Below are 64732 nucleotides of genomic sequence, written 5' to 3' on the forward strand. Positions count from 1 at the left end.
CGTTGCAGGAAAAAGAAGAACGACACAGGTGCGGGACTTTTGCGTAGGAGCGTTCCCCAGAGTGGCTGAGGCTTTGGGGAAAACGACGTCTTCGGTGGAGCTGAAGTAATAAGAAAAAGACTCCCTCCCCCACCGTCAATAACTCCGAGCCTCTGAGCCTTTAAATATCTCCCGAACAGGTCTGAGCCGGGATTGCTCAACTCAGGCTTGTTTCCCAGGTGTGTGTGTGTGTGTGTGTGTGTGTGTGTCCCAGAGTCTGTGACTGCCTGCAACGGGAAATCGATGGTTCCAGTGACTCAGACTGGGGGCTGGCTGAGGCTCAGCATCCTTCTCAGCTGAAGGAAGGGTCAGGGCTACAGTTCTGAGACGGGGAACAGCGGTCCTGATGCTGAGCCTGCTACTGCTGCTTGGGCTGGGGTTCCAGACACTTCTCTCGGTGTCTGGGAATCAGTGCTCCTTGCGCCGGGACTACTCACGGGGATACTACAAAGACGGGGATTTGCTCATTGGGGGGCTCTTAGCTCTGAATGTGTTTGAAGGGAATCCCAAGGAGTTCAGCGAATATCCGTTTTGGTTTGACATCAGATTTGCGTAAGTGTTGTGTTTCCTGGATATGGCTCTAATGTCTATGAGATGTGCTAGAAGGTTGGAAATCAACAAGGAATTGTTTGCGTTCTCCGAGCAGTAGGGCGGCTGGGCTTGCTGTGACTGTTAGATGTTGCTGAGCAGCTTTGCCGAGGAATCTCCACGCTCTATAGTTTCTCTACCTGTTACTTTGCTCTCCGTTCTCCGTGTGCCTGATTGCTTTCTAATGCCAGAGGGCAGGCGGCAGCTGTCAGCTCAATTCTCATTTCCCCCGGGCCCGTTACTTAGTAATATCCTTCCTCTCCCTTCCTGCCAAAGACAAGCTACTTCTGCTTCATCTGCAAGAACCGTAGCCCACAACAGCCCCAGCCTCTGCCTTCCCAAGCCCCTGACTCCCCCCACCCAGTTCCCAGTGCTCGACCTCTGCTGCACCAAGCTATCTTACAAAGCCCCCATTTCTAGAAGTAGTAGTAAAATTTATTAGGCATGTACTGCGTGTGGAATACTGCACAAAATTATGAGAAACCTCACCCCCTGTTCCTGCAGGCGTGTCCCCAGACACATCCAGCACGTCCTAGCCCTGGTGTTTGCCGTGGAGCAGATCAACAAGGACCCCAGCCTCCTGCCCAACGTCTCCCTGGGATTCCACATCTCTGATACCTTATTCCGGGAGAGGCTGGCCGTGGAGCAGTCCCTGATGTTGCTCTCGGGAGCGGGGCGGACAGTTCCCAATTACAGCTGCCAGGGACGGAGCAAGCTGGTGGGAGTCATCGGCGGAGTCAAATCCTCCTTGTCTCTGGCCATGGCCAATATCCTAGGATTCCACAAATTCCCGCAGGTAGGGCAATATCACCCCCTTTCCTAGTCTAATCCCAAAACGCATGAAGCTCAGCTTGTCCCCTACTCATTACCCTCACCAACCTCTCTACACACACCGAGGTCTGCAACTAGCCATCTCTGGGGAAATTTCTGCAGGTTTCTCGAGTTGTGTTGTCAGATTCATCCTCTGTCCCGTGTGCAAAGGGAGACTTGGAAAACTGCTTAGATATCACTCGGTTTCTCACATTAGTTGCCTTTCCTCTGCTCCTTAGGTTCAGAAGTGATCTGGGTGACTATTCCCCTTGTCAGCTGTGTGACTGTGGGCAAGTCACTTAACTTCTCGGTGCCTCAGTTCCCTCATCTGTAAAATGGAGATGAAGACCGTGAGCCTCACGTGGGACAACCTCATTCTCCTGTATCTACCCCAAAGCTTAGAACAGTGCTCTGCACGTAGTAAGCGCTTAACAAATACCAACATTATTATTCCGATGTGAAACGCTTGCCTAGTTCTGGATGAGGGACAGCCTGAGGAGGGAGAAACTAGAAATTCCCTTACTGTGCTGGAGTCCTGGTTCCTGAATCTTCCCGCAGGGATATGGGGAAGAGAGGACAGGACTCTGCTGAGCCTTGTGCTGCTTTGTTGAGCAGAAAGACCTGGAAAGTGGGTTCTGATCCCCGGGCTGCGGGTTAGTTTGGGGGAAGACAGAACGGCCCCTCGCTCCAGATTGCCACAGGGGAGCGTTTCAGCGGTCCACGTAGAATACGAAGATTTCAAGGTGAAATGGCCCTCGGAGGTGACTGAGCCCCCGGTGAGCTGGGAATAATAATAAAAGTAATAACGATAATAATAATGTTGGTATTTGTTAAGCGCTTACTATGTGCAGAGCACTGTTCTAAGCGCTGGGGTAGGTACAGGGTAATCAGGTTGTCCCACATGAGACTCACAGTTAATCCCCATTTTATAGATGAGGTAACTGAGGCACCGAGAAGTTAAGTGACTTGCCCACAGTCACACAGCTGACAAGTGGCAGAGCCGGGATTCGAACCCATGACCTCTGACTCCAAAGCCCGGGCTCTTTTCACTAAGGCAAGCTGCTTCTCTATATAATGATATTTTGGTATTTGTTAAGAGCGTACTATGTATCAAGCACTGTTCTAAGCACTGGGGTAGATACAAGGTAATCAGGATGTCCCACGTGAGGCTCACGGTTTAATCCCCGTTTTACAGATGAGGTAACTGAGGCACAGAGAAGTTAAGTGGTTTGCCCAACGTCCCACAGCGGACAAGTGGCAGAGCCGGCATTAGAAGCCACATCCTCTGACTCCCAAGCTAGTGCTCTTACCGCTGAGCCACGCTGCTTCTCTAAAAAGTATGTAGGTCCTAGAGTGACAACGGGGCGGACAGGCAGCTGCCGAAACCCTGGGGTTTCCGCCCTGGCCTTACTCCTGGGAGTTAAATTCATTGTGTTGAACCATCTGGACTCAAGTGAAAGTCAAGTTGACATTAAAAAAGCTCTAGTTTTGGTAAAGTCAAAAAGGAGCACAATTTCAATTTTCATATGCGAGCATGTTGTTAACGTTTTATGATTTAAACATTGTACATTTAAACAATCGTGTAAGTTAATGCGCAGTATTTGTGGGTGAATTGATTATTAACTACATCAACTCCAAATAACTTCAGAATAATATATCTAAACTGTTTTGAGCTTTTTAAAAAAAATCAGGAACGCATTAATATGTTCTGCATTATTTTCCAGAGGACTCGATTCTGAACTCAGTGCCCTTTTGTTTGACTCTCAATTTTCTTGGAACCAATTTAGACTCCAAAGGAAGTGTAGTAATCTATATACATTAGCTTAGTGATAAAATAATTTTATCCTCAAATCCAGTTCATACAGTTTTAGTACTTTTGCTTCTTCAAATCTTAATGTTTAAACTATTATTGATCTGGGTTATCTTCATCCAGATCACCTACGGCCCCTTTGACCCCACCCTGATGGATCCAGTGAAGTTTCCCTCCCTCTACCAGGTGGCCCCAAGGAGCACCGCCCAGCAGCGTGGAATAGTCCGACTGTTGGTGCATTTTGGCTGGATCTGGGTCAGTCTAGTGGTCTCCGATAATGTTCAAGGTGAAACGTTCGCCTGGGACCTGATGGGAGAGATGGACAGACACGGAGTCTGTGTGGCCTTCACAGATCGGATTCCTGAAACTGGATACTACGGCACAATAGAGGCCCATCGACTCTATTCCAAAATGAATAATATGTTGGTCAATGTGGCCATTGTCTACGGTGATATCGACTCCCTCATCATGTTTAAGTGGGTTGCCACTTGGATTAATATTCTCGGGAAGGTCTGGATCGCCACGGCTCATTGGGACATCAGTGCCAGTAATAATTATGACATATATGACAGATCCTTCCAAGGTTCCCTGTCTTTTTCCATCCACACGGATGAAATTCCCAATTTCAAAGCTTTCCTTCGAGCAGCTAATCCTCTGAAGTACCCAGATGATGTTTTTCTCAAGGAGTTCTGGGAAGCTGAACTTGGCTGTTACTTTCCATCTGCAAACTTTGTCAGCAACGGGCCCTTGTACGAATGCAAGGGAAACGAGAGCTTGGAGAGCCACTTCTTGCATAACACTGATGTGGAGATGTCTGGGGTGCAGTACACCGTGTACAGTGCTGTGTACACATTGGCCCGTGGGCTCCATGAAATGTTCTTGTCCTGGTCGGAGAAGCAAATGAGTGTGACAGAAGACACCATGGTTCCCTCTCTGTGGCGGGTAAGGTTCCCCCCTCAGTCTTCTAGGGCAGAGCCTCCTTTGTTTAGGACTGGAAACTTCCCTTCCCTATGTGATATTCTATGCCGTTTAGTCCCGCACTAAGAAGCAGCGAGGCCTCAAGGAAAGATCAAGGGCCTGGGTGTCAGAGGACCTGGGTTCTACATCCAGCTCCGCCACTTACCTCCTGTGTGACCTTGGGAAAGTCACTTAACTTCTCAGTTCCCTCAGCTGCAAAATGGGAACTGAAAATCTGCTCTCCCGCCTACTTAGTCTGTGAGCACCATGTGGGAACTGATTATCTTGTAACTACGTGCTTAGTACAGTGCTTGACACAGAGTAAGTAATTAATAAATATCACATTATTATTGTTGTTACTCTATCTTCCTGGCAGCTCCACTCCTTCCTGAGGCAGCTTTGGCTCAATACCAGCCTTGGGAACCAGCAGTACAAAAATGGAAACAGTCAGTCTGTCTTGAGCTACGATATACTGAATTTGCAGATACCCAGGTGGACTACATCTGTACTACTGAAGGTCGGAGAGTTTAATCCCCAGGCTTCTAAGGGTAATGACTTAACCATTAACGAGAAGGCCATTGTGTGGAACGGATTCACCCAGGTGAGACAAGTGAGAAAAATGATCGTCGTTTGTATATGTGAAGATATTAGCAGTCCAACCAAACCCTTAGTCAATACCCAAATGTCCAGTAAGCAGTTGTGTTCCTTCTGCCCTGGTAAACAGCTTTCCTCCCCAACTCGACACCCAATGGCTCTGATTAGTTTGAGGTTTTTTTGGATAATCTCTCCAACTCTCTCTATAGTAGTGCCTCACCCGAATCAATCAATCAATGATACCGATGGAGCATTTATTATGTCCTAAGTGGTTGGGACAGCATAATACAACAGAATTAGGAGATGCCTAGAAGGGCATAAATAAATGTAATCTGTCACTCCAGGAAGCACAACTCAATGGAGGAAGAAAATATCAGCTCACTCAAGTGGCCTGGATAAATTCAGGACCTTCAAACCATTATGGATTACTGGAGGGAAAGGATGGATTTAGAAGGGAAATGATAAGGCTATTTGATAGTTCATCTTCCACCAAGAAGAGTGGGTACCCAAGAGGTCAACTAGAACCTATTTCTTTATTTTTTTCCCGTTGTTACTGGTGTAGACAGATTCCCAGGGACTCAGTCAGCACATTGTCCAAAGAATGTAGCAGTGATCCAGACCTGCCATAATTTTATGGCTCACAGTCTTCACCCCCATTTTACAGACGAGGTAACTGAGGCACAGAGAAGTTGAGTGACTTGCCCACAGTCACACAGCTGACAAGTGGCAGAGCCGAGATTCGAACCCATGACTTCTGACTCTCAAGCCCGGGCTCTTTCCGCTGAGCCACGCTGCTATATAAACACAAGGTCTGTGATAGTAGAATGCCCTATGGATTTTGTACTTCTTCTGCCTTTGTATCAACCTTTTATGAGAAAGACTATTCCAGAATTAACCTTTTCTGTGCCATTCCCCAATGGCATCTCTGGGTTCACTTTTCTCCCATAGATAATGTGCAGTTGTAGTTTCCTTGAGGCAATACTATGCAGGGAAAAGGGACAGGATATTTGGACTGGATATGAAGACACTGAATTGTCTCTCATCTATGCCAATAAAAGGGTCCAGAATAGGAATCAAGATGATTTCTATAGAGTCAGGCACATCCCTTATCCCTCCTTAGTGCTCACATTCCCATGGCATCTTCTTCACCCTCCCCAACTGACAACCACTTTTTCTCACTGTCGTTTCTCTCTATCACAATGCTCAGACCCCGCACTCTGTGTGCAGTGAGAGCTGTAGCCACGGATACAGGAGAACAGCTTTGGATGGGAAGGCTGTCTGCTGCTATGATTGTTCCCCCTGCCCTGAGGGCGAGATCTCCAACGAGACAGGTAGGGGTCTGGCAGGGAACCAGATACTTAGGGAGGATTCCAAACTCCCAGGGTACTCCACCCTGAGGCAATTGGCTAACCATCTCAGCAACTCTACAATCTTTCTCCGTACAATAGGGCCACTGCTTTCACACCACTTCCTACTCCGTGACCTTCCAAACAGCAATCCAGAAAGTCATTGAGTTTGGGAGTGGGATCCGCAAACCAGAAGAGAGATCAACATCGCGCAGAGCATCCAGCTGCAAGGCTGCCTCTTAGTTGGTTTGGTCATCATCACAGCTGGGCCATTGCTGATTATTTTATCGAATCAATCGATGTAAAAAAATGAGATTTGTTGAACACTGAGATTCCAATAATCCCCTACTTCATTTTAGGAAGGCCTTGGCCAGCTGTAAACACATGAGCGGTTCTCCTGGTCTTTCTGATCCCAGTCCTCGGGACCAGCCGGACGGGAATGCCGCTGTCCTCCTCTGGAAGGCCGGTGTTCCCCAGGTCACCTGCTCCACCAGGGGAAAGGAGAAAAATATCTACAGCACATCTTCTAAACTTTTAGAGTGATGAGAAGGCCGTGAGCGTTATCGTAACTGTGACTTCTGTGACTGTTGGTCTGAGCCTAACACCTTGCTGTTGTGTCACGTTTATCATCGTCTATGCCTTTTACATTTTTGTTAGCTTTTCATTTTGTGTCTATTGCCAAAATCCCAGCACCTACTTCCTAATTCTTAGATCGTGAGCTCCTAGGGGCCAAGGTTCATGGCCATGGGCCATGGGAAGGATAGTGTGTCAAATGTGACGGGAAATGTAGATGGAAAAGAGGATTTGGGCAAAAAATGAGTTCAGTTTAGGACATATTGAGAGATGACGGAGGCCTGTCCATATAAAGATATCCCGAAGGGAGGAGAAATGGAATGCAGAGATGGTGAGAAATTAAGGCTTGCAAGAGCGAATGGGGAGTCATCTGTGGGGAAGCGGTTCTTGAACTCATAGGAAGAAACGGACTGCTCAAGAGAGTGAATGTAGAATCGAGAAGAGAAAGGAGAAAAGAGTCATAAGAGATCGCCAGCATAGGTTGGAGTTTGAAAGCAGGCGAATTGCTGGTGAAATAAATGTAGAAAAATTGGTTAGAGAGATTAAAGGAGACCCAAGAGAGGACTGTGTCAAACAAAGCACAGATTAGATAGTGACTTCAGACGGGAGAATCCCGGGGGAGTCGGGAGAAGCAGCGTGGCTTAGTGGAAAGAGCATGGGTTTGGGAGTCAGGGGTCGTGGGCTTTAATCCCGGCCCCGCCACTTGTCAGCTCTGTGATTTTAGGGAAGGCACCTAACTTCTCTGTGCCTCAGTTACCTCATCTGTAAAATGGGGATTAAGACTGTGAGCCCCACGTGAGACCACCTGATTTCCTTGTATCTACCCCAGCGCTTAAAACAGTTCTTGGCACATAGTAAGTGCTTAACAAATACCATTATTATTATTATTACAACGTTGAAGAAATCAGAACTCGATTCTCTAACTCCTTCCCAACCCCCGCCCCCGCAATTTAGAACGTACACATCGCTGAGCAGTATGACCCAGTAGAAAGAGCATGAGCTGGGAGACAGAGGTCCTGGCCTCTAACCCTTGCTCTGCTAAGTCAGTGCTGTGTGACCTTGGTCAAATCACGTAACTTCTATGTCCCTCAGTTTCCTCAACTGAAAAATGGGGATTAGGTTTCCTGTTCTTTATCCTACTTAAACTGTGAGCTCCAAGTGGGACAGTATCTGTGTCCAACCACATTAACTTGTGTCTACCCTAGTACTTAGAACAATGTTTGAAATATGATAAGCACTTAAAAATAATGATGATAATTAGGATAACTTACAGTAATTATTACTGCCAACATATTATCTTAATGAGAAATTTTCGGATATTTCTAAGGGACTGGAGTGAGCAAAAGTGAAGTATAGAAACAAATAGCCCACCGGACTTTCCTTTGCAGATGCCACCCAGTGTGTGAAGTGCCCCGAAGATGAGTATTCAAATCTACAGAGAGACCGCTGCCTGCCCAAACTCATCACTTTCCTTTCCTCTGATGACCCACTGGGAATTACCTTGATTTGTTCAGCTCTTTTCTTCTCCCTGATCACAGCCCTGACCTTGGGGATCTTCATCAAGCACCGAGACACCCCCATCGTCAGAGCCAACAACCGCGGCCTCAGCTACATCCTCCTCGTCTCCCTCTTGCTCTCCTTCCTCTGTTCCCTCATCTTCATCGGCCGCCCCAGCACAGTGTCCTGCCTCCTCCGACAGACTGCCTTTGGCATCATATTCTCCGTGGCCGTGGCTTCGGTGCTGGCCAAGACCATCACAGTGGTCCTGGCCTTCAGGGCCACCAAGCCAGGGAGCAGGTTCCGGGGATGGATGGGTCCCCGCGTGTCTAACTGTGTCGTCCTCATCTGCTCCCTGATCCAAGTAACCATCTGTGGGTTCTGGCTGGGGACCTCTCCCCCTTTCCCTGACTTCAACACGCAGGCTGAGTTTGGACACATCATCCTTGAGTGCAACGAGGGCTCCGTCACTGCCTTCTACTGCGTCTTGGGTTACATGGGCTTCCTGGCTCTGGTCAGCTTCATGGTGGCCTTTCTGGCCCGGAATCTGCCCGACGCGTTTAACGAGGCCAAGTTCATCACGTTCAGCATGCTGGTGTTCTGCAGCGTCTGGATCTCCTTCCTGCCCACCTACCTGAGCACCAAGGGCAAGGCCATGGTGGCCGTGGAGGTCTTCTCCATCTTGGCCTCCAGCGCTGGGCTCCTAGGCTGTATCTTTGGGCCCAAGATCTATGTGATCCTGCTGAGGCCTGACAGGAACACCCGGGACCAGTTACTGAGGAAACCCAACATCGGCATTCAATCCCCTTGATATTTGTCCCATAGACTAGTGCAAAGTCAACTCATGCTCCTCTCCTTCCCTTATTGAAATTTAGATTTTGGAAGGCCCCCATTTTGTCTTATCTCTAATCAACAACAACAACAACAAAAAAATTCAATGGATTTCGGATTTTAATACATATATTAATTTCTGTGACATCATTTAAAAAAAAATCACTCCTGATGGTGACTCTGCTGTATTCAGTGTTGGAAAGCTCTTTCATTGTTCTTTGACAAAACGTACAATCACTCTTCATACTGGTACTGTAAGTTAGGTTTCTATTTCCAACATGGCCCTAACGTCTTTGCCACTGAGAGCTGCTTTTCAATTCTTTGGCTATAGCGATACCACAGATTTGGAGCAGTTAGGTTGATGATCATTCTAGACCCATACATCTTTCAAATCCCATTGAGGACCCAGGTCATTCCATGATTTCTTTCTTTCCGATTTGGAGAAATTGACAGCCTTTTCGACCTGTACATGGATATTACAGGCATAGATCAGAACTCATCTTTCCTTCATAGAACAGCCCAAATCAGCCCCTGACACTGAACCATTTCCTTTCCTAGGATTGTCACTGTCTGTTGCTGGATGTACTGTGATTTATTTCTCATTTCCAAAGCCTGTCCTCCTCAGCCTAAACAGTGAGACGTTTGTGGAGAAGCAGCGTGGCTCAGTGGAAAGAGCATGGGCTTTGGAGTCAGGGCTCATGAGTTCGAATCCCAGCTCTGCCACTTGTCGGCTGTGTGACTGTGGGCGAGTCACTTAACTTCTCTGTGCCTCAGTTCCCTCATCTGTAAAATGGGGATTAAGACTGTGAGCCCCACGTGGGACAACCTGATTCCCCTATGTCTACCCCAGCGCTTAGAACAGTGCTCGGCACATAGTAAGCGCTTAACAAATACTAACATTATTATTATTGTGGGCTCAGGTGTGTTTATAAATCTGTTCATTTGTATTTAAGTTTGCTTTGTTCTCATCCCAACGCAGCACAAAGAGTAGTTCCCACTCTAAGGCATAAGCTTAATCAATACCGTTTACTACACTGCTGGATCTTCATTCTTCTTCAGGTTTATGTGGCCTTCTTTCACATTATTTATACTGCAGTTTCACGATTAATATATTCATATCCATTCCCTATGCATGTTCCGGTCCCCCCGGCCCCCTCTGCAGTATGGCAAAGGGCTAGGGAGTCATAAATTCATTGGTTCTAATCCAGGCTTCACCACATGCCTGCTGTGTGACATTGGACAAGCCATTTCACTTCTCTGGGCCTCAGTTACCGCATCTGTAAAATGGGGATTGAGACTGTGAGCCCCACGTGGGACAGGGACTGTGTCCAACTCGATTTGCTTGTATCTACCCTAGCGGTTAATCCAGTGCCTGGCACATAGTGAGCATTTAACAAATACCACCATTATTATTATCATTGTTATTTCCATTGTTAGTGATAGTGAGATCTTATTCATACGCATGGGAATGTGGTTGAGATAGGCATCAGTGAATTCTAATATGATCTAATGCTTCGTTACATTATATGAAACTTGTGGTTCACGATTTATTCTAATCTTGTTTTCAACTCTCCTGGCTGACAACCCATTAGAATTTCAATTAGCGTCTTCTCAAATGATGCAAACATTTCTAGAAATTTCATCTCAAATTTCAAGGAGGAAGTATTTATCCAGACACCAGGCGTTCGGAGACTTGGGCTTGAGGTACAAAAACCATTCTTTTCTGAGATCTTTCCAAGGGTTTGTATCAAAGGCCTGAACTGTTTCTTCTCTGTGAGATGGTATGCCCGGGGGAAGAAAGGAGGAAAAAGCAGGGGTCTTGCTTTCGGCAGTTTTTGAATCAACTCATTCCTAGATTTCACTTGCAGAAGTTTTCCCTGGAGCAGAGATTTCCCTTGGAAAATCCCTGGACCTTTGAGTGTTCTTTGCGGTGACTAATTGCCTCAACTCCGTTCCCATACACTAGGAAAGAAGGGAAACCTGTGATATTTCAGGACGACGGATAGTGACCAGCCCCCTTCTGATCTCAGCCTAGTGCTAATCAATCAGTGGTATTAACTGAGCGTTTATTGTTCAGGTTTGGCATTTCAATCTGCCTGGCACTTTGCAGTGATGTTATATTCTAAGGGCACCTGCTGGAGTAGTCAGTGTTTCTCCTGTTTCTATAACAGCGTTGAAGGGATCAGGATCCAAAGAGGGTGGGTCTCAGTAGTGCTAAACTATTGACCATGACTCAGTAGGTTCTGGAGATCATGCTTACAACAACCTGGATTCCATGTCTCCTTAGGGAATAAAAGAAGTCCTTATACTATAAAGAAGTTCTAAAAGGGTGTCAGGCACTTTCTATGCATAACTGATTTGAAAAACTCAGGGATCTAAAAACAGCTGCTACTCTAGCCTCACTTTGTTTGCATGTGATAATTTCCACAGTAACCACGCCTAGATTCATTTTTGGGCTAGATTTAGTAGTCAAAAAACCCAACAGAAGTTTTGAGACTGGTAGGTAAAGACAGAAATTAGCTGAAAGAAGGCTGACAAAAGTCTGATCCCAGGTGTTGAAGTAGGAAATTAAAAAAGCTGATTAAGACCTGAATGGACTCAGAACAGACTGATCAGAACTATATAGAGAAGGCAGGATAGAGGTCCCGAATAGACTGGGCAGCCAAAATGAAGGAATCCAGGAGAACTCTGGAAATCGTCTCCTACAAACAAGGTGAGGCTGATGAAGTAACTTTTAAAAATCCCCACAAAAGACTCCAATCAAAGATGGAGGGCCTCCCAGAGAGAGTAGCTAGAGTGCAAATCAAATCCTCTGGAAAGTAAGTTAAAATTCCATGAGAGTTCATTTTTGAGGCCTGTAGTCTGGAATTTAAATCCCCTCGGTAGTTTTCCAGTTTTCTTCAATGACTCCTTTAATATACTCTGTTACTTTGTTTTGGCATGAAGCTTTGACTGTAAATTCCCGAAGTTCTTCAGTTCCAGTGAGAGACCCTCCTTTCACTTCAGGCTGTCATGTAAGCATCCCACCTCCACTCAGACTGTTGGTGGTGACTGCACTTTCATTCCACAGCAAAGTGAAAGGCATCTTGCTTCTCTTCCTCGGCTTGTTGGGTGCTGGTTGAACCAGAGCATTTGGGGACGAGAGTGAGAGTGGGGCAAAATGCTAATTACTGGAATCAGGGACATGACTCTGGGTGAGATTAGTCCGGCCTCACTCCTGATCCTCTGAGGGTCACCAGAGTGAAAAAGGAGGGGTGAGGGAAAGGAGGAATGTTTATTGTTTCATTAGGCAGCTGGGGAAAAAAAAATCATGGACCCAGGTGCAGGTCTTCTCGAAAGAGACAATCCCGAGAGTCAATCAGAGCAGGAGGACTATGCTGGTGTCTGCTTGAGCAGAAGGGAAGGGAGGGAGGAGGAAGGGGGTACCATTCTGTCCCGTTCCTATCAGGGGAAATTGCAACCTATGGAAAAGACTCTTCACACAATATCTGCCCAGAGCCTATAAAAGCTCTCAGCAGCCCGAGCTGGGGTTGGCTAGGACTCAGACTGTTTGCCAAGACGAATCTGCTTCTGAATCTGCGCCGCCTCCCTTAAGGGGACGTTTCATCTGACAGGGAGCATCCCTTCTGAATGGGACGGGGCAGCCTGGGCTCAGCATCGCCCTCAGCTCAGGGCAGGCTCAGGGCTACAGCTCTGGGACCGGGAGCCGCAGTCCTGATGCTGCTGCGGCTGGTCTTGCTTCTTGGCTCGCGGCTCCTGTCGCCTCCGGTCTCTGGGTCCGCGAGCCAATGTTCCTTGCACAGAGGCTACTCACAGGATTACTACAAAAACGGGGACCTGATGATTGGAGCACTCTTAGCTCTGAATGTGTTTGAGGGAAGAAGACCAGAATTTAACAGATATCCTTATTGGTTTGATGATCAATTCGCATAAGTGTCATATGCACGGGTAAAATATCAGTGTGATGTTTTGATTGAATAGAGATGAACAGGGCTGTGTTTCTGTTCTCCGAGAGACAGAGGAACTGGGGCACGCCTTGTCACTGTCACGGGTGCTGTTTTCCCCGCCACCTTTGTGGAGCGATCTCCCCGCTCCCTTGGCTTTCTACCGGCTGCTTTTCTCTCTGCCTTCCACAGGTCTGAGAGATTTTTAGGGGCAGAGAGCAGGCAGCAGTTCATTATGGCTCTTTGTGAATTCCCCCGGGCCCCTGGGGTAGTTAGGCAGAGATTGCTTTATTCTTCCTCCCAGCAACGACAGGCTACTTCTGCTCCATGGGCACAAACTGCAGCACACCCCCCCTCGGCCTCTTACTTCCCAGGTCCTAATAACCCTCATCCCCGAAATTCCCAGTCCTTAATGTCTCAATTCCAACCCTCCAAGCCCTCGAACCCCACTGCAACAACACCTGGGAAAAAAGCTGTGAGAATTTTCTCCCCCATTCCTTACAGCCTGATTCAACAACACCAGCTGCACGTCTTGGCCCTGGTGTTTGCCGTGGAGCAAATCAACAAGGACCTCAGACTCCTGCCCAACATCTCCCTGGGATTCCACCTCTATGATAATTTATTCCGGGAGAGGCTGGCCGTGGAGCAGTCTCTGTTGCTGCTCTCGGGCGCGGGGCGGACAGTTCCCAATTACAGTTGCGAGGGGCGGCGCAAGCTGGTGGCCGTCATCGGGGGAATCAGGTCGACCTTGTCCGTTGCCATGGCCAACGTCATCGGATTCCACAAATTCCCGCAGGTAATCACTATCACTGTGTTATACGCGTTGCTCCCTTAACCACTCCCCTGCTACCGAGGTCTGGGAAGAGCTATTTCTTTAGGAAAACCTCTGCTGGTTTCGGCTGGACTGTGACGAACGTCCCCAAAACTACTATTTCCTTGGCAGGGAAAAATTACCCTGCAAACGTAATTCTGGCGATTAAATGATGTGTCCTGAGCTGACTGAACTGATTTAATTTAAGAAGAGCTTTTAGATTGGCAGGGTTAACAAGGAGGATGATGTGTATGTGTGTGTGTGTGTGCCTGTGTGCTTGTTTGCATGTGGGTTGTTGTGTTAACATGTAAGTGATCCAAATGATCAATTTAAGCAATCGTATGTGTTAAATAAAGTGTTAATTAGCAAATACATTAATTATCTGTATAGAAATTTGTATTTCTTTGAAAAACTATATGTATATTATTTTGATGCATTTGGGGGAATTTGGGATGGCTTCAGCTTGCTTTAAACAATTTCCTATCAGAAATTATATTTGGTTTATTATCTCTTGTGTAATACAGAACTTTCTTTAAATAAATAAAAAATGCTAACTCGGTGTAGCAGTGCATATCGATTAGCTGACTAAGAAAGTGGTTTGCCTGAAATCCAGTTAAGGTTGGTATTTGTTAAGCGCTTACTATGTGCAAGAGCACTGTTCTAAGCGCTGGGGTAGACACAGGGAAATCAGGTTGTCCCACGTGGGGCTCACAATCTTAATCCCCATTTAACAGATGAGGTAACTGAGGCACAGAGAAGTTAAGTGACTTGCCCACAGTCACACAGTTAACAAGTGGCAGAGCTGGGATTCGAACCCATGACCTCTAGACTCCAAAGCCCACGCTCTTTCCACTGAGCCACTCTGCTTCTTCCTATCATGTCGGTGTTCTTGTTTGTTCTCCAAATCCAAATGCTTAAGCGATAACTGAGCTTTGCTGTCTCCCATCCAGATCACCTATGGCCCCTTTGATGCCCACCTGAGAGATGTGGTGCACTTGCCTTCTCTCTACCAGATGGCCCCCAGGGACACCGCTCCGTAGCGGGGAATAGCCCAGTTGTTGCTGTATTTTGGATGGACTTGGGTCAGTCTCATTGTTTCCAATAACGTTCAAGGTGAAACCTTCTCCAGGGACCTGACACAGGAGATGAGAAGACACGGAATCTGCGTGGCCTTGAAAGAACAGATTCCTGAAACTGACTACTATGGCTCAGATCAAGCAAAAGAATTGTTTAAAAAGATGAATGATTTGTCGGTCAATGTGGCGGTTGTCTATGGAGACATAGACTCCATCATCATGTTTAAGTGCGTTGTCACTTGGGTTGGTATTACCGGGAAAGTTTGGGTCCACCTGGCTCACTTTGATGACAGTTGACTTTCTTTACAACCTGCACTAGGATATTGCAGCCAAACGCAAGTGATTCCCATGGTTCAGTGGAAAGAGTACGGGCTTGGGAATCAGAGGTCATGAGTTCGAATCCAGGCTCTGTCGCTTGACAGCTGTGTGACTGAGGGCAAGTCACTTAACTTCTCTGTGCCTCAGTTACCTCCTCTGTAAAATGGGGATCAAGACTGTGAGCCTCATGTGGGACAACCTGAGTTATTATCAGAACTCATCCTTCCTTCATAGAACAGCCCTACTCAGCCCCTGACATGGAACCATTTTCTCTCCTGGTTTTGCCACTGTCTGTCCCTCAATGTTTCTGATTTATTTCTCATTTCGAAAGCCTGTCCTCCCCAACCTAAACAGTGAGACTTTGGGGGACTCCGGTGTGCGCCTTCATCTGTTCATTCCTATTTGCGCTTGTTTCCTTTTCATCCCAACTCGGTACGAAGAATCGTTCTTACCCCAAGGCAAATGTTTAATAAATACCGTTGTTACAGTAGCTGATCTTCATTCGTTTTTTCACGTTCATGTCGTCTTCTTTCAAACTCTCTGCAGGGCAGTGTTCTGACTAATCTGTTCGTAACCATTCCCTTCCCCTGCCCTCACCTGCCACACCTTATTCATATTGGCATTACTGGTAACTGTGAGATCGTATTCATATACATGGGAATGTGGCTGAGATAGGCACGAGTGAATTCTAAAAAATGATCTAACACTATGTCACATTATATGAGGTTGTGGTTAATGATGTATTCAAATCACAGTTTCAACTCTCCTGGCTCGTAACCGATTGGGATTTCAATTAAAATTTTCTCAAATGATGCAAACATTGCTGGAAATCTCATATCAAATTTCAAGGAGGAAGCAATTATCCAGGCGCCAGGGGTTCGGTGGCTTGGGCTTGAGGCATAATAGTCACTCTTGTCTGAGAAATTTCCAAAGGTTTCTATCAGAGGCCTGAGCTGTTTTTTCTCTGTGAGATGGTGTGCACGGGTCAAGGGAAGGAGGAAACAGCAGGCATCTTGGCTTCCACAGTTTTTGAATCAGTTGACTCTTCGATTTCACTTGCAGATGTTTTCCCTGGAGCAGAGCTTTTCTAAAAATGTCCCCAAAGCTTTGAGTGATGTCTGCGGTGCTTAATGGTCTCCACTCCGTTCTCACACGCCAGGAAAGAAGGGAAAACTATGGTAATTCAGGACGACGGACAGTAATCAGCCCCCTTTAGCTGTCGGCCTGGAGCTGATCAATCAGTGGTGTTAACTGAGCGCTTTCTGTTCAAGTTCGGTGTCTCAATCAGTGGTATTAACTGTGAGTTTACTGTTCATATTTGGTGTCTCAATCAGTGGTGTTAATTGAGAGTTTACTGTTCAGGTTTGGTGATTACATTTGCCCAGTACCTTCCTGTGACGTTATATTCTAAGGGCAACTGCTGCAGCAGTCACTGTCCTTTTTCTATATCATTGGTGAAGGGAGCTACATCCAAAGAGGGTGGGTCTCCGTAGTGCTAACATATTGATCATGACTGTAAATTCTGGAGACCTACTTACAACAACCTGGATTCCATGGTTCCATGGGGGAATAAAAGAGGACCTCCCACAGAAGTTCTAAAAGTGTGTCAGACACCCTTCATGCATAAGTGATTTGAAAAAGTCGTGGATTTAAAAAAGCTGTTTCCCCAGCCTCACTTTGCTTGCAAGTGACAATTTCCACAGTACCTGTGGCTAGATTCATTTACGGGAACCTTCTGGTTCTACCCAGCTCTACCTTGAACCCCACTTTGGGACAGATTTAGCAGTTAAAAAAACCCCAACAAAAACCCAAATACAAATTTTGAGGAGGGTAGATTAAGGAAGAAATTATCACTCGAACACAAGGTGATGCTGATGAAGTAATTTTTTAAAATCCCCACAAAAGACTCCCAGTCAAAGAGGGAGGGATTCCCAGAGAAACTAATAATAATAATAATAATGACGGTATTTGTCAATCGCTTACTATGTGCCAAGCATTGTTCTAAGAGCTGGGGGAGATATAAGGTAATCAGGATGTCCCACCTGGGGCTCCCAGTCTTACGGATGAGGTAACCGAGGCTCAGAGAAGTTGAGTAGACTTGCTCAAAGACACACAGTTTACAAGTGGAGTAGCCGGGATTAGAAACCACAACCTCTGGGTCCCAAGAGGGTAGCTAAAGGGTATATTACATTCTCAGGAAAGCAAGTTAAAATTCCAACAGATGTAGTTTTTGAGGCCTGTACCCGCAATTTAAATCCCCTCTGGAGTTTTCCTGTTTTCTTCAATGACTCCATTGTTTCCAAGCCATTGTTTTCTTTTTCTTTTGACATAAATCTTTGACTGTAAATTTCCAAAGTGCTTCACTTCCAGAGAGAAGCCTCCCTTTCACTTTAGGCTGTTATGTAAGCACCCCACCTCTATCCAGACCGTTGGTGGTGCCTTCACATTCATTCCACAGCAAGATAGAAGGGATCAGGAGAAGCAGCTTGGCTCAGTGGAAAGAGCCCGGGCTTGGGAGTCAGAGGGCATGAGTTCGAATCCCGGCTCTGCCACTTGCCAGCTGTGTGACTTTGGGCAAGTCACTTCACTTCTCTGTGCCTCAGTTACCTCATCTGTAAATGAGGATTAAAACTGTGAGCCCCACGTGGGACAACCTGATCACCTTGTATCCCCCCAGCGCTTAGAGCAGTGCTTTGCATATACTAAGCGCTTAACAAATACCACCATTATTATTATTATCTTGCTTCTCTTCCTCGGCTTGTTGGGTACTGGTTGGACCATGCCATTTGGGGACAACGGTGAGAGTGGGAGAAAATTCCATTTCCTGGAACCGGGGACACGACTCTGTGTGAGATCAGACCGGCTCCACTTCTGATCCTCTGATCCTCTGGTGGTCCCCAGAGTGAAAATGGAGGGGTGAGGGGAAGGAGGATGATTTATTTTTTCATTTATCCCCTGGGGAAAAATAAGCATGGATCCAGGTGCAGGTCTTCCCGACCGAGACAGTCCCGAGAGTCAATCAGAGCACGGGGATTGTGCTGGTCTCTGCTTGAGCAGAAGGAAAGAGAGGGAGGAGAAAGGGGGGACCGTTCTGCCCCGTCCCTATCTGGGGAAACTGGAGCCTGTGGCAAAGGCTACTCACACAGTATCAGCCCGAACCCTATAAAAGCTCACTGAACAGCTCCGAGCTGGGGCTGGCTAGCACTCAGACTGTTTGCCAGGGCGAGTTTGTCTCTGAGTCTGTGCCGCCTCCTTTAAGGGGACGTTTCAGCTGGCAGCGAGCATCCCTTTTGGACAGAGGCAGCTAGGTGATCTGGGGCTCAGCATCGTCCTCAGCTCAGGGAAGGCTCAGAGCTACAGCTCTGGGACCGGGAGTCGCCGTCCTGATGCTGCTGCGGCTGGTCTTGCTTCTTGGCTCGCGGCTCCTGTCGCCTCCGGTCTCTGGGTCCTCGAGTCAATGTTCCTTGCACAGGGACTACTCACGGGGCTACTACAAAGACGGGGACCTGGTGATTGGAGCGCTCTTAGCTCTGAATGTGTTTGAGGGAAATAGACCAGAATTTAACAAATATCCTTTTTGGTTTGATGATCGATTCGCGTAAGTGTTGACGGGTAAAATGTCAGTGTGATGTTTTGATTGGATTGGGATGAACCGGGCTGTGTTTCCGTTCTCCGAGAGACTGAGGAACCGGGGCACGCTTTGCAACTGTCGCGGTTGTTGTTTTCCCCGTCACCTTTGCCGAGCGATCTCCCTGCTCCCTTGGCTCTCTACCTGCTGCTCTTCTCTCTGCCTTCCACAGGTCTGAGTGATTTTTAGTGGCAGAGAAAAGGCAGCAGTTCATTATGGCTCACTGTGAATCCCCCCGGACCCTTGGCGTAGTTAGGCAGAGATTGCTGTGCTCTCCCTCGCAGCAAGGGCAAGCTGCTTCTGCTCCACGGGCACAAATTGCAGGCACACACCCCCTCGGCCTCTTACTTCCCAGGTCCTAGTAACCCTCATTCCCGAAATTCCCAGTCCTCATGTCTCAATCCCAACCCCTCAAGCCCTCGAACCCCATTCCAACAACACCTGGAACAGAGCGGTGAGAATTTTCTCTCCCATTCCTTACAGCCGCATTTACCAACACCAACTACACGTCCTGGCCCTGGTGTTTGCCGTGGAGCAGATCAACAAGGACCCCAGCCTCCTGCCTAACATCTCCCTGGGATTCCACCTCTATGATAACTTATTCCGGGAGAGGCTGGCCGTGGAGCAGTCTCTGATGCTGCTCTCGGGCGCGGGGCGGACAGTTCCCAATTACAGCTGCGAGAGGCGGCGCAAGCTGGTGGCCGTCATCGGGGGAATCAGGTCGACTTTGTCCGTTGCCATGGCCAACGTCATCGGATTCCACAAATTTCCCCAGGTAGGGCATCTCAGCGTAGTCCTAATTACTATCACTGCATTATGCTAGGTGCCCCTTAACCCGTCCCCCCACACTGAAGTCTGTAAAGACCTATTTCTTTGGGAAAAATTGTTGCAGGTTCCTAGACGTTTGTTTCTGCCCCATTTGCCGAGAGCAGCTCTGGAATCTGTGGAGATAGTTTGTTTCTCAGATTAGTATAATGCAATATTATATACAGTATATATATAGTATATATAGTATAGAGAAGTGGCCTTGCCCCGTGGATATAGCACGGGCCTGGATGTCAGAAGGACCTGAGCTTTAATCTCGGATCTGCCACTTCCCTGCTGTGTGACCTTAGGAAAGCTTCTTCACTTCTCTGTGTCTCATTTACCTCATCTGTAAAATGTGCATTAAGACTGTGAGCCCCTATGGGACATGGATTGTGTCCAATCTGCTTACTTTTTATATACCCCAGTATTTAGAACAGTGCCTGGCACATAGTAAGCATTTAATACCATTACAGATAGAGATATAATATATAGATAATATTTTGTCAGCATATTTCTTGATTTCATTGACCAAATGCATTAAATAAATCTGATTAAGGGAATAAAACCCCAAGGAGTTAGGGAGAAGAGAAAACAAAAAATCACATAGCATAGGAGAAGTACATTTAGAATACTTGGTAGGAACCAAAAGTACAAGTTTAGATGAGAGTAAAAAATATCTAGTTTAAACCACAGGTTTATTCTGATTTTGGAGCCCATTCCAGCAGATTTTCTCAGGCTTAAGGTCTCTTTCTAGAGCTCTGTTCCAGACTTGGTTCCTGCAGTTCATCTCTCTGAATGTTGTCAGGTCCTGCCTGGTTTCATGAGGCAGATCGCCCACCCTGGTTCTTCTTTTCAGGGGTCCAGCAGAAGCTCAGAGCCCTAAGCCACCTGAAATGCTTCCCACGAGGCAGGCCTGGATCTTTAGAGACTCAGCTAAAGATTTCTGCCACGTTGTATCAAAGTCCAAAGCCATTTCCACTGGGGCCACTCTGCCATTTTTCTTTCTTGATCCATCTCAACCCAATTCTGTTTCATCTTATGCCATGTAATTATGGTTACAGATTCTCAATGGGCAAATACCGAGATCCCCTGTTACAATTCTTTGCTTTTAGAGAGTTTTCTCACGATGGTACTATGACATTATAATACCAGTAATTTGCACAGTGCTCTCACTTTGAAATAGTTCCCTGCGTTTGCCACATGTATTTTGAACAAAGTATATGTGTTGGGTATTCAAAACTACTATATAACTACTGGGATTTGCCCTGAGGTTATCCATCATATAATCAATCAATGATATTTATTTAGTTCTTATGGTAAGAAAAATTGGAAATTTAACACTTGGGAGAGTACAATACAAAAGAGCTGGTAGTCACATTTCCTGTCTACAACGAGTTTAAGGTTTCAAAACCAGATTACAGTATAAAGGATAGTCTATTCAATCTTGAGGATTGTCACCAAAATTACTATTTCCAGTGCAGAGAAAAATAATGATCGAAGCATAAGTCTGGCAGTTAAATGGTGTGTACTGAGCCACCTGAACTGATTTCATTTATACCATGCTTTTAGTTTGGCAGAGTTAGGAAAAACTATGTGTGTGTGTGTGTGTGTGTGTGTGTGTGTGTGTGTGTGTGTTTATACGTGGGTGCATGTGTTGACATGTATGTGATCAATTTAAGCAATCTTATGTGTTAACAAACGCTGGACAAGTAGCTTGGCTTAGTGGAAAGAGCATGGGCTTGGGAGTCAGAGGACTTGGGTTCTAATCCCATCTCCACCACTTGTCTGCTGTGTGACCTTGGGCAAGTCACTTCACTTCTCTATGCCTCAGTTTCCTCATCTGTAAAATGGGCATTAAGACCGTGAGCCCCACTTGGAGCAACCTAATTATCTTGTATCTACCCCAGTGCTTAGAACAGTGCTTGGTAAATAGTAAGTGCTTAACAAATACCACCATCATCATCATCAACAAACAGTGTTAATTAGCAAATGCATTAATGGTATTAATTGAAATTTTCATTTTCAAAGATTACATGAATATTATTTTAATGAATTTGTGGGAATCTTGGGAATGAAGAGACTTTTTTACATTATTTAATGTGGAAATTATACTTGGTCTATGCCATTTTGCTTAATACATAATTTTTTAAAACAAATTAAAAATACTAACTGGATGTAGCAGAGAATATCTATTTGCTGCTTAATAAAGTTGTTTGCCTGAACTCCAGTTCCTTCCATGTCGATGTTCTACTTTGTGCCTCCAAATCCAAGTGTTTAAGAGATAACTGAGCTTTGTTTTCTCCCATCCAGATCACCTACGGCCCCTTTGATGCCTCCCTAAGGGATTCATTACAGTTCCCTTCTCTGTATCAGATGGCCCCCAAGGACACTGCTCAGCAGCAGGGAATAGTCCAATTGTTGCTGTATTTTGACTGGACCTGGGTCAGTCTCATTGTTTCCAATAACGTTCAAGGTGAAACCTTCGTCAGGGACCTGACACAGGAGATGAGAAGACACGGAGTCTGCGTGGCCTTAACAGAACAGATTCCTGAAACTGACTACTATGGCACAAGACAAGTACAAATATTGGATCAAAAGATGAATGATTTGTCAGTCAATGTGGCCATTGTCTATGGTGACATAGACTCCCTCATCACGTTTAAATGGGTTGTCACTTGGGTTGGTGTTAAAGGGAAGGTTTGGATCAACCCAGCTCACTTTGATGACACTGTCAGTAATAATTACCTCCTATCTGACAATTACTTCCGAGGTTCTTTGTCATTCTCTATCCACACGGATGATATGCCTAGTTTCAAAGATTTCCTCCTAGCAGTTAACCCTTCTAAATACCCCAGTAATGTTTTTCTTAAGGATTTCTGGAAAGTAGCAGTAGGTTGTTCCTTTGAATTTTCAGAGCAATGGGGACATAGAGTGGAGCCTGACTGCACAGGAAATGAGAGCTTTGTCAGCCTAAATTTGCAGAATACTGACATGGAGCTGACTGGGCTGCGGTACACTTTGTACTGCGCTGTGTATAGGGTGGCACTTGCGCTTCATGAAATGCTTTTGTCCAGGTCAGAAATGGAAATGTCTGGGACAGAGGACATAATGGTGTCTCCTCCATGGCAGGTAAGATTCCCGCACAATCCTCTGCGGCAGAACTCCCTCCGTGCTGTTTGCAACTTCTCTCTCTCATGTAAGTTTCTGTGTCCTTTCATCTCTCACCATTCTCTCTCCATGACAGCTCCATTCATTCCTGAGGCGGAGTCAGTTCAACGTCAGCACCGGGGACCAACAATACATTGATGGAAGCGCCCAATCAGTCCCAAGTTACGATATCCTCAATTTACAGGAACTCCTTTGGAATCAGTGGAGACGAGTGAAGATCGGAGAATTTAAGCCTCAGGCATCTAAAGGGAATGACTTGATCATTGACAAGGAGGCTATTGTGTGGGGTATAGGATTCCACCAGGTGAGGAAACAGTTTTGGATGTGAAGGCATGTGAAGGCATGTGAAGGCCAGGTAAATTCTTGGTCATTTCCCACCTGTCCACAAAGGGTCAGTACTCCCGTTTACCTCTGGGTAAACACCTCTTCTCCCCATCCCATATCTATTTCCTCTGGTGGGTATGTGATAATTTTACTGTTAATCTCCAAAAACCTCTCCCTATCACTTCTCAATCTCCTGGGGTTTTGCATATGAAATTTCTCACAACAGAGACACCAATGGCCCTTGATGGAGAGGAAAGTAAGGATATAGAATAGGAATATTAGACGTTGATGATCATTCATCATTTGTCTTAGGGATCTGTGTCCGGGGGAAATCAGAATATGGTCATTAATTCATTCATGCGCTCATTTAATCGTATTTATTGAGCACTTACTGTGTGCAGAGCACTGTACTAAGCACTTGGAAAGTACAATTTGGCAACAAATAGAGATAATCGCTATCCAACAGTGTGCTAACAGTCTAGAAGGGGGGGAGACCTACAACAAAACAAAACAAGTTGACAGGCATCAATAGCATCAATAAAATAAATAGAATTATAGATATATGCACATCATGAATAAAATAAATAGAATAATAAATATGTGCATATATGCACAAGTACTGTGGGGCGGGGAGGGGGTAAGAGCAGAGGGAGCAAGTTGGGGTGATGGGGAGGAGAGGAGGAGCCGAGGAAAAGGGGGGCTCAGTCTAGGAAGGTCTCCTGGAGGAGGTGAGCTTTAACCGAGTTTTGAAGGGGGTAGGTCTGCTAGTTTGGCGGATGTGAGGAGGGAGGGCGTTCCAGGCCAGAGGTAGGACGTGGGCCAGGGGTCGATGGCGGGACAGGTGAGAAAGAGTCCCAGTGAGGAGGTGAGTGGCCTCAGGGGAGCAGAGTCTATGGGCTGGGCTGGGCTGGTCTCTCCAAGAGTCCCTTTGCTGCTGCCTTAGGCAGAGACCTTGACGAAGTGTGATTCACTAATGATATTTCCCCTGGCCGCATAGTTAAGCAGGGAGCACCTAAAGAATTTGGTCAAGGTGTTATGTTCTTTCTGTCTTTAGTAAAATATTTTCCACCATCTCCTATGGATTTTCCTAGCAATATCTGTACTCCCTCCTTTTCTAACCATAATATTCTTGACAAACAAAACAAAACAAAAACCCCCAAAGCACTCATGGAACTTTTACTCCTCAGGTGCTCAGGGTAAACTTTTCTAGATCAAAGGATGATTGAAAACTAACTATTTAAATACCAATCTGTAATGAAACACAGGTCCCCATAGATGATTTGCATTTCATGATTCACACTTCTCAAAAGGTGTTCTGACAGGGGAGTCTTCTTGAGGCAATTCTCGGGGGCAAAAGGCTAAGCCATTTTTACTGAACATTTACTTGAGAAGCATCTTGGCATAGAGGAAAGTTCATGGGCCTGTGAGTCAGAGGATCTAAGTTCTTACTCTGACTCTACCACTTGCTTGCTGTGTGGCCTTGGGTAAGTCACTTCACTTCTCTGTGCCTCAATTTCCTCATCTCTAAAATAGTGAATGAATCCTACTCCTTCCTACTTAGACTGTGCTCTCCAAGTTGGACAGGGACTGTATCCACCCTGAGTACCTTATATCTACCCCAGAGCTTGGCACATTGCTTGGAAGACAGTGAGCACTTACTAAACAAAATAAAAATTATGTTGGGGTAATTATTAGTAGTACTGTCATTATAGTTATCAGTACTGTACAATGATAGGGGCTATTTGAAGAGAATGGGCTGGGACTGAGATTTGTTTTTGAGGAAAAATGAACAGGTTCTAGCAGTAAATTGGACATGAGGGAAGAAAGCCTGTGGGGATTTGAGGCTGATTCCAAGATTCCAGGTTTGAAAATGTCAGTATTATCAATGGAACTGGAAAAGTTGGGAAGAAGGAGGAGACTCTTATATTGTCCTTTCCCTTCCCGATGCTCAGACTCCTCCTCGTTCCATGTGCAGCAATAACTGCCTCCCTGGATTCAGAAAAACAGCTCGGGAGAGGAAGGCCGTCTGCTGCTATGATTGTACCCTGTGCCCCGAGGGTGAGATTTCCAACCAAACAGGTAGGAATTTGCAGGGAACCAGGTATCCAGTGGCCTGGGCACCACTGACTGACCATATCGGTGACTCTGGAACTTCCATCGAATCATCATGGTGGCTGTTGAGCACCCCATATTCACTCCCTGACTCTCTACACTGAATTCTATAGAGCAACTAATAGTAATTCCACTTTCCATGGTGTTTGTTAAGTGCTTACTATGTGCTGTTCACTTGACTAAGTGGTGTGAGAGATACAAACTAATCAGGTTGACACATTCCATGTTCCATATGGGGATCATGGTCTTACTCACCATTTAACATAGGAGATAACTGAGGCACAGGGAAGCTAAGTGACTTGCCCAATATCACACAGCAGAAAAGTAAAAGAGCCAGGATTAGAACCCACATCCTCCCGACTCCGAAGCCTGCGCTTTATTTACTAAACAACACTGCTTCTCATTTAAGTGTGTGGCAATCCAAAGCAGCACAGACGATTGAGGATGCTCCTTATTATGAGGACATGAGGGATCATCATATCTCAATTCAAAGAAAAAAGTTTTGTGGTTTAATGGATAAAGCATGGACCTGAAAGTCAGAATGATCTGGTTTCTACTTCCGGCTCCGCCATGTGTCTGAAGTGTGACCTTGGGCAAGTCGCTTAACTTCTCTGTGCCTCAGTTACTTCATCTGCAAAATGGGGATAAACTGTCAGCCTCATGTGGGACAGGGTTTGTGTCCGACCTGATTAAGCTTGTGTCTATCTGGGCACTCAGTGCAGTGTCTAACAGAAAATAAGAGTTTAACAAATATCATCACAAAAACCTTCAAACACCCAATTTCCCTTCAGAATTTCATTATTCCTAAATTTCACATCATTATCAACAACTTCACAGACTTTCTGTCCAATTATCAAACAGTTGATCAATTGATCAATTGATGTTATTCATTGAGTGCTAACTTTGTGCAGAGCACTCTACAAAGTACGGGGAGAGTGCAACACAGCAGAGTTGGCATCAGGTCTTTCCCTCCTACTTAAAATATTCTCATCTCCCACGACACCACAGCTTCAACTCTCTGTTTCACTCAAACCAACTGTTTTCTTTTTTTATGGTATGTATTCCATGCTTGTTTATGTGTCAAGTACTGTTCTAAGGGCTGAGGTAGATACCGATTAATGAGGTCAACCTCATTTTCCTCTCCCCTGTAGTATATAAATTCTTTCTAGTCGGTGGAGTTGGAGGGAGGAGGGACTATCATCTTTAGTGCATCACAGTTCCCCAAGCATTTAGTTCAGTGCTCTCCACACAGTAAGTGCTCGGGAATACTATTGACTGATTGATTGATCTTGCTTCTAACCCCTGGCTCACGCTGTTCCTTTCATCTCAAATTCCCTCCCCATTCAAATCTGCCCAATATCAACTCTTCACATACGGAAAGCCCTTCTGAAATTTCTCCCCACATCCCACCAGAGTCCTTAAATATTACTGCTCCTTCTCCTGTGGTCATATTGCCCAAACTCCATTTCAAAACTCTTTGGGGTTTCTGCACTCACCCCCCACCCCCCATATATTCGCTTTCATAATCAACCTTAGCAATTATGCTCTTTCTGTCTCTACTATTCAAGCACCCAACTCATGGATATAGTCATCTCTCCATTCTTCTCTTCCTCCTTTCTCTACTTTATTTGATATTTATCTCTGCAGCTAGAATACAGTTTCTTTGAAGGTAGAATCATGTTTCCCAACTCTATCATGGTGGGCAAATTGATCCATAAGGTGTTCCCTTACAGACGCGGCTCACTGTTTGAAGTGCCCTGATGATGAGTATCCCAATGACTACAAAGATCGCTGCCTCTCCAGAGTCATGTCTTTTCTCACCTACGATGAGCCGCTGGGGATTGTTCTTGTTTCTACGGCTCTTTCACTCTTCTTGGCCACAGCTTTTACGTTGGGGCTTTTTATCAAGCATCGAGACACCCCCATTGTCAAAGCCAACAACCGCGGTCTCAGCTACATCCTCCTCATCTCCCTCATGCTCTCCTTTCTTTGCTCCCTCATCTTCATTGGCCGTCCCAGCCCAGCATCCTGCATCCTCCGACAGACTGCCTTTGGCATTATATTCTCCGTGGCCGTGGCTTCGGTGCTGGCCAAGACCATCACAGTGGTCCTGGCCTTCAGGGTCACCAAGCCGAGGAGCAGGTTCCGGGGATGGATGGGTCCCCAAATATCTAACTCTGTCATCCTTATCTGCTGTCTGATCCAAGTGACCATCTGCGGGGTCTGGTTGGGGACCTCTCCCCCTTTCCCTGACTTCAACAGGCAGGCTGAGTTTGGTCACATCGTCCTTGAGTGCAACGAGGGCTCCATCACCGCCTTCTACTGCGTCCTGGGCTACATGGGCTTCCTGGCCCTGGTTAGCTTCATGGTGGCCTTTCTGGCTCGGAATCTGCCCGACACTTTCAACGAGGCCAGGTTCATCACGTTCAGCATGCTGGTGTTCTGCAGTGTCTGGATCACCTTCCTGCCCACCTACCTGAGCACCAAGGGCAAGGCCATGGTGGCCGTGGAGATCTTCTCCATCTTGGCCTCCAGCGCTGGACTCCTGGGCTGTATCTTTGGGCCCAAGGTCTATGTGATCCTGCTGAGGCCAGACAGAAACTCCCGGGAAAAGTTAATGAGGAAACCCAATATCAGCATTAAGTTCCCTTGATATTTGTCCCACAGACTAGGCCAAAATAAATTCATGTCCCCCTTGTTCCCCTATCTAAATTTAGGTTTTGGAAGACCTCCATTTTGTTCTAACTCTGATGAGCTGCAAAACATTTTTAATAGATTTTGGTTCTTAATGTGTATATATAATTATATTTATTTATTTTATATAATGTGTATTATGTGCTATATAAAATTATACATAATATGTGGTTATACACATTAAGAATTACAATACATACAAACATGTATAAATTAATATACATTAATTTCTGTGACAAAATTTTTAATAAAAATCACCCCAGAAGATGTATTTGCTGTATTCAATCTTTGATAGCTCTTTAATTGTACTTCGACAAAGTGTACAATCACTGTTCATATTGGTACTGGAAGTTAGGTTTCTATTCAACATGGTCCTAACGACTTTGTTACTCAGAGCTGCTCTTTGATTATTTGGTCATAGCTATACCACAGATTTGGAGCAGGTGACCTGATGGTCACTCTTGATCCTGAAACCTACATCCATACATCTTCAGAAGCCCACTGAGGGTCCTTGGCACTCCATGATTTCTTTCGGATTTGGAGAAATTGACTGTCCTTACAACCTGCACAGGGATATTGCAGCCACATGCACGTGATTCCATCAGAACTCATCTTTCCTTCACAGAACAGCCCTACTCAGTCCCTGACTCTGAACTGTTTCCTCTCTTGAGATTGCTCCTGTTTTCTGCTCAATGTATTGTATTTTATTTCTCATTTTTAAAGCCCATCTTCCTCAACCTAAGCAGTGAGGCTTTTGTGGGCTTGGATGTGTGCATTCATTTGTTCATTTGTACTTATGCTTGTTTTGTTCTCATATGAACTTGGCATGAGGAATTGTTCTCACCCCAAGGCTTATGCTTAATAAACACCATTACTACACTACCAGATCTTCATTTCTTTTCTCCAGGCTTGTATGGCCTTCTTTTAAAGTATCTATACTGTAGTTTCAAGACTAATCTGTTATTATCCATTCCCTTCATGTACCCTGCCCTCTCCCCCGCTTACTGATATCGCCATTGCTAATAATAATGAGATCTTTTTTCATATGCATGAGAATATGGCCGAGATGGGCATGAGTGAATTCTAAATATGATCTAATGCTTGGGTACATTATATGAGACTGTTTCTACAGCAATGTTAAAAGGAGCAGGGTTCAAAGTGAGTGGGTCTCAGTAGTATTAACATATTGAGCGTGGCTCACAATAGGTTCTGGAGACCATATTGAAAAAGCCTGGATTCCATGCCTCCACAGGGGATAAAAGAAGGCCTCATACAGAAATTCTAAAAATGTGTCAGGCACTCTCTATGCTTTAGTAATTTGAAAAATTCAGGGGATTAAAACCGCTGCTTCACTAGTCTCAGCTCAATTGCAAGTGATACTTTCTGCAGTATGCACTACTAGCTTCATTTTAGGGAACTTTCTGATTCTACCCACATCTCCTTGTATCCCTGCCTTGGGCTAGATTTAGTAGTCCAAAAATGCGACAAAAACCTAAATAGAAGTTTGAGCATGGTAGATAAGTGCAGAACTTAGCTATAAAAAGGCTGACAAAAGTATGACCCCAGGCACTGAGGTAGGCAATAAAGAAGCTGATTAAAGAACTAACTGGACTTAAAATGAGTAGGTCAGGACTAGATAGAGAAGGCAGGACAGAGGTCCCAAAAGGATTGGGCAATCAAAATGAAGGATTACACAGAAACTGTGGAAATCATCACCTGACAAAAAGGTGAGGCTGATGAAGCAGCTTTTTAAAATCCCCACAAAAGATTTTCAGTGAAAGAGAGCCTCCCAGAAAGACTAGCTAGAGTGTAAATCAAATCTCAGGAAAACAGGTTAAAATTCCATCAGAGGTCATTTTTGAGGCCTGTAGCCTACAATTTAAATCCTCTAGAGTTTTCCAGTTTTTTTCAGTGACTCTTTTAATATACTCCATTGCTTTGTTTTGTCATAAACCTTTGACTGTAAATTCCCAAAGTTCTTCACTTCCACTTTACTTCACTTCCACTTCCAGCTTCCCTTTCACCTTAGGCTGACATCTAAGCATCCCACCACCAGCTAGACTGTTGATGATGCCCACACATTCATTTCACCAAAAGATGGAAGGGATCTTGCCTCTCTTCCTTGGCTTCTTTCATGCTGGTTGGACCTGGCTATTTGGGGATGAGAATGAGAGTGGGACAAAATTCCATTTACCGCAACCAGGGACACAACTCAGTGTGAGATCAGACAGGCTCGACTTCTGATTCTCTGGGGTTTTCAGAGTGGCATGGGAGAGGTGAGGGAAAGGAGGGAGATTGATTTTGTCACAAGGCAGCTGGAAATAGAAGCATGGACCCAGGTGCTGCTCTTCTCGACAGAGACAAGCCCCAGAGTTGGTAAGAGCACGGGTACTCTTGAGCAGAAGGGAGGGGGAGGGAGGGGGAGCTTTTTGCATTTCCCTATCAGGGGAATTTGGATCCCGTGGGAAAGTCTCCTCAAACAATATTATCACAGAGCCTATAAAAGCTCCCCGAACCGGGTCCTAGCTGGGGCTGGCTACGACTCAGACTTTTTGTCAGGGACAGACTGTGCCGCCTCCTTTCAGGGGACATTTCTGCTAGCAGCAATCATCCCTTCTTAATCGACTGAAGCAGCCGGGTGGTGTGGGGCTCAGCATTGTTCTCAGCTCAGGACAGGCTCAGGGCTACAGCTCTGGGCCCGGGAGACTCCGTCCTGATACTGCTGCAGCTTCTTTGGCTGCGGCTGCTCAGGTTGTGGCTACTGACATCTCCGGTCTCTCTGTCCGAGAGCCAATGTTCATTGTGCAGGGGCTACTCACAGGGCTACTACAAAGATGGGGACCTGGTGATCAGAGCTCTCTTCGCTCTGAATGTGTTTGAGGGACACCAGTCAGATTTTGATAGATATCCTCATGGATATGATAGGAAATTTGTGTAAGTGTCATTTGCACGGATTTAATGTCCGTGTGAAGTTTTGATTGGTTAGGGAAGAATAGGGAGGTCTTTCTGTTGTCCGAGAGACAGAGGGGCTGGGGCAAGGTTTGACTCTCTCACTGTTGCTGTTTTCACTGAGCAATTAGCTGAGGTATTTCCCCACTCCATAGCCTCTCTACCTTCGGTTTTTTTTCTCTGTCCTCCCCGGCCCCAATTGACTTTTAGTGTCAGAGAGCAAAATGCAGCTCTGACACCTCATTATGGCTTTTTCTCCATTCCCTCTGGGCTGGTTCGTTAGTGAGGCAGAGATGTCTCACTTTCCCCCACAGGAAGAACAGACTGCTTCTGCTCAAGAAGCAAAGACTGCAGCATCCAACGCCCCCAGCCATTTACTTCCCAGATCCCAATAACTTTCATCCTTGATATTCCCAGTCACCAGAACTCAGACCCTCCTCTCCAAGCCCATGAACCCCATTCCAAAAGTACCTGGAACAGACCTGTAAAAAATCTCTCCCTCATTCCTTATAGCCGAGTTTCCAAACATTACCAGCACGTCCAAACCCTGGTGTTTGCCGTGGAGCAGATCAACAAGAACCCCAGTTTCCTGCCCAACATCTCCCTGGGATTCCATGATAGCAGGTTATGGCATCAGCTACTGCAGAGTGAACTGGAAGGTGACCTAAGCAAATAAGAAGGGCAGTGTAACAGAGTTAACCATTATTATTTAGCTGTAAATTGCTGGGAGATGATGCAACATCAACATGCAGCAGCAACTATCAGGAAGTGTTTCCTTGGTTATCTCCTGCACCCTGCGTGGCAGAAAAAGGTGGTAAGCAGTGATGGAGAAGTCACAAGTCTCCAAAATGGACAATCAGGCCAATAAGACCAAGCTAATCCTCTGATTTGCAATCCCGCATTCATTCATTCATTTGTATTTATTGAGCACTTTCTGTGTGCAGAGCACTGTACTAAGTGCTTGGAATGTACAATTCGGCAACAGATAGAGACAATCCCTGTCCAAAAACAGGCTCACAACTCCACTTGGTTAATCCTGCCAGCTGCTCAAGCTCAACTCAACATGTGTCTAAAACACAAGTTCTTATCTTTTTCCTCAAACAATTCTTCACTCTAATTTACCCATCTCAGTTGCTAACACCACCACCCTTCCTGCCCCAGAAGGCTTGCAACTATCACTCTCATTCAGTTTTCAAAGAGTAAGAGCTCAACATTAGCTTGGAAATATCAAAGTCCAGCTTAATTGGAATCTTTTCTCCTTCATCAGACTCTGAGATCAGGTCCAGGTTTATGCTCAGCAACACAACATTTATCTTTCCAGTTGTTCAGGCACCCCAGGGACCGACATGAACTGGCTCTCCCACAAGGAGACAATGGGTGGATTTATGACCCTCTGGGTAGAGGGGCTGGACCAATGAGAGCAACAGTAAATTCTTTTGTGCATCTGGGCCTCCGTGACTGGACATGGACTTAGAGCCAGGATGTTTGCCCAACCTTGCTCCATTCACCAGTTCACAGTGGTGTGCTCAGTCAGAAAAGGAATCCAAAAGGATGAGGAAAATGAGTATTGGATTATCTGTATCAGCAAGATGTCTGCAGCACTGAAATCTCTCAATTTCTGTTCAGTAGTATCAGAATGGGAGACTCCAATAGAATCTTCCTCACTGTTCAAGGGAAAGATATTCTTTTTGAGTGTGATCATACTGAGTACGATCAACCCCTCTAGACTGTGAACTCATTATATGCAGGGAATGTTTCTGTTATATTGTTATATCGTACTCTCCCAAATGCTTAGTACAGTGCTCTGCACACAGTAAGTGCTCAATAAATATGATTGACTGACTAAGGGGAAAGTGGGCAGTATATTCTTATTCCTTCATTTTTCTTGACTCTCCTTAAAATCTGCTGTCATCTTAATGACAACTTAGTTGGGGAAGGCCTCTTGGAGGAGATGGGATTTGGATATTGTCTGTCTTTCCCTCTATACTTCCAACTCTGTTGTAAGCACTCAATTAATGTCACTGATGATGAATGTGTGACTGTTTTTCAGTGTGTGTGATGGGGACCCGATGGGAACAGTGTGATCCTCTCCAGTCCCTGACCTGCTTTCTGGGACTCTGGGAACATCCTTCAGGGATGGAACAGCTTGTCTCTTCCACCTGTTTCCTCACTGACCTTTCCACTGAGTCCTGGGCTGACTCATTTCCTCAGTATGGGGAAATGGCTGGGCTGCTGGGAGGTCTGATATCCCCAGGTCAGTCTGCTGATGCTCAGGGCCTCCTTGACTCCTGGGCTTCAAAGGGAGAATCAAGCTGATTATGCCTTGGCAGGATAACTGATGAACACCTCCCCACTACCACTTCCTCCACCTCCTCACAGAGTATCCTTAGCTACAAACTGAGGACCAGGCATTTTGTCTACGTGTATTGTACTCTCCCATATGCTTAGCACAGTACTCTGCATTCACAAAGCATTCAGTGAATACCAGTGATTGACTGAATGACACATCCAAAACATCTGACTCCATCTGAGTGGATGTGGCCCACCTCAGCTGGAGATAAGGTCAATCTCCCAAATGTTTACTATAGTGCTCCGCACATAGTAAGGGCTCAATAAATTCCATTGATTGATCAAACTAACTCTTGAGATTTGTTCTAGTATTTCCCTTTTCATATATTTCCTAAAATGCATTCAATCCACTGAATTTCCTTCTTCCTTTAATTTTCAACAATCAATCAATCATTCATTCCTCCAGTATAACTTATTGGGTGCTTCCTAGACTTAAATACTTGGGAGAGAGTAGAGTTGTCTGTTGTTTGGAAGATAATAATAAGAGTACAGTGTTTTGCACACAGTAGTGCTCAATAAATTATGAATGAATGAATAGTGGTATTAATTAAGTGCTTACTATGTGCCAAACACTGGAATAAGCTCTGAGGTAGATGCAAAATGCTCTGACATAGTCCTTTTCTCACACGAGGCTCGTAGTCTAACTAAAAATGAGACAAGTATTATTATCACCGTTGTACAGATGAGGAAACTGAGGCACAGGGATGTTAAATAAGAAGCATGAGATCATTGTTCATGATAATTCAGTAGATACTTGAACTTATAACTAGTCATTCAACCAACTGATAGTGTTTACTAAACACCTACTATGTTCAGAACACTATACTAAACACTTGGGAGCGTGAAACAAAGTAAGAGACAAGGTCCATGCCCTCTAGGAGCTTACAATATGATGCAAGAGACTGGAGACACAAATGATTTGAAAATAGCAGGGAGAGGAGACAGAAACAGTGGTATACCTCCTGATAGGAGTATGAGAGGAAAATTAGATAAATAAATGAAGGCTAAAATACAGAAAAGGGCTAATTGTAGAAGTAGAGAAGCAGTGTTCCTAGTGGTTAGAGCATGGGCCTGGGAATCAGAGGTTCCTGAATTTATGCCCATGGCTGGTAGTGCATACACAGTTGGACGGGAGAGTTTGATTTTGTTCTGAATGGGCACCCTTTTCAAATCCACCCAGAGGTACATAAATCCAGGCATTGACGAGAGGCGGGAGGGTTGGTCCCTGCTACCGGTCGGTGGTGTCGGAGCATGTGCAGAACTGACCCCTGGGAAGATGAAGATCATCCTGCTGAGCACCCTGCTGGGACTATGCTGGGAGTCTGCAGTGAGTGGACCACGTACCTCATTTCCGGACTTTAAAGATTCCATGGTAGGCCTCGGGGACCACTCTGGTTCTGATATTGAAATTTTTAATCTGGGGAGGTTTGAACTTGATTGACTAGAGGATTGAATTCAAGAGTTGGTAAGTGTGCCAGGTGAGATGCTGGTACTGTATCTAGCAGTAAATGACTTGCCCAGGATCATACATTCAGTGGGTAAGTGGTGGAGCTTGAATTAGAACCCAGATCCTCAGACTCCCAGGCCTGTTCTCTTTCCACTAGACCATGATACTTCTCTGTCTTTGAAGAGGATGTTACTAAATGTACTGTGAAGCAGTGCCCAAATTCCATGTATTCCTTTATAGAGCTGTCACTGTTCATGTTCTTCTGGATGTTAACTTCTGGAAGAAGCAGGAGCAGCGTGACTCTGTGGAAAGAGCCCGGGCTTGGGAGTCAGAGGTCGTGGGTTCTAATCCCGGCTCAGTCGCTTGTCAGCTGGGTGACCTTGGGCAAGTCACTTAGTTTCTCTGTGCCTCAGTTACCTCATCTGTAAAATGAGGGGTGAAGACTGTGAGCCTTACGTGGGACAACCTGATTACCTTGTATCTACCCCAGTGCTTAGAACAGTGTTTGGCACATTGTAAGCATTTTACAAAAACCAACATTATTATTATTATTACCATTATTATTACTGTTGTATTGTACTCTCCCAAGCATTAGTACAGTGCTGTGCCCCAAAGTAAGCACGCAGTAAGTACTATTGATTGCGCTCAATAAATACTATTGAATGAATGAATGATCTGATTGACTTTTCTCTCATCTGCCTTCCATAAAGTGACTCTTGTTCTCATGAACTTCTGCTACAGATTCTAGGCTCTTGGTATGTGATGGGAATTGCAGCATATCTGACACAATCAGAATAGCCACTATTTTGGAACACTTTATCGAAATTAAAGATGGCATCATGCAAATTTCAATTGCACAAAGCAAGTAAGTGTGACTGCCTTCACAACTTTGAAGTGATTTCATGTTCTTGTACCTGGTTTGTCTTGACCCCACCAACCCCACCGCCGAAGCTCATCCTGGAGTCAGAGCTGTCTCTGGGGGACCCCGTGTGAGAAATGGTCAGGCCATGGGAACTCAGTGGAATGACTGTATCTGTCTTTAGATTCCCCTGGGCTCCACTAGTGACTGGGGCCCATCCTGAATCCTGGTCTGACTCTGAGCAATTAAGGGAAATAATAATTATGGTATTTGTTAAACATTTACTATGATCCAGGCACTGTACTAACTGCTAGGATGGGTGCAAGCAGATTGGGTTGAAGACAGTCCTCGTTCTATGTGGAGCTCACACAGTCTGGATCCCCATTTTACTGATGAAGTTACTGAGGCCCAGAGAAGTAAAGTGACTTACGCCAGGTCATACAGCAGAGAAGTGGCAGAGCTGGGATAAGAACCCCTGACCTTCTGACTCCCAGGCCCATAGGCTCTATCCACTAAATCATGCTGCTTCTCTCTCAATCTGTAACACTGTCTTCCGAGACCCTCAGCCTTGCTCCCAGGAGGATTTTCCGGTGGATGTCTCAGTGTGGCCATGGGTCTCGGGAGTTGGCTGGGAGTGGGTGAGTGGCTGATGAGATGAATCTCCCCTTCTTCTGGGGAACGCACTGTCCTACTGGTCCAGCTCATGTGGAGAAAGAGGCTCCCGTGCCATTTCTGGGTCTTCTCTCCCACTCTGTCACCCCCAGTTCGTGGGAAACAATTCCCTGGACCCAGCAACCTCCAGGAGGCAGGAAAGCCCTGATCTTGGTCTGGATGACCTGTCCCATTCTCCTAGACTGTAAGCTCATTGTGGGCAGGGAATGCATCTGTTATATTGTAATATTGTACTCTCCCAAGGTACTGTGCTCTCCACACAGGAAGCACTCAATAAATGCAATCAATCAATTGATTGATTGACATATCCATGGGAACCATGCCAATCACTTCCTTTCCCCCTCCTCTGCCCTCAAAGAGGGAGACGATCTGTCTCAGGTTGTGGACTCGGGCCTTTTGACTGTTCCATTTTCATCATAGGAACGGGAAATGTGTCACCTATCTGTTTGAGGCAGAGAAGACAACAGTTCCAACAAAATTCGAGTCACCTGGTACGTAAGTTTCTAGCAAACCCACAGTGGGATCCATCGTATATTGTTCCCAAGATAGCCCGGAGGGACAGTAATTCCTCAGACTGTGAATGTGCTGGAGGGAAGCTGAAAGGAAGAACCAGTTATGATGAAATTTAGTTGAGTGGATGGATAAATGTTTTACTGGTGAAAGAAGGAAATAAACTGCATATCCTGGGCCCAGCAGGTTATCTTTGTTGGTTGAGGAATGGGGTAATGGGCAGAGGGTAAGGAATTTACTGTAGCAGATCTACATGAAGATTGGCAAAAGGATACCCATATATCGTCTCAGTAGTGACCTAGAGTACTCAGTCATAGGGTCAGCAGAAGAAATAATTAAAGATGACATGATAATAATGATGTTTGTTAAGTGCTTACTATATTCCAGGCACTGTACTGCATGCTGGGGGTAGATACAAGATAATCAGGCTGGACACAGTCCCGATCCCACATAAGGCTCACAATCTTAATCCCCATTTTGCAGATGAGGGAATCGAGGCACTGTTAGGTGACCTTCCCAAAATCTCACAGCAGGCAAGTGGCGGAGCTGGGATTAGAGCCCAGGTCCTTCTGACTCCCAGGATCATGCTCTATCCACTAGGTCACACTGCTAGTGTAGAGCAACACAATAATAAGGGAATTAGGAGGAAGACACATCAGCCTAGCAAGAGGATTATGGTCTTAGAACAGAGGCTTTGGGAAGATGGTGACCCAAAGAGGGAGATTCAAACACAAGGTTTGGCCATGTGGGAAAGGGATGGATAGGGAACCATATTTTCCAACTCATGATGAGAAAGGTATTATCAGTCACTCTTTGATTTTGTCTACCTTATCAGTCTCCCCCTGTAGACTGTAAACTCCTTATAGGCAGGGAATGTGTCTACCAACTCTGTTGTGTTGTACTCTCCCAAGAACTTAGTACAGTGCTCTAAGCATAGTAACTGTTCAATAAATATGACTGATAGAAATATGATTTGTCACTTCCAGACACCATGCTCTAGGCACTAGGCAATGCTGCTTCTCTTTCTTGTACTTTCAGTCATTCTGTTTTCTCATTCATTTTGTTTTTCTTATTTTCTCATTTCTTTTTTCAACAGGTCACTGTAATTCTAAGAACGAGTCGAATGAGGTGAGTGTGTGTGTTTCCCCTTCAGCTTCTGGGAAAAGACAGTGTGCATTCAAACACCCAACCAGAGAGGTTTTTGGAACTATAGATAGTGTATATTGGAACAATGGAGTTTGACTACATATTTTAATGTCTCTTTCTCCCTCTAGTCTATAAGCTTCTTGTGGGCAGGGATTATGTCGACCTATTCTGTACTTTCCCAAGCATTTATTACAGTGCTCTGCGCACAGTAAACCCTTCATAAATATCATTGATTGATTGATGAGTTGCAGAGCGATGGGTTACAATTTGAGCTTCAGTTTCTATCCAGTGGCTCTCGCAAATTGTTGGGTGAAGGGCTGAGGTAGATTTGCCCGCCCCCTTGAACACTGTCACCTGGGATTTCAGCAGTGCTTAGCCAAAACATGCCCAGTCCCTACGAGATTCTAGTTTCTCTCATTATGACATAAAGTTGAAGTCAGAGGATTGAGTGCACTGTCCGATCACTAAGCTGCTGCCCTTCATCAGGATTTCTGTCGCCAGGGTCTGGGTTTGACACCAAAATTGTCTGCTGCTCTACTACTAGTCTGCTGTGTGACCTTGGGCAAGTCACCTAACTTCTCTGAGCCTCAGTTAACTCATCTGCAAAATGGAGGTTAAGACAGTGAGCCCCATGTGGGAACATGAACTTTGTCCAACCCGATTTCTTTGTATCTACCTCACCGCTATCTATGTCATCTCACTTGTCTCCTTTACGACCCAGTCTGAACACTTTGCTACTCTGGTGCTAACCTTCTCACTGCGCCTTTATCTTGCCTGTCTCACCCCCGACCCCTCGTCCATGTCCTACCTCTGGCCTGGAACGTCCTCCCTCCTCAAACCCGTCAGACAATTACTCTCCCCCACTTCAAAGCCCTACTGAAGGCACATCTCCTCCAAGAGGCCTTCCCAGACTAAGCTCCACTTTTCCTCATCTCCTACTCCCTTCCACTTCACCTTGCCTCGCTCCTTTTGCTCTTCTCCCCTCTCCCCACCTCACAGTACTTATGTATATATCTATAATTTTATCTATATTGATGTCTGTTTACCTGTATCATTGTCTGTCTCCCCTCCCCATCCCCAGGCTGTAAACTCGTTGTGGGCAGGGATTGTCTCTCCTTATTGCTATATTGTACTTCCCCAAGGGCTTAGTACAGTGTACCGCACACAGTAAGTGCTCAATAAATATGATTGAATGAATGAATTCTTAGTACAGCGTCTGGCAAGTAGTAAACGCTTAACAAATACCTTCAAAAAAATAGAGCTGTCCTGGCCTCAAAGGAAAGCTCTTCTTGGAGCTGGGGCTGATCAGAACTGAACAGACAGTTTCAGAGAAGGCCGATCAAATGAGTTTCCGAACTCTCATCCCTTTGATACAAGGTCACACTTTCTGGTCACTTGTAGGTGGTTTGGGTCCAGGGATATTTCTGGGTAATGCAGCATGATTTGCCCTGGTTTGACAGGACAGATTCCATCCTTCTGCCATGTTCAATAAATCAGTCATACTTACTGTGTGAAGAGCACTGTACTAAGCACTTAGGAAAGTACAAATAAAAGAGTTTCTAGACATGTTCCCTGCCCAAAATGAGCTTATAGTCTAGAAGGGGAGGATCTCATAAATCAGTGTGATATGTTTCCCCAGCGCCAAATACCCCCATCACTCCTCTATCCTTCTTGTCTTACAGGTAATACTCCAAGAAAATTTTATTTCATTGCTATGAGAGGAACAATGATCTCAGAAGTGCCAGTCTCAGCTTTTCTCTGCAGATTCCTCCTCTCCTGATTCTCCTTTTGCTTCTCACTCTCCAGTTAATGGCCCTGTTGTCTTGTTCCCTGCTTTAGTCATGGGATTCCATCTCGAGACTAAATAAATTGCTCCTGAAAGTCTCCTCTGTAGTGTCATAAATCTCTTCTTTGAAATTTCCTGGTTTGGTCTGAGATGGTTTCTGGCCTCAGTGTTCATGTCCCTTAGGGAATAGACCTCTGAAACCAATCAATCAATTATATTTACTGAGCATTTATTCTGTGTAGAGCCCTGTACTAAGTGCTTGGGAGAGTACAGTATAATAACATAACAGACACATTCCCCACCCACAAGGAGCTGACAGTCCAGAGGGGGAGACAGAAATTAAAATGAATAAATAAATTATGGCTAGGAACATAAGTGCTATGGGACTGAGGGAGCACTGAATAAAAGGAGCAAATCAGGGTAATGCAGATGGGAGTGGGAGAAAAGAAAATGAGGATTTAGTCAAGGAAGGCCTCTTGGAGGAGATGTGCCTTCAATAAGGCTTTGAAGGCGGAAAGAGTAACTGTCTGTCAGATATGAAAAAGGAAGGTGTTCCAGGCCAGAGGCGAGAGGTCACTGATGAGATAGACAAGACAGAGACATGGTGAATAGGTTGGCATTAGAGAACCCAGAGAGACGTTTCCCCAGGGAAAATAAGGAGTCTGCCCTCAACACTGTCTCTGCAATAAGCATGGAAAGAGTGCAACTCCCTCCAGAATGTAAGTTCATTGCGGGCAGGGAACGTGTCTACCATCTCTCTGTATTGTCCTCTCCCAAACCTTAGAACAGTGCTCTGCATACAGTAAGCTCTTTAGAAATGACATTGCTTCACTCAACAGTATTTATTGAGCACTTACTATGTACTGAGCACTGTACTAAGCACTTGGAACGTACAATTAGGCAACAGAACTGCTTGATTTATTTCCCAGGTTTCTGCTTTCTTCTAAGCTCCAAAGAGAGAGGGACTAGATGTCTTATGCAGCTGTTGTATCTCCCAAGTTCCTAGAATAGTGCATTACACTCAATAGCTGCTCAATAAATAACATGACTACTACTAAGAGATAGAAGTTGGGCAGGGATTGTCTCTTTCTGTTGCCGAATTGTACATTCCAAGCGCTTAGTACAGTGCTCCGCACACAGTAAGCGCTCAATAAATATGACTGAATTAATGAAGGTGGAAGATGCACAGGGACTGAGTTTCATGCCAAAAAATCCATGTGTTAGTTTAATGATAAGAGGAAGCTGTATTTCCCCTTGGGTGTGTGTGTTTGATCCAGAAAAATGGCCTTTTCTGACCTCGTTTCCTTCCTTTGTATGTCATTTTCTGGGGTGCAACTCTCTTTCCCCTTCATCCAGATGTTCCTTTAGTGCCCTAGGCAATTAATGATTTGAGCATTGTGACGGGTGGTTGGGCAGGGGGGCAAGACAGGATTGAAAAGCTGAATTCACTTTCTTTATGTACCTCAGTTTCCCTCAAGGTATTTGATGAGTGTCTACTGAGTAGGAAGCAATTCACTGGACTCTTGGGGAGGGCAGTGTAAACAAGACACAGGTTCCCTGCCCCTCGAGGAGCAGACCATCTACTGGGGGAGACAGATGCTTGAAAATTGTTTTCAAAAAGTGGGAGCAGGAAAATGAACCAGGATATTAAGGAGAGTAGCTTAATGTGGAGGAACGTGAAGAGGCTGGAGTGGCAGGAGAGAAAGGTAAGTTCAGACAAGGGGTCAGTTAGAGTTTAGTCAGAGTTTACCAGGTGTGACTGTGACCGATTTTTCTGGGAGAGGAATGGGGGCCGGAATGGGAACAAAGTGAGCCTCTCCAGTCCCTCCTGGATCACGGGGACTCTGCAAAGATCTCCCAGAAAAGTAACAGCTCGTCTCTTCCAACTGTTTCCTCACCATCTGCGTCTCCACTGGGCCCTGGGTTGACGTGGCCTTCTTGTGTGGGGAAACAGCGGGGCTGTTTTTCTTTTATTTAGGGTATTTATTAAGCACTTAATACGTGCCAGGCACTGTACTAAGCTTAGAGGAAGATACAAGCTAATCAGGTTGGACGTAGTCCATCTCCCACATGGGGTTAACAATCTGAAGCCCCTTCTCTGTGCCTCAGTTTCCTCATCTGCAAAATGGGGATTTGATACCTGTGCTCCCTCCTACTTATGCTGTGTGCCCCTTGAGGGAACTGATTATCTTGAATCTACCCCACAGCTTGACACATAGTAAGCGCTAAACAACTACCACACAGAGGCCAGATTAGTCTGGTGGAGATTCACTCATTCACTTGTATTTATTGAGCACTTATTGTGTGCAAAGCTCTGTACTAAGCGCTTGGGAAAGCACTGTACTAAGCGTTTGGGAGAGTACAGAATCCTGGGAAGGCCACTGCTCTGGCTGCAGCTGTGACTTTTCCTATTGTCCTGAGCCATGAGGATATCCCTCCACTCCTGCCTTGCCCATCACAGTCTTTGTCTTTTATATTTTTGTTTCTTCTTTCCTCCTCTTTCTATCTCCCACCCCCATCCACCTCACTCTTAGACTATGAACATGTGAAGGCCTAACCCATCTGTATATTTTTTTCCCAATGCTTAGTACAGTGCTTCCCCCACTAGACTGTAAGATTGTTGAGGCCGGGGATCATATCTACCAACTCCATTGTATTGTACTCTCCCAAATGCTTAGTACTGTGCTCTACACCCAATACCACTGACTGACTGTTTGCTCTCAACATGGTAGGTAATACTATTAATAAATAGTATTACTCCCAAGAACCACAGTGTCAAGTCCAGGGGATGGGCAGAGAAAAGACAGGCTTCCCTCTGGGAGCAGCCACAACACCCTGCTACCAGCTGCCGGGGAGATTTATTATTCTCCCTCTGAGACTCTGATTTAATCCAGGGTGGACTGGAGAACAGGAGGATTCTGGAGAAGGAGAGGGAAGTGGATCGGTGAAGGTGAAGGGGAGAAGGTGTCACACGCAGATTTGCTGAGGGGGAAACTGCTGATGTCCTCAGAACTGAGCGGAGAACCCAGGACTAAGGGGAGAAGGCTGTGGAGAGCCATTGAGGGGATTCAAGTAGGAATGTGAGGAGGCTGGAGGGACAGGAGAGGAAGATGAGTTTGGACAAGTGGACGATTAGAGTTCGGACAGGGCTGACCAGGTCTGACTGTGACCATTGGTTTCAGGGTGGGTGATGGGGGCCGGATGGGAACAGTGTGATTCTCTCCAGTCCCTGCTCAGGATCCCCAGAATTCTGGAACATCTCCCAGGGACAGAACAACTCATCTCTCCCTCCTATTTCCTCACCAACTGCATCTCTACGGGGCCTCGGGCTGACGTGGGCTTTGCATGCAGCGAAATGACTAGGCTGCTGGGTGTCTATCAGGTTCTGAGTAGCCAAATTTGGAGGATTTTAAATCCTTCTAGGAAACTTTCAGAATGGGCTCAGAGAAGCAGCTTGGCCTACTGGTTAGAGCACAGAACTGGGAGTCAGAAGTCAGTTCTTAACAAGTACCACGGTGATTCTTCTTCTTATTATTATTATTAGTAGTGATAGTAATAGTATGTACAGGATTCCAACCTGGATCTGCCTGCTGTGTGACCCCAAGCAGGTTATTTAACTTCTCTGTGCCTCAGGTTCCTCATCTGTAAAATGGAGGATAAGCACCGGTTTTCCTTCCTATTTAAACTGTGAGCCCCATGAGACAGAGATTGGGTCTGATCTGTTTGTATTGTGTCTATCTCAGTGTTTGGCACAATTATTATTAATAGCCCTGGGTTCTAATCCCGGCTACGCACTGGCCTGTTACTTATCCTTGAGTGAGTCTCTAAACTTCTCTACATTTCAGTTTTCTCATTTCTAAAATAGTGATTCAAAACCTGCTCTCCCTTCCCCATAGATGGTGAGCCCTTGTATGGGATGGGGTTTGGGACTGATCTATTTATGTTGTGTCTATGTTAGTGCTTGTCACATAGTAAGTGCTTAACAAATTTCACAATTGCTATCATCCCTTTATCTATAGACCAAAGACCTTGGAGCCGCCAGGATCCATAGAGCACAACAGGAAAAACTGAACATTAGTTTATTTAGCGTTGAGAAGAGATTTCCATCCACGATTCTTCAGAGAAAATCCCATACTGGAAAGGTGGAAAGAAGCGGGGGTTCTCAGATTTTGGGAAAGTTTCTGAGATGGGCAGATGGGGCTAGGACTGTGTGGATCAGGGCTTCTCTCATGGAACCTGATGTGTCTCCCCAAGCAACTGAAGGCACCGCTGTCACTGAAAGATGGGAAAGTCACTTGATTTCTATGTGCCTCTATTTTCTCATCTGTAAAACAGAGATTTAAATGTCTACTATCCCTTCCCCACTTAGTCTGAGAGCCCCATGTGGGATATGGACTTGGTTTGACCTGATTATCTTATATATACACCAGTGCTTCGTACAGTGCTTGGCACCTAGGGAGTGCTTAACAAATACCACAGTTATTATAAAGAGAAAATGATATCCCACTGGCATGGATTAAAAGCACCAAGTGAGCAAGGAGCATGACTGTTTAAGGCAATTTCCCCATCAGGCAGATGGGCATCTAGGAAGGACAGGGACAGAAAAGTTGACATACCTCGTCAAGTGCTTTGATGCACTCATCTGGGAAAACAAAGAGAATCAGTTACACTTGTTCCCTGATAATTCTACAATCAGCCAAGATGAGATAGGTGGGTTTACCCTGGTCCTGAAAAGGAGAGGAGTGGGGATGGGACCCTCCTGAAATCATTCCTTAACAATTACCAGTTGTTATAATTATTCCTTATTCTGAGTCTATTAGGCCAGGGAAGGTAGACAGGAGCAGGAGGTCCTGAGGAGAAGACTGTAACTTCCTTGAGGGTAGGGATTGTGACTGCCGACTCTATTGCACTGGACTGTCCCAAGCGCTTAGTACAAGTGCTCTGCACACAACAAGAGCTTACTAAATATCACTGATCTTTGTGAACAGGGAACATATCTACCAATGCTGTTGTATGCTCTCAACTATTTAGTCCAGTGCTCTGCATGCGGGAACTACTCAATAAATAGCATTGATTGATTGACTGATGAACTGATTGAGATCGCAGTGTTTACCGTCATTCTGAAGCATGACAATTTGATCTTCATTGTACTTATGGAAGCCCGTCTGGCTGATTTTCATGAATTGCTTCTTGCCGTTTTCACTTGGGTCCTTAGTCCGACCTGTGGCCAAGACAGAGAGAGGATGCTGGGAGATCCTTGGATTCTGGGGTTCTGGGACCTTCCAAGAAATAGGAGGGGATAAAGAAGCAAGGTGGACTTGGAAAATGAGAGAGGTCAAAGTGCTAGGGACCATAAAGTAGGGAGTAGCTATGATCATCATAATAATAATTATGGTATTTAAGCACTTACTACGTCCCTAGCACTGTACTAAGCGCTGGGGTGGATACAAGCAAATTGGGTTGGACACAGTCCCTGTCCCACATATGGCTCACAGTCTCAATCCCTAATTTATAGATGAGGTAACTGAGGCCCAGAGAAGTGAAGTGACCTGCCCACTGTCACACAGCAGACAAGTGGCGAAACGGGTATTAGAACTCATGACCTTCTGAGTCCCAAGCCCGTGCTCTATCCCCTAGACCATGCTGTTTCTCTTGTCTCTCGGAGGGAATCAGGAGCAATTAGTTGCTTTAGTTGGATGACTATGTCAGTGTCATAATACAAAGTCTTTGGTGTCTCCAAGTTGTCACCGAGCCCCACCTCCATGGTGGAGTCAGAGGTTGGAGGCATCTTTCTCTGAGCTTGAGGCCTTGGTTAAATCAGATAAGACTCTCAGGCCCCTCCTCTGTGTCTGGGAATTAGGAGTTAGGAATGAAGACGTCCGCACCACTCATACCCTTAATCTTAAAATCAGTGATATTTAGTGAGCTCTATTTGTGTGCAGAGCACTGTACTAATCACTTGGGAGAGTGCAATATAATAGAGTCAGTAGCCACAATCCCTACCTTCAAGGAGGTTACAGTCTTTTCTTCAGCACCTCCAGCTCCCACCTGCCTCCCCTGGTCTGATAGACTCAGAGTGAGAAATAATAATGATCTATTTTAAGATCTGTCTCCCCTAGTCAATCAATCAATCACATTTATTGAGTGCTTACTGCATGCAGAGCACTGTACTAGGTGCTTGGGCGAATATAATATAACAGAGTTGGTAGACATGTTAGACTGTAAGATCCTAAGGACAGGAATCATAGTTTACCAACTCTATGGCACTCTTCCAGGTGCTTAGTACTGTGTCCTCTACATAGTAAGTGCTCCATAAACTCCACTGAATAAATACCATTTATTAATTGATTGACTGAGATTGCCGTCCTGCCACTATGTTAGACTGTCAGTCCCACAACGGGTGGGGATCGTGTCAGGAAGCAGCATGGCACAATAGATAGAACATGGGTCTGGGAGTTAGAAGGTCATGGGTTCTTATCCTGGCTCTGCCACTTGTCTGCTGTGTGGCCTTGGGCAAATCACTTCACTTCTCCTGGCTTCGGTTACCTCATCTGTAAAATGGGGATTAAGACTGTGAACCCTATGCGAGACAGGGACCATGTCCAATCCATTTATGTTGTATCCACCCCAGCGTTTAGTAAAGTGCCTGGCACAGAGTAAGAGCTTAACAAATACCATTATTATTACATTATGTCTAATTCCCACCTTTATCATTATTATTATTATGTCTGATCCCGCCCACTTAGTACAGAGCTCTGCACCCAGGACACACTTAATAAATACTATTACTGCTATTACATTCAGTGGCTTTTACTCCTGCTTTCCTAACGAACCCTCTGACCCTTGAAAGGAGGAGAGAGGAATTTATCACTTACTGTAAAACATCAACCCATCGTGGTTTTCTCCGTCAAGATATGCAGTTATGTAGAGCACGGCGTAATCTTGGTAATCGGTATCTGATATGTACACGACTCTTTTCCCTGGATAGGGAATCCAAAAAACCCTCACAGTTTTTTGACACCTCAGATCGTCACACTGAAGCAGCGAGCAAACCTAGGCATGTTCCATCAAGGTGACATTTGAGATAAATTGCCTAAAGCAGCATCTTCCTGTCGGTGAGCTGGGCAGTCTCATCCAGCACGGGGTAGGCCCAGAAGAGGAGGTTGAGCCAGGGTGGATGGGGAGTTTGGGTCGGTCTTATGTTCCCTCAGCCTCTCCGGATAGTTGCCCCTTGAAGCTAATGGCATTTCCCCCCTTCCCCAGGATGCCCATGTGGGCTCTGCTGACACCATGGAGTGTAACAAGGTCAGAGGTCAAAGTGCATTCAGTGGCTGGAATGGTGTAGCACAGCATATTACAACCAGTGAGAAGCCTAGTTGACCTTGTTTTGCTGTTGACTGTTTCTGGATCTAGGCACAGGTACATTTGGACCAGTGATTCACATATATACCCTGCATATTAATGCATATATGCATCAGGCCCATTCTCCCTGTAGATGCCTTCCCCAACTCTAGTTTTTGCATTCAAGTTAGCTCCATTGCAACCCACCCAGGCCCAGACCTGACAGCTTTGGAGGAGAATGGTTCTACTTACCAGGAAAATCGTATTTCCCACTGATTATTTCTTTCCCAACTAAATTTTCTACCTGGCACCCTCTTGTTCTGGAAAGCAAAAAAATCATCCATCAGACCAACGCTGATTTCTCTGACTTTGTCCTCCACTCCCACCCCCATCATCGTCAACGTTGTCATCAGACCAACGTCCTCCACATCTATAAGAAACATATTTTGAATTCCCGCCTATGCACCAGGTGCTTTTCTAGATCTCTTTCAAGGACGATTAGCACAGGACTGATTAGTATCCCTCTAGTAGAGTTGAATCACCCAGGGGGGCATCTAGAGGGTTTGGGGGAATTCTGAATCTATCTGGACTTCGAGAGGATCTTCCCAAAGTCAATCCCAGCCCCGGGGAGGGGAAGAAGATTCAGAATCACCCAGCCTGTCCCAAGAGGCCAGACTGATCCACTCTCCTAGGAAGGCCACGGACCCTGATCCCGACCCTCACCTAAAAATCACTTCTGGACAAAATCATGACCTGGTTTGACTGAGATTACTGGGCACCACTGGCCTGTGGCTACCCAGCTTATATCCCAGTGGATGGGAGCACAGGATGGCCCCTAGAGATCAGTCAGGGGATAGACTTCCCACACTCACTGGTGATAGGAAAACTTCAATCGAATTTGGCCGTTCTCCACACTAACAATGGAACCTGCCATCTTCTTCTCACCCTTGGGTGCCATTAACTGTTCCGAATCTGTTGCCATTCCGATTACATACCAGAAGCCTGAAAACTGGAGAGAGTGATATGAGTGAAACTTGCAGTCATAATGTTCAGAGAGCTTTGCTATCTGAACTACTAAAATCACTGAACTAAGCACCGGGGTAGATACCAGATAATAATAATAATAATGATGGCATTTGTTAAGCGCTTACTATGTGCAAAGGAGATCAGGTTGTCCAACGTGGGGTTCACAGTCTTAATGCCCATTTTACAGTTGAGGTAACCGAGGCCCAGAGAAGTTAAGTGACTTCCCCAAAGTCACACAGCTGACAAGCAGCAGAGCCAGGATTTGAACCCCTGACCTCTGACTCCCCAGTTCGTGCTCTTTCCAATCGGGTTGGACACAGTCCCTATCACACAAGGGGCTCACAGTCTAAGTACGAGGAAGAACGTGTATTTCATCCCCATTTGACAGATGAGGTAAACTGATCGACTTGCCCAAGGTCACACAGTAGGCCCGTGGTGGAGCCAGGATGAGAAGCCAGGTCTTCTGATTTCCAGCCCTGGGTTCTTTCCACTAGGCATCTCACTGGCATGGGAGCGGGAGAGATATTCAGAGGGAAATTAGTCCTGGAGGGAGAGCACATGAATTGACAGGAGGCAGAAGGGATCACCAATGGGACTTCAGAATACCAGATGGGGCGGTCCATGGCGACCTTACGGATATTACCCTGGGCTTGCTGTCAAGTACAATTTTGAACAAGTAACCCCTTGTTTTTCCCCAACCCTTTGTTTGACTTCAGGTCCAATCTCTCTTGCCATGTTCTCCAAGTCCTTTGCCTTTCCTTCCCACTTTTCTTCTAAGCTGCAGAGAAGGATATGTCCCAATGCCAAGACTAGGACAGAGCAGCTGAAAAACGGATTGTCCTCTATGAAGCCAGCTGACTGGGCACTGTTAAGAGGGACCTGGGGATGGAGCTCAGACACTTTCCCCCCCGACAGATAGGAAACCACCATCTGGACGTTACCTTGTTTAAATCAAAGTCCTTCTTGAAGGGAACGTTACTTTGGGCATGATTTGCCCAGATCAGCCCCAGTATGGAGATCAGCAGTGCAGAGTTCATCCTCGCAGACGTCCCCCTTGCGTGGCTCCACCACAACTACCCAGGGATCCTCTGTCACTGCTGCCCGGCCTCCCCTGACTTTATGTCCCTGGGTGATGCTGAGGTGGCCAATCAGAGGGCAACGATCTTTCCCATTCTTCTAGTGCTGCAATGACTCTGATGATTTCATTATGGTAATATCTGAAGTAAAAATGATTGGCATTGGTGGTGCGGGCTTCTTCTTGCAGTTATGGGAATGATCAGTTCACAATCAAACCAGCCCACTTCTCTTCTAATAACTGTGGTACTCATTAGACCCTTCCCCCCACCAGGTGAAGCAGCGTGGCTTAGTGGAAAGAGCACGGGCTCGGGCGTCAGAGGTCTTGAGTTCTAATCCCATGCTCCACCACTTGTCAGCTGTGTGACTTTGGACAAGTTTCTTAACTTCTCTGTGCCTAACTCATCTGTAAAATGGGGATTAAGACAATGAGTCCCACGTGGGACAGCCTGATAAGCTTGTATCTACCCCAGTGCTTAGAACAGTGTTTGGCACAAAGTAAGCGCTTAACAAATACTGTCATCATCATCATCAGGTGCCACACACTATAATAAATTCAAGATAATCAGACTGGATACGGGGATATGGCCCCTTTCCCAAACAGGGCTCACCATCCAAGAGGTAGGGAGATCAGGAATTTTATCTCCATTTTACAGATGAGAAGACTGAGGCACCCAGAGGTTAAGCAACATGTCTATGGTTACACACAAAGTTTGACCTCAGCTAAGAGGAAGTAGTGGAGAACAGTGTGGGGGTTATCAGGAAGTAAGAGGAGAGCACTCCGATGACATTCGGCCAACCCATGAAGGTACTGGGCTCTGGGTGATGTTAATAATAATAATAGTTTTGTGAAGTGCTATGTGCCAAACACTGAATTAACTACTGAAGTAGACACAAGATTATCAGATCAGTCCCTGTCCCACATGGGGCTCGCAGTCAAAGAAGTAGGGAGAGCAACGATCTTGTCCCCATTTTACTGAAGAGGAAACTAACAGTAATAATAATTGCGGTCTTTGTTAAACACTTAATATAATAATGTTGGTATTTGGTAATAATAATAATAATAATGTTGGTATTTGTTAAGCGCTTACTATGTGCAGAGCACTGTTCTAAGCGCTGGGGGAGATACAGGGTAATCAGGTTATCCCACGTGAGGCTCACAGTTAATCCCTATTTTACGGATGAGGGAACTGAGGCACAGAGAAGTGAAGTGACTTGCCCACAGTCACACAGCTGACAAGTGGCACTTATTATGTGCAGAGCACTGTTCTAAGCGCTGGAGTAGATACAGGGTAATCAGGTTGTCCCATGTGAGGCTCACAGTCTTCATCCCCATTTTACAGATGAGGTAACTGACGCACAGAGAAGTTAAGTGACTTGCCCACAGTCACACAGCTGACAAGTGGCAGAGCTGGGATTCGAACCCATGACCTCTGACTCCCAAGACCGGGCTCTTTCCACTGAGCCACGCTGTGTTGAACACTGGGATTAGGTGCATAAGAATCATGGTGGACCCAGACCCTACCCAACAAGGGACTCACACTCTAAAGGTTGGGGACGTGGAAACAGGTATTTAATCCCCTTTTACAGATGGAAAAATTGAGGCACAGAAAGCTGCAACATGGCATAGTGGATGGAGCATGGACCTGGAAGTCAGAAAGTCATAAATTCTACTTTCAGCTCCACCACTTGTCTGCTGTGTGACTTTGGACAAGTAACTTCTCTTCTCTGGGTCTCAGTTTCCTTATCTCTTAAAAATGGGGATTGAAACTCTGAGCCCCACGTGGGACAGGGACTGGGTCCAACCCAGTTTGCTTCTATCCACTCCAGCTCTAAGTACGGTGCCTGGCACATAGTAAGCGTTTAATAAATATCTTAAAAAAAAATGACTTGCTTAAGGTCTCACAGTCGGCAAGTGGAAGATCTGGGATTAGAACCCAGCTCCCCTGACTTCCAATCTCATGCTTTTGCCACTAAGCCATGCTGATTCTTTAAAGTCCGCTCCCTTCTCCTCTCCCTACACCCTCGGCCCAGCTGGGCAGGGGACCAGGGAGGAAGGAAGGGGCAGGGAGGAGGACAGAACAGCTTTAGAAACTCACAGGGTCAGAGAAAGGTCTTTGGAGAAAGGCAGCCACCCACACAGCCCTGATCCCATCGCTTTGCTACTCCTGTTTCCTGCATGATGAAGTCCTGGTGGGTTTGCTGAGATCCAGAGGAGCTTATTTAACGATCATCATCCAAGATAAAGAACCATAGGGTTCTTTGAAGTTCCTGAGCTGGGGCCCTGGGGTAAAAGTCATTGCTAAATGGGGACAGGGAGTCCTTTCAGGGTCAGGGAATCCAAACCTGGCAGGAAGCCCAAGCTGAACCAAGAAGGGCAGAATAATAATGTTGGTATTTGTTAAGCGCTTACTATGTGCAGAGCACTGTTCTAAGCGCTGGGGTAGATACAGGGTAATCAGGTTGTCCCAAGTGGGGCTCACAGTCTTCATCCCCATTTTACAGATGAGGTAACTGAGGCACAGAGAAGTTAAGTGATTTGACCACGGTCACACAGCTGACAAGTGGCAGAGCCTGGATTCGAACCCATGACATCTGACTCCCAATCCCGTGCTCTTTCCACTGAGCCACCTGCTTCTCTAGTACAAGGGGACCCAGGAGAAAGAACTCCCAGCTTTTCTGGGCTGCCCTACTGTCCCCGAGAGGAACAGGGGCTCTGTCCAGTCTTACTGTCTTGGAAAATGTAAACTCGCTGTGGGCAAGAACCACGGCTGCTAACTCTCCCAAGTGCTTAGTACAGTGCTCTGCAGGTTAATTGACTGATTCATTCACCCCAGCTCCTGAAAGAGGGCTTCAGCTCAAGGTAAGGACTTGATTGAAGAGTTCGCCCACCTGCTCTGTAAATGAAGTGTGTAAGTGACACAGAAGAAAGAGTGGATACAAGGGGTTAGTCGGGGAAGACCTCTTGGAGGAGGTGTGATTTTTAGAAAAGCTTTGAAGGTGGGGAGAGTGATGGTCTGTGAAATATCAGGTGCTCTTTTCACTAGGCCAGAAAAGCTACATGGGAGTCAGAAGACCTGAGTTCTAATTCTGGCTCTGCTTCTTGCCTGTTATGTAACCCTGGGCAAGTTTACTATTCTGTGCCTAAGTTACCTCATCTGTAAAATGAGGCTAAAGATTTGTGAGCCCGATGCGAGAAAGGCACCGTGTCCAACCTGATTAGCTTGTACCTACTCCAGTGCTTAGTACAGTGCCTAGCACATAATAAGTGCTTAACAAATACCATTTAAAAAAAAAGTGGGGGGAGGGAATTCCAGCCTAGAGTGAGGATGTGAGCAAAGGGTCTTTACTTTTTCTGTCAAATTGAGATGGATAGAGGAAAGGGGAGCAGAGGGAGGAGGTGTTTTGCTGTTCTGAGAAGATGAAAGATCAGCATGGTGTGAATTCGGTCCTGAGTGCACAGAGGAGCTAGAGTTGGGGTCCTGAGCTCTGTCTGAAGGCCACAGCCCTGAGTTTCGGTGGGGCAGGGTGGAAACCAATCTTTTGTGGAAATAAGAAAGGAGCACAGACATACAGGGTCAGAAAGGGTCTTTAGGAACCACAAGACAACAGGGCAGCAACCCACGCAGCCCTCATCTCATTTCACTCTTCCTGTTTCCAGCACAGTGAGGTCCTCCTTTGTTTGCTGAGGCCCAGAGGAGCATAACTAACGATCCTCCTTTCAGATAAGGAACTGCTGGATGCTTTCAAGTTCCTGAGCCGTAAAACCCCAGGGTACCCTGAGTACCCAGTGATTACTAAATAGGGTTACAGGGCCGGGGCAGGACCAGGAAAGGGAGACCCTTGGCAGGGCAGTGGGGTCCGGGTGGAAGAATCCCTGCTCTCCTGAGCTGCCCTTCTGTCCCCAGGAGGGACAGGGGCTCTGTCCAGGCTATTTTGGATCCACTCCAGCTCCTAATAGAGAAGCAGCGTGACCTCACCAGGGGCCTGAGGGTCAGAAGGACCTGGGTTCTAGTTCTGCCGCGGCCACTTGCCTGCTGTGTGACCTCGGGCAAGTCATTTCACATCTCTGGGCTTCAGTTACCTCATCTATAAAATGAGGTTCAAGACGGTGAGCCCTCTGTGGGAAGGGGACTGTGTCCAACCTGATTTGTTTGTATCTGCCCCAGCTCTTAGAACAGTGCCTGGCCACATAGTAAGCCCTTAATAAATTCCACAATTATTATTATTAGAGCTCCAGCACATGTAAAGTCTCAATAAGCACCAGTCAGTAATCCATCAATTGAGTGCTTACTGTGTGCAGAAAAGCCAGTCAGTCAATCAATCAATCATATTTATTGAGTGCTTACTGTGTGCAGAGCACTGTACTGTATTGTATTCTCTTGGGAGAATACAATATAACAATAAACACAATCCCTCCCCACAATTAGCTTACAGGCTAGAGACTGCACTAAGCACTTGGGAGAGTACAAACCTAACAGTCACATTCCCTGCCCACAAAAACTTACTGTGTAGAGGACCACCACCATTATAATGACCTCCCTTACCCAGACCCTTGCCAAATAACTTCTCTGGGCCTCAGTTACCTCATCTGCAAAATGGGAATTAATACTCTGAGCCCTACGTGGGACAGGGATTGTGTCCGACCTGATTTAGCTTGTATCTACCCCACTGCTATGCCTGGCAAATAGTAAGTTCTTAACAAATACCATAAAAGAAAAAAAGAAAATGTGACAGAAGGAGAAATAGAACCTGGGTCTTCCTAAATCCCGGGCCCATGCTCTTTCACTAAGAGGCTTTGCAGAGGTGGGCAGCGTGGATTCTGGCAATCAACATGGACTAGATCTCTGAGGGGAGACAGAATGCCACATGCCCTAGTGGATAGAGTCTGGGCCTGGGAGTCAAAAGGACCTGGGTTCTGCTAACAGCTCTGCCACTCGTCTGTTCTGTGACCTCAGGCAAGTCCCTTCACTTCTCTGTGCCTCAGTTCCCTCATCAGCAAATTGGGGATTAAAACTGTGAGCTCCAGGTGAGACTTTCCAACCTGATTAGCTTGTTCCAACCCCAGCACTTGGAACAGTGCCTGGCACACATTAAGCACTTAACCAATACAAAAAAAAACCCAAATGCAAGAAGGTCAGGGTGAGCATTCATGTATTTATTCCTCAAAGGAGATGTCCATCTATGTTTCCGAGGAACATTCCAAAGAGAAAGAACTGCCGCTATTGGGACTGGTAGGCCATATTGACTCAGTAACATTGAAATAGTCTTGCTTGATCAACCTGGCACATGTATCTGAGGAAATAAAGAGAAATCGGGGAGATGCCACTCGATCTGGTAGCTCGAAGGTCTCCGAAGGTGATTAGATGCTTGTCTTTCAACCCAAGAGTGGCCGAGTCAAGAAGCCAAGGACCTTCCCCCCACCTCCCTCCTGCCCCACCCCTCATCCCCAGCCTTGACCTCGCTTTTCACACCAGTTGGGTGGAGAGACAAGAAGAAGAGTTAGTATAGACACAGCCCAGCTTTACCATCGTTCTTCAGAAAGATTGTCTGTGTGTGGGGAATTCCCTCATTGTATAAAGCCAAGCAGAACTTCAACTTGCTTTCTTTGTCCAGTTCCCAAGCTCGGCCTGCGGTCAGAAGGAAACTTGAGTTTGTCAGGATATGGGATAAGTGGGGCTTGAAAAGAGCTGGGACAGAATTGTGGGGTCCAGTGTTGGGGAGTTGGGGGTGTGGAAGAAATTCTCTAAAGCCTTGAGAGAATTAACGTCACCTAATGGGCCTAAGAAGGAACTGAGTTCTAATCCCTGCTCTGCCACGTGTCTGCTGTGTGACCTTGGGCAAGTCACTTAAATTCTCTGTGCCTCATTTCCCTCATCTGTAAAATGAGGATTAAATCTACGCTTTCCTTAGACCGTGAGCCCCACATGCGACAGGGACTAAGTCCAACCTAATTAATGTATATCTTCCCCAGTTTTTAGAACATTGCTTGGCACATAGTAAATGTATAACAAAATTCCCAATTAACAGTCACAATAATAATAATTCTGGTATTTGTTAAGTGCTTACTATGTGCCAGGCACTGTACTAAGTGCTGGAGTAGATACAAGGAAATCGGGTTGGACACAGTCCTTGTCCCACATGGGGCTCACAGCCTTAATCCCCATTTTACAGATGAAATAACGGAGGCCCAGAGAAGTGAAGCGACTTGCCCAAGGCCACCCAGCAGACAAGTGGCAGAGCCGAGATTAGAACCCATGACCTTCTGACTCCCAGGCCCATGCTCTTGCCACCACGCCATGCCACTTCCCATCTTATTACTCTCATGGAGCTTTCTCTTACCCTCCTCTCCCAAGCACAGTGTTCAAGCTGTGGTTCCCCAGGGAGCCGGGGACAAACTTCTTTACCCCTCAGTTCAAAGGGGAAACCCTTCCTTGATTACCATAAGCCATCAAAAAGTTAAAGTCTCCTTCAGCGAATTTTCCAGAGGTCAAGACGAAAGCAAACTTCTTATAATCCGTGTCAACCACCGTGAGAGAAACTGTGAGAGAGCAAAAAGTCAATCCCAGTTTAATACACAAACCTGAGATGAGCCATAGAAGAGCCATCAACCATATTTACTGGTTGCAAAGCACTGTAATGGACCACCAGTATCAGCTATTCAGAGGGCAGGATGGCCTGGAACGGGAATGAGGCTAGAGAGAGCGGGTCTTCTGGACCCAGTACAGTTTGGGATACCTGTCAGGAAGTCCTTCTAGGGAAACCAGAACTTCTCAGCCCCTCTTCAACTCCTTGACCAACCCCCCAACTCCTCTCAACCCCATTCCTTTTGGGATTCTTCCTGTCCCACAGATAGAAATCTCCTTTGAGGAAGAACTAAGAAGATTGCCACACCTTTGAGAAGCAGTGTAGTCTAGGAGATGATTATAATAATATATAATGTTATATTACATATTATAATAATAACAGTATTACTTGTTAAGCACTTGCTTTGTGCCAAGGATTATACTAACCTCTGAGGTAGTAATCAGGATAGATCCCAGGACTGGGAGTCAGAAGACCTGAGTTTTAATCTTGGCTTCGCTACTTGACTTCTCTGTGTCCATGGGCGAAGTCACCTAACTCCATATCTGTAATTTATCTTCCTTTCGCCTCCCTTCTAGACTGTAAGCTCCTTGTGGGCAGGGAACACGTCTGCTAACTCTGTTAACGCTACTCTAAGTACTTAGTACAGTGCTCTGCACACAATAAGCCCTAAATATATACCATTGATTAATTGATGTAGGACAGTGACTATTTTGTTCTGATTGTACCCCGCTGTTTGGTACATGGAATGAACCTAGCAATTACTGTTATTGATAATATTTCCAAAGGACATGAAAACGTAAATACCTCTGAACTGGTACTCCAGAAATAATTAATGCATTGTCTTCTAGCAAATTAAGGGCTTTCAAACCCTCCTGGGTCCAAGTGATTCTCTACTCCCCACATTATGCACAGATCTGGTTGAAACTAGTCCCATGTGGAACTGAGACTATGCCCAATATGATTAACTTGCATTTAATCCAGTGCTTAGAACAGTGCTTGACACATCATAAGCGCTTACCAAATACAGTCATTATTAATGCAAAAATGACCAAGAATTGAGTAGGGAATTTGAGGGCAGAAAAGTCACTTGGGAAAAAGTGGATTCAATTAAAAACAAAGTGTCTAGGCTTCTATTCTCTTGACATTCCCCTTGTCCCCCTCAACTCCCACTCCCTTGAGCAAAAATCAGCAGTTCCCAGTTCAAGCATACTTGCGGGATTTATTTGGAATCTTCCTGGAAAGGCCATCTGAACATCCCTTTGGTCTCTGCGGACACAACTTCCATTTCTAGGGAAGGCAATGAGAGAACCATTGGTCCAAGACAATTCTGCTCGTGGAACTGGAATTTCTTTGGGGACGAGGAAAGGTGGGAAGTTGGATAGCCTCATTTACCTAACTCCATGTATATAGATAGAGAAAGAGAGAGAGAGAAAGCAGCCGTTTGGTTATATATATTAGCCCTTCATATATGCATATAAATCAATCAGTGGTGTTTACTGAGTGCTTACTAAGTGCTTACTATGTACTAAGCACTTTGGAGAGTACAATAAGGCAGAATTAGCAGGCACATTCCCTGACCATAAGTAGCACATTGCACATCCAAAAAGGATGTCCCTTGTGCTGTTGTTTTGGAAGTTTGCAATGCCTGGAGCTGTTCTCTCTTTTGCTTCCTTGATGCTTGTCTTTGTCCCTCTTTCCATATGAAGGTTTTGTTCAAAGCTTCTGCTGGTAGTGTACTACGCAGGACTATTCTCAGCAACTGACCCTCAGTTTTCAGCTGGATGGAGCTTTGTCTGAAGTTTTGTTTAATCGTGTCTTTAAATCAATTCCTCTGTCATCCTGGTTTACAATCAATCGATCAGTAGTATTTACTGAACACTTACTGTGTGCAGAGCACCCTACTAAGCACTTGGGAAAGTACAGTATAGTAGAATTGGCTACAGTCCCTGTCTCGAAGGAGCCCACAGTCAATTTTGGCTCTCCATAGAGCAGCAGTTAGGGTTTTCTGCTGTGGTTCATTCTCCTCACACATCTCATCCCATCTGTGCTAAGTTGAGCAGAGCTTCAAAGCCAGGAGAATGACTCTGAGTCCGAACTTCACTGTTCGAGATCTTGTCTGGCTAGTTGACATTGAATCTGGCCCAGAAGAAACGCTGATAGAAGTGCTCAGGTAGCCGAATTCTGGTTTTTGTGCGAGATCCAGATCTATCCTCAGCTCTAAGGTGTCCTTGATGATTCCACCTTGCCGCCCTCCTCTGCCGCCCTCCCAAAGGACATAGTCGCCTTCTTGATTTGGTGCTCTATTTTCTTGTCTACCACTGTTTTTCTGATCGTCTGCCCTCTGGGTCCTCAATTCTATCCCACCTTGAAGCTCTGTCCTGACACCCTCAACCTCGCTGGTGATCACAGGATTAGCCCACCCCCTAGCTCCGCACCCCTCCCCATACCCCTATATGATTTATATGTAAGCACAAATGAACGGTATCGGTTCACAGTTATCTTCGGAGGATCCAATGCTCTGCCCGGTGCCCCCGATTTACCTCACTAGGTCCTCGATAAACTGCTTCCCCTACCGATAGTTTATTATAGTGTCTGTCTGCCCTGCTAGATTATAAACTCTCTGAGGACAGGGCCCATCTCTACTAATCCTTCTAAATCCTACTGTAAGGCCCATGTGGGACAGGGACATGTCTAACCTGATTATCTTGTATCTGCCCAGTGCTTAGAACAGTGATTGGCACATAGTGAGTGCTTAACAAATGCCATAATTATTATTTTTATCATTATTGTTCTCGTAATTAGAATTATTAATAAAGACTAATTCCCAAGCACCTAGTACAGTGCTCTACACAGAGTAAGCACTCAATAAATATTATCGATTGAACCAGGAAGAGAATGCATTATCACAGGCGTGTGTGTGTGTAATGTATATGCACCCATTTACATACATATGTGGGAACTTTCCCCAACATGCACATATATCGATATATGTCTCCCCAGCCAGACTGTGAGCTTGTTGTTTGGAGAGGCTGTTGTATTGCACTCTCCCAAGTGCTGAGTTTAGTGCTCTGCACACAGTAAGCACTCAATAAATGACAATAAATGATAGAGGTCATCTGATTATGCATCCTTATCCCTTCCTAACAGAGGTATCCTAGCCCGTCACCCCCTAGCCCGTCTCCATAGAGGTATCCTCCTGCCTTGGAATCACCATCAGAATCACCTGATCGGCAGAACCTGAATCACGGTGACCGTTTGTCCCAGAGTGAGCCGTTCCCAGTTCCACCCTCCGGGAAGGGTCAGGTGTGGGGGTTATGTCCCGATGGCAGGGGGGTGTACGAAAATTCTCCAAGGGAGGGGGGGGCAGAGAGAGAGATAACCAGGAAGGACTTGCAGAGGGTTTACGATCATACTCACAAATCAGCCATAAAGGTGAAATTCACGCCTCCCACGTGGGGTGTTACTAGAACTGAGCCCATCTTCCTTGTGGGTGGAATGTTCAGAGTGGACAGGTTTTTGGCTGCCACTGCAGACACATACCAGAACCCTGCAAACTGAGAGACCAAAGCATATTTCCCTTCAGGGAGACTCGAGGGCCAAGAGCTTAGTAGAGTGCTCTGCACATAGTAATTGCTAATAAATACCACTGATGATGATGATAAAGAGGGTCACCCGTGCCAATATTTTTTACGGTACTTGTGAAATGCTTACTAGGTGCCAAACACAGTACTAAGCGCTGGGGGAGATACAAGCTAATCAGGTTGGACAAAGTTCCCATTCTTCCTGGAGCTTCCGGTCTTAAATAGGAGGGAGGTTTTGAATCCCCATTTTACAGCTGAGGAAACTGGGGCCCAAGGAAGTGAAGGGACTTGCCTCGGGTCACACAGCTGACAAGTGGAGGAGTTGGGACTAGAACCCAGGTCCTCTCACTCCCTGGCCTGGGCTCTTTCCATGCTGCTAGCCTCAGGTGTGGGGAGGAAACCTGCCGAATCCAGGAGGGAGGAGAAGAGACTCATCCCACTGGCAGTTGAGTGCAAACGTTCCCCAGAACAGGGGACAGGGGGTGAGAATTCAGCTTCCCGTGTTTCCCTGTCCACTTGGAGCTGGACAGTCAGTTCAGTGCTGGCTCTCTTATTTCCTTCCATTGGACACCCCCAAAATTCCCGACACCGAGACTGGGGCACTGGAACTCTACCTGATTCAGGTCAAAATCCTTCTTGACAGTAAAGTTTGCTTTGGCCTCCCGGAACAGCCCCAGCACGACAACAAGTAGCAGGATGGCCCTCATCCTCCCGCACCTGGTTCTGTGACTCGGAGTCCTCGGTGCTGGTTCCTCAGTGGTTCCAGGACATCTGACTTCATCCTCTGCTATAAAGGAGGCTGGGTAGTCCTCTTCCAGGCTCTGGGGAGATTTGGCACCGCCTCAAGTCATAAGTGTTGACCCTTCTAGTTCACTTTGTCTTTTTAAACTCCGGGGCGTAAATGAACTGCTGTTCCCAAGGGGTCCTGCCTGCCACTGGGACATAACCCCCACACCTGACCCTTCCCGGAGGGCGGAACTGGGAATGGCTCACTCTGGAACGGGTTCTGCACGATCAGGTGATTCCAAGGCAGGAGGATACCTCTATGGAGACGGGCTAGGAGGTGACAGAATCTCTGGCCTAGGAATCTGACTTCACCCCCAAATCCACCGCGATATCACCTGGAACCACCTTTTGGGCCTTGGGGACTCTGGGCCAGCAGGGCACGGTGGGCCCCAGGCTAACACTTGCCTTGGGATCTGGAGCACATAATCTCTCTGGAGGCATAGCCGCTTCCTACTCTAGCAGGGCTACTCATTGACCTGAAATAGAGGCAGAAGGGGAGGAGGAGGAAGAAGAAGAAGAGAAAAAGGAGGAGGAAGAGGACTCTGTGAGCAAGGAATCAGCAAGGCCTAGTGGAGAGAGCACAGGCCTGGGAATCAGAAGGATCTGGGTTCTTATCCCCGTTCTGCCAATCGCTTTCTGTGTGACCTTGGGCAAGAAACTTAACTTCTCTTTGCCTCAGTTTTCTCAACTGTAAAATGGGGATACCTGTTCTCTCTCCTACTTAGACTGTGAGTCCCATGCAGGTCAGGGACCGAGTCTGACCTAACTGCCTTGTACTTATCTCAGTGCTTCAGTGGTGTTTGACACAAAGTAAGGGCTTAGTATATACCATATAAAAGGAGAGGAGGGAGAAGAGGAGTAGGAACAAGAGGAAAAGAAGGAGGAGGAGGAAGAGAAGGAAGAGGAGGATAATAAGGAGGAAGATGAGGAGGAAGAGGAGAAGGAAAAGGAGGAGAAATGAGAGAAAGAGGAGGAGGAAGAAGAGGAGAAAGAAGAGAAGGGGAAAGAGGAGGAGAAAGAGGAGGAAGAGAAGAAAGAGATGGAAGAGAGAAAGGAAGAGGAGGACGACGAAGCAAGCAAGAGGAAGAGAAGGAAGAAGAGAAGGAGGAGGAGGAAGAGGAGAAAGATGATGTAATGAGGGCAGTCACAGTGGGTGGTCAGTTCCTAAAACTCAGGGACAAAGGCCACTGCCCTGACCTACTTTCTCCGTCTCTGATTACCTCCAACCAGAGGTCTCCCAGAATCTCGCTAGGAACTTCAACTCGTGGTGGAGAGAGGCCGCTAGAAAGGGAGTTTCTGGTGGAGGTAGCAGGCACTAATACTGCCCCTCTCGCCCCCATTCACCACCCCTCAGACTCACCCTTGTCATCTTCAAACTCCGGTCACCAAGGGTGGCCGGAGAGTACAATACAAATAGAGCTGGGAGACACAATCCCTCGCTGTACCACCACCATCAGCATTGTCCTCACCAGGTGAGCAGAAGTGGGAAAGTTTGGGAAATTCGGAAACTGAAGGTGGGGAGTTGGGGGCGAGAGGGAGGCCGTCTGCATGCTCCTGACTAAAACGCAACTCACCACAAGAAATGAGAGTTTCCTTTGGTCGCATTCCACCTGGCAAAGTCTTGCTAAATAGCTGGATTACTGTTCATTAAGCCACATTAGCTGCTTGGAGGGCTTTTAATAAGCCAGCGCAACGTTTAGCTTCTGGGCCAGAAGAGGGCTAATGGCTCCATCTACTGGACCCAGTGAGGTGAAGACCTTCTCCCCTCTTCCAAGATTCCCCTCCCTGATGCCTGAAGAGAGGGAAGTTTCTCTCATCTTGCCACCCAATCTCGCTCCTCTCCTCCTACCACCCGGCCTTCACACTTCGTTCCTCTAACATCAAACCTCCATCATCAGAGAAGCAGCATGTAATGGTTAGAGCGTGGGCCTGGGGATCAGAAGGTCATGGGTTCTAATCCCGGCTCTGCCACTTCCTTGCTGTGTGACCGGGTAAGTCACTTTGCTGGTCTGGGCCTCAGTTACCTCATCTGCAAAATGGGGATTGAAACTGTGGGACTGTGTACAACCCGATTTGCTTGTATCCAGCCCGGCGCTTAGTACAGTGCCTGGCACCCAGTAAGCACTTAACAAATACCATAATTATTATTACCATCATCAATGGTATTTATTAAGCATTTACTATAAACAGAGCACCGTACTAATCGCTTGAGAAAGTACCCTACAACGGAGTTGGCAGACACGTTCCTTGCCCACAAGGAGCTTACAGTCTAGAGGGGGAGGCAGACATTAAAATCAATATTTGATAATATTAAAGAGGTGTACATAGGTGCTGTGGGGTTGTGGGTAGGGTGATTTCAGAAGCAGCAGAAGCAGAATGGCCTAGCGGCAAGAGCACGGGCTTGGGAGTCAAAGGACATGGGTTCTAATCCCGGCTCCACCACTTCTCTGCTGTGTGAACTTGGAGAAGAGGAGGGCAAGAAGGAGAAAAGAGGGGGGGAGAGGAAGAGGAGGAAGATGAGAAGGAGAGAAAAGAGGAAGAAGAGAAGGAGAGAAGAAGGAGGAGGCACTTTTCTGTGCCTCTGTTATCTCATCTGGAAAATGGGGATTATGAGTGTGAAATGGGACTGAGCCAACCTTTGCCCTTGCTGGGTTTTTTTTTTTTTTTACATTTTAATTAATGATCCTCGCTTGTTTTTCCTTTTTCTAGAGAAAAACAAGTATATTTGATTTTTATAAGTGAAGGACTAAAGGTTATGTGCAAATTCTTATCAGCTAAATGAAGTTGCACAAAGCTGCATTGTAAATGTTGCGTCACACTTATCGGCCTTCTGGCTTGGCAAAATAAATGCCTTACCTTTTATGAAGCACACCAGCATATTAAGTTGTTAAACCTGGAGTATCCATCTCCATGTTTAAGGAATAGTCTATTGACCATTTACATTTAGTGGATGTTACATGATGTCCTTAAATTGAATTGGCCTTTGATCTGTTAACTATAAAGGGAAAATTCATACTGGTCTGAAAGGGACTGTTTATGTAGAGTAGCAGTAATTAGAACTGAAATGTCTTCACTTATTTCTTTACCTATTTACCTATTCAAGCTCTGTCCCCTTTGAGTCAGTGGAAAAGGCTTTGGAAACCAAGTTCCAAATTACCTCAGCTCCCCTTTTATAAATCATTTTCTAGTGTTTAATGAAAAGTTTTTTGCCAAAATGAGCCCTAGAGAGTTAAGTGCAATTAAGCCTTAAAGTGTATCTATCCTTTCCCTTATCAGCATCTTCACGTGTAATAGTTTCCTTTTTCACTCAGATTGCACATCCACCATTCTCAAAAGGCCACTGCTGTCCAATCTCCAATTGAACTCACTGACTTTATCAGCTCTTTTACTGTTTCCTGGTGTGGATTATCACTTAGTTTTTTTAGGACTTCTCCTGTTTGACACATGATTGGTCCTGACAAGCCAGTATTTTTAGGGGTTACCATCACCTTTTCTCCTCTCTTCCTATAATTTAAAAGCAAATCAAACAAAAACCTGAAAAGAAAATAATGTGGCCATATCTACTCTAGCACAGTGAAAATTAAAGTTGAGGCAATTATCTAGATAAGAGATTTTTTTTTTTCGTGGTTCTGAATCATGCTGTTTTTCTTTCAGCGTGAACTATATTCACTCCATTTGATCAACCCTTTACTTAGAATAGAAACCGCATGGGATCCGAGGATGCCCTTTCTTAGATTTACAATTTCTAGGCTAGCATCATGGGAATTTTTCATATGTCTAAAACTTCAACCATCTTTATTTCGGACCCCACTGTATTTTTAAGAACCAAGAAATCAGTGATTTTATAACGATTTTTGATATCAATAAATGTAATATTATAATGAAATAACGTATTCTGAGGCACACAGAAAGACCTGTTTGTTTGATGTGATGCTGAAAATGGAAGTCTAATTTGCTTTGCAAGTGGTGATGTGAATAACATGGTTCTTTAATACTCTAAAACTGATTAGATTTTCCTAATGCTGAAGTGCAAATCCCATCTCGTTTTCCCCTTCAGAATTGCATTAAGATAAACAATTAGTTGGAGTGATTTAAAAATATATTTTTAAAATAATGAAATTCTACAAACACAGAGATTCTTTTCAGAATTGAAAGATATCATTTTTAAATTCTTAAACATACCAAATGCCTCACAGAGGACTTGCATTCCTAAATACCATTGCACACAGAGACCTCTTTCGTAAATATCTTTTTCGGAGGGAAGTTCTTTCCTTCTGTTCATCACTTACTGTCCAAACCTTCTTGTTTGCGTTATCACGGCTGCTGCAGAGAACTGTTTAGCCTGGTTTTCCAGCCAGAGGCTGTCTCATCCTTGTACCATGAGGGATGCTAACAGGCTATTCAGCACCACTGCCCAGGGACCAGGAGAAGAGCAGATGGCTCCTCCTTTGTCAGTCCGCAGGGTGCAGCAAGATAGTAATTCTTAATCAATACGAAAATTATTAATTATTATTAGCTTATATCTTCACCAGTGCTTAGTACAGTGCCTGGCACATAGTAAGCGCTTAACAAATACCACAAAAACAGCAATTTGCAGCCAAAATTATAGTCAGTGTGGCTTGCTTGTGTCTATGTGCAGAGGAGTAGTAAATGTCCTTTGCCTTCTGGGAAATGAAATCTTTTTCTTACTA

At 45.7% G+C, this 64732-nt stretch overlaps 4 protein-coding genes and 1 long non-coding RNA gene across 6 annotated transcripts; 3 read left to right on the forward strand and 2 right to left on the reverse strand.

Annotated features, from left to right (window-relative positions):
* The first annotated feature begins 385 nt into the window (after positions 1–385).
* LOC100075237 (vomeronasal type-2 receptor 26-like) lies at positions 386–10804 on the forward strand. Its single transcript, XM_029054184.2, has 8 exons — positions 386–591; positions 1132–1423; positions 2053–2065; positions 3294–4189; positions 4689–4805; positions 6006–6129; positions 8106–8972; positions 10731–10804. The coding sequence occupies exons 1-8, from the start codon at positions 386–388 to the stop codon at positions 10802–10804; spliced, it is 2589 nt and encodes an 862-aa protein (XP_028910017.2).
* Positions 10805–11712: 908 nt separating this feature from the next.
* Positions 11713–27886, forward strand: LOC100078598 (vomeronasal type-2 receptor 26-like). The gene is made up of 10 exons (XM_039910679.1): positions 11713–11758; positions 13364–13785; positions 14751–14836; positions 14930–15103; positions 18667–18792; positions 19306–19597; positions 21940–22758; positions 22874–23101; positions 25074–25200; positions 27117–27886. Exons 1-10 carry the CDS (start codon positions 11713–11715, stop codon positions 27884–27886), a joined length of 3090 nt encoding a protein of 1029 aa, XP_039766613.1.
* Positions 27887–35452: 7566 nt separating this feature from the next.
* On the forward strand, positions 35453–39695 carry LOC103170825. Its single transcript, XR_486417.3, has 4 exons — positions 35453–35537; positions 36624–36694; positions 37810–37841; positions 39542–39695. It is a non-coding gene; the product is annotated as an uncharacterized LOC103170825 (long non-coding RNA).
* Positions 39696–43708: 4013 nt separating this feature from the next.
* Positions 43709–49121, reverse strand: LOC100681171 (epididymal-specific lipocalin-5-like). 2 transcript variants are annotated; one of them, XM_003431055.3, is made up of 7 exons: positions 48954–49121; positions 47859–47995; positions 47239–47306; positions 46521–46625; positions 44759–44866; positions 44262–44287; positions 43709–43920 (listed from the first exon to the last, which is right to left on the reverse strand). In XM_003431055.3, exons 1-7 carry the CDS (start codon positions 49047–49049, stop codon positions 43918–43920), a joined length of 543 nt encoding a protein of 180 aa, XP_003431103.1. In that variant the 5' UTR covers positions 49050–49121; the 3' UTR covers positions 43709–43917. The 2 variants fall into 2 exon arrangements, with proteins under 2 accessions (XP_003431103.1, XP_003431102.1); XM_003431054.3 differs by having other exon boundaries at positions 43709–43969.
* Positions 49122–54223: 5102 nt separating this feature from the next.
* Positions 54224–57020, reverse strand: LOC100681151 (prostaglandin-H2 D-isomerase-like). Its single transcript, XM_003431052.4, has 4 exons — positions 56885–57020; positions 55529–55627; positions 54615–54716; positions 54224–54381 (listed from the first exon to the last, which is right to left on the reverse strand). Exons 1-4 carry the CDS (start codon positions 56919–56921, stop codon positions 54269–54271), a joined length of 351 nt encoding a protein of 116 aa, XP_003431100.2. The 5' UTR covers positions 56922–57020; the 3' UTR covers positions 54224–54268.
* Positions 57021–64732: the final 7712 nt, after the last annotated feature.

Source organism: Ornithorhynchus anatinus, chromosome X4 (assembly GCF_004115215.2).
Source record: "Ornithorhynchus anatinus isolate Pmale09 chromosome X4, mOrnAna1.pri.v4, whole genome shotgun sequence".
Lineage (NCBI taxonomy): Eukaryota > Metazoa > Chordata > Mammalia > Monotremata > Ornithorhynchidae > Ornithorhynchus > Ornithorhynchus anatinus.

Excerpts from the sequence above, each read along its gene's own strand:
- LOC100681151 (XM_003431052.4), bottom strand. The coding sequence starts at position 56,921 with ATGGCCTTTCCAGGAAGATTCCAAATAAATCCCGCAA. Across the intron at positions 55,628-56,884 it reads ATTCCAAATAAATCCCGCAA|TTTCTCTCACGGTGGTTGAC; the intron begins GTATGCTTGAAC and ends GCTCTCTCACAG. Across the intron at positions 54,382-54,614 it reads AATCTTTCTGAAGAACGATG|ATACATGTGCCAGGTTGATC; the intron begins GTAAAGCTGGGC and ends TTATTTCCTCAG.
- LOC100681171 (XM_003431054.3), bottom strand. The coding sequence starts at position 49,049 with ATGAACTCTGCACTGCTGATCTCCATACTGGGGCTGATCTGGGCAAAT. Across the intron at positions 47,307-47,858 it reads TTGAAGTTTTCCTATCACCA|AACAAGAGGGTGCCAGGTAG; the intron begins GTGAGTGTGGGA and ends TTTGCTTTCCAG. Across the intron at positions 44,867-46,520 it reads CGATGGGTTGATGTTTTACA|GTCGGACTAAGGACCCAAGT; the intron begins GTAAGTGATAAA and ends TCTTGGCCACAG.
- LOC100078598 (XM_039910679.1), top strand. The coding sequence starts at position 11,713 with ATGAAGGAATCCAGGAGAACTCTGGAAATCGTCTCCTACAAACAAG. Across the intron at positions 14,837-14,929 it reads GCCCCCAGGGACACCGCTCC|GGACCTGACACAGGAGATGA; the intron begins GTAGCGGGGAAT and ends AACCTTCTCCAG. Across the intron at positions 19,598-21,939 it reads GATTCCACAAATTTCCCCAG|ATCACCTACGGCCCCTTTGA; the intron begins GTAGGGCATCTC and ends TCTCCCATCCAG.
- LOC100075237 (XM_029054184.2), top strand. The coding sequence starts at position 386 with ATGCTGAGCCTGCTACTGCTGCTTGGGCTGGGGTTCCAGACACTTCTC. Across the intron at positions 592-1,131 it reads TGGTTTGACATCAGATTTGC|GCGTGTCCCCAGACACATCC; the intron begins GTAAGTGTTGTG and ends CTGTTCCTGCAG. Across the intron at positions 4,190-4,688 it reads TGGTTCCCTCTCTGTGGCGG|ATACCCAGGTGGACTACATC; the intron begins GTAAGGTTCCCC and ends CTGAATTTGCAG.